Source organism: Poromitra crassiceps, assembly GCF_964638095.1.
Source record: "Poromitra crassiceps genome assembly, chromosome: 10".
In the NCBI taxonomy this organism is placed as follows: Eukaryota; Metazoa; Chordata; class Actinopteri; order Beryciformes; family Melamphaidae; genus Poromitra; species Poromitra crassiceps.
In genome coordinates this window covers 54,088,390-54,160,478 of record NC_139631.1, presented here as the reverse complement: position 1 = coordinate 54,160,478, position 72,089 = coordinate 54,088,390, and the positions used below count along the sequence as shown (strand labels likewise).

The 72,089-nt window shown below is 45.9% G+C and overlaps 4 protein-coding genes and 1 pseudogene across 5 annotated transcripts in view; all 5 read left to right on the top strand.

Moving 5' to 3' along the window:
• ppm1f (protein phosphatase, Mg2+/Mn2+ dependent, 1F) overlaps positions 1-2,608 on the top strand; it is a gene marked incomplete at its 5' end in the record, with an annotated part of 12,681 nt that extends 10,073 nt beyond the window's left edge. Inside the window, one exon of the mRNA XM_083645086.1 lies at positions 694-2,608. Within this exon, the coding sequence (XP_083501212.1) occupies positions 694-1,049 (356 nt within the window). The 3' untranslated portion in view covers positions 1,050-2,608. The remainder of the gene's footprint in view (positions 1-693) is intronic.
• A 6,950-nt stretch (positions 2,609-9,558) lies between these two features.
• On the top strand, positions 9,559-10,005 carry LOC310784110 (endothelial differentiation-related factor 1 homolog pseudogene; annotated as a pseudogene). The gene has a single exon. The product of its transcript is annotated as an endothelial differentiation-related factor 1 homolog pseudogene (transcript).
• Positions 10,006-20,391: 10,386 nt separating this feature from the next.
• Positions 20,392-53,437, top strand: apba1a (amyloid beta (A4) precursor protein-binding, family A, member 1a; the record flags this gene model as incomplete). The annotated part of the gene is made up of 12 exons (XM_083645085.1): positions 20,392-21,969; positions 29,936-30,039; positions 31,255-31,292; positions 33,695-33,840; positions 36,183-36,269; positions 37,100-37,285; positions 40,128-40,307; positions 41,961-42,079; positions 45,270-45,363; positions 48,649-48,768; positions 52,037-52,177; positions 53,366-53,437. The coding sequence occupies 12 exons, from the start codon at positions 20,392-20,394 to the stop codon at positions 53,435-53,437; spliced, it is 2,865 nt and encodes a 954-aa protein (XP_083501211.1).
• Positions 53,438-63,023: 9,586 nt separating this feature from the next.
• LOC310784522 (uncharacterized protein) lies at positions 63,024-66,623 on the top strand (the record flags this gene model as incomplete). The annotated part of the gene is made up of 2 exons (XM_083645504.1): positions 63,024-64,126; positions 64,208-66,623. 2 exons carry the CDS (start codon positions 63,024-63,026, stop codon positions 66,621-66,623), a joined length of 3,519 nt encoding a protein of 1,172 aa, XP_083501630.1.
• Positions 66,624-67,603: 980 nt separating this feature from the next.
• ptar1 (protein prenyltransferase alpha subunit repeat containing 1) overlaps positions 67,604-72,089 on the top strand; it is a 24,247-nt gene continuing 19,761 nt past the window's right edge. Inside the window, exons 1-2 of the mRNA XM_083644240.1 lie at positions 67,604-67,692; positions 71,262-71,431. Coding sequence (XP_083500366.1) covers positions 67,607-67,692; positions 71,262-71,431 — 256 coding nt within the window. The 5' untranslated portion in view covers positions 67,604-67,606. The remainder of the gene's footprint in view (positions 67,693-71,261; positions 71,432-72,089) is intronic.

The following is a 72,089-nucleotide window of genomic DNA, read 5'->3' as shown; positions in this document are numbered from 1 at the left end:
GCCCATCACGGGGGAAAAGCTCCGTTCATTTCCACACACCAGCATCATTTTCCTTGAATTAAACATAGCTAAAAGCTGTTGTGTGGTGGGCTGCGCAGACAACAAATATAAGAAATCGCCAATTAAAGTGTTTTTGTACTCCCGAGCAAAACAAGGAAGCCATTGAGAATTGGTGAGAAGAAAAATGTGGATCTTGCTGTCAAGGAAGTAAGTTCATCTTCCGTATATATGATCTTTGTGTGCAACACGCGACCATGCACGCGACATAGGAGAACGCCAGGATTGGGGGGAGTTTTTGTTTCCCCCCTTTTTCTGCGTTGTTTCTGAATGATGACGCGCTCCGCAGTGTCTCATAGGTGAGTCTGTTTGTGGTCGTCATTTGTGAAGATTATATTGCTGAACACAACACTTATTTCATGCAGAAAATGTGCATATCATAGCAGACTGGAGTATTGGCCTTGGCGGAGGACAACTGGGGACAACTAGGAAGTGAAGTTGTCTTGTTAAAATAAGGATTTGTCTCCGCGTTTCCCTAGCGCACTACTTCCACAGTAGCATAACGTCCCCTTCTGAGAGTGCTAACAGAAACACACGGTGTGGCTGAGCCTTTACGTTACAAAACTGTGACATTTTAAATCTTGGTTACTCGTGAAATCGGCTGATCGCTGCATCCCTACCCCCCGCTCCCTACAGGTGATTTTGACCAGAAGCCCTACGTCTCCGGAGACGCAGACTGCTCCACAACTCAGCTGGTCGGGGACGAGGACTACGTGCTGCTGGCCTGCGATGGCTTCTTCGACACGGTGAGACCCTCGGAGGTGCCGCACCTCGTCCTCCAGGCGCTCCGCACGCCCGGGGATGCTCCAGGGGAACTATCCCAGGACGCTGAGGGGCTGGGGGGCGTGGCTCAGTACCTGGTCGCCCACGCCAAGGCAGCCGGTTCTACTGATAACATCACCGTGATGCTCGTCTTCCTCCGCCCGCCTCAGCAGCTGCTGGCCGCAGACACAGAGACCACGCTGCACGTCCAAGACTCACCAGGCCAGTGAGGGAGGAGGTCTGCCACCCAGACTGCACTGTGCCACCCAGTCTGCACTGTGCCACCCAGTCTGCACTGTGCCACCCAGACTGCACTGTGCCACCCAGACTGCACTGTGCCACCCAGACTGCACTGTGCCACCCAGACTGCACTGTGCCACCCAGTCTGCACTGTGCCAAGCTACTGATTCAGCATTTCAATACCTTTGTTTGTTTTGTTTCCTGTGCTTATCCAGCTTAGGCCCATGCCACACCAATCACACATTAAAGCAGCTACGAGCAAGATTTTCGATTGTTATTAAACAGTCTAAATATAATATTGATGCATCACATCTTACCTATAATAGTAGCTGAGACCAAAGCCGTGTGAATCGGCGATTGCTCTCTTGATGATTATAGAGTCTGGGTCTGTCTTCCGGCGGGCGGATAGACCAGGAAGTGAAGTTATTTTGTTATTTTGTGGTTATGGCCGAAGTGGCTGCCGCAAACCGTTTCATTTCACTTCCTGATCTGCCCCGGCCGCAGACAGACTAATCATCAAGACAACACTCGCCGATTCACTCGCCGTTCAAGCGAGACTACTCAGCGTTGGTCTCGTCTACTATTAGAGGTAAGATGTGAGGCATCGATATTAAATTTAGACTGTTTAATAACAATCGAAAATCTTGCTCGTAGTTACTTTAAGTTAAGTTATTCTTTATTTATCCCCATGGGGAAATTCATCCTCTCCATCCTCTACTAGGAACCTTCCTAGAACTAGGAGCAGTGGGCAGCCACAGTGCAGTGCCCGGGAACCAACTCCAGTTCGATTGCAAGTGCCTTGGTCAGGAGCACTGACAGAAGTATTAACCCTAACATACATGTCTTTTGGTGGTGGGAGGAAGCCCACACAAACATGGGGACAACATGCAAACTCCACACAGAAAGGACCTGGGATGGACCGGTGTTTGAACGCGGGACCTTCTTGCTGTGAGGCAACAGTGCCAACCACTGAGCCACCGTGCCAGCTAATTAATGTTTGATTGTGGTGTGCCATGGGCTAAAGGATTGAACATGTGGAGCAGAGCAGCTACCAATTAGGGTGTTCATCATGGGGGTGTTCAAACTAGAGATGCTGCGATATGGTTGATGTCAAACAAAACAGAAATATTCAAATAATATTCGTACTATACCTCATTTTATGAGTTTTTAAGTAAAATTTGCGAGCCAGAGATGGCAGAAATCTTCCTTTGATCCATGATTCCAATGAAAGACTATAAACGATATTGCTCAGCCTTAGTGTGTTCATACTATTCCGCTCTTTTGGAGTTGTGTTTTAAGCCGAAGATTTCAAAAGCGGCTGACATGAAGCCCCGCCTCCTCTTCATTGATTGGGCGGCTCACATAAAGTTAACGTGATGAACTGTTATCAACTTACAACAGTGGTTCTCAACTGGTATAGCCTCACGACCCACGTTGTTCATTAAACATTAAGTCGTGAACCAACCATTAATTGTTGTAGCTCTAATGTCGACTGCAAACGCCGGTGTCCTCAAGGAGTAGAAACCTTTCTTTTTTTCCCTGCACACATCCCGCTCAAAACAGCCCGCGAGCCACTAGGTGAGAACCACTGCTTTCATTTAGAACCATCTGCTCTGGCCAAAAAGACAGCAGGTAGAGCTCTGTCCATTCACCTGCTCCCCATTGACTTGAATGTAGAAGATGCACTGGCACTTTCAAAATAGTGGAATAGTGTGAACCTGCCCCACCTTAGCCACCGAGATATTATGATGTACTGGCTGTTGAATATAGTCAATATGGACACTAGGGGGCTCTGCGTTCTATCACATTGAGCTCTATTGCTTTTGTAGTTCTTAATAACTGACTCATTTGACATTAACTTTTTTTTGGGTCCTACTTATCTTTCCAGGTAGAACATCATTTGAACTATTGCTGAGGTTGTCATATCTTTCATACAACATACCTTTGCTTCTGATATTAACTATATTAACAGGAGAGTTTGGATGCAGTGAAACCCTCGAGGAGTGATTCTTCAGTGCCATAAAAATAACGCTTCTCTCCTGTCTGTGTTACCTCAGAGTGTCTCTTCCTCTGTATCAGTGTGTCTGTGTTACCTCAGAGTGTCTCTTCCTCTGTATCAGTGTGTGTGTGTTACCTCAGAGTGTCTCTTCCTCTGTATCAGTGTGTGTGTGTGTTACCTCAGAGTGTCTCTTCCTCTGTATCAGTGTGTGTGTGTTACCTCAGAGTGTCTCTTCCTCTGTATCAGTGTGTCTGTGTTACCTCAGAGTGTCTCTTCCTCTGTATCAGTGTCTGTGTTACCTCAGAGTGTCTCTTCCTCTGTATCAGTGTGTGTGTGTTACCTCAGAGTGTCTCTTCCTCTGTATCAGTGTGTCTGTGTTACCTCAGAGTGTCTCTTCCTCTGTATCAGTGTGTGTGTGTTACCTCAGAGTGTCTCTTCCTCTGTATCAGTGTGTCTGTGTTACCTCAGAGTGTCTCTTCCTCTGTATCAGTGTGTGTGTGTTACCTCAGAGTGTCTCTTCCTCTGTATCAGTGTCTGTGTTACCTCAGAGTGTCTCTTCCTCTGTATCAGTGTGTCTGTGTTACCTCAGAGTGTCTCTTCCTCTGTATCAGTGTGTCTGTGTTACCTCAGAGTGTCTCTTCCTCTGTATCAGTGTGTGTGCGTTACCTCAGAGTGTCTCTTCCTCTGTATCAGTGTGTGTGTGTTACCTCAGAGTGTCTCTTCCTCTGTATCAGTGTGTCTGTGTTACCTCAGAGTGTCTCTTCCTCTGTATCAGTGTGTCTGTGTTACCTCAGAGTGTCTCTTCCTCTGTATCAGTGTGTCTGTGTTACCTCAGAGTGTCTCTTCCTCTGTATCAGTGTGTGTGTGTTACCTCAGAGTGTCTCTTCCTCTGTATCAGTGTGTCTGTGTTACCTCAGAGTGTCTCTTCCTCTGTATCAGTGTGTCTGTGTTACCTCAGAGTGTCTCTTCCTCTGTATCAGTGTGTCTGTGTTACCTCAGAGTGTCTCTTCCTCTGTATCAGTGTGTGTGCGTTACCTCAGAGTGTCTCTTCCTCTGTATCAGTGTGTGTGTGTTACCTCAGAGTGTCTCTTCCTCTGTATCAGTGTGTCTGTGTTACCTCAGAGTGTCTCTTCCTCTGTATCAGTGTGTCTGTGTTACCTCAGAGTGTCTCTTCCTCTGTATCAGTGTGTGTGTGTTACCTCAGAGTGTCTCTTCCTCTGTATCAGTGTGTCTGTGTTACCTCAGAGTGTCTCTTCCTCTGTATCAGTGTGTGTGTGTTACCTCAGTGTCTCTTCCTCTGTATCAGTGTGTGTGTGTTACCTCAGAGTGTCTCTGTCTGTGTTACCTCAGAGTGTCTCTTCCTCTGTATCAGTGTGTGTGTGTTACCTCAGAGTGTCTCTTCCTCTGTATCAGTGTGTGTGTGTTACCTCAGAGTGTCTCTTCCTCTGTATCAGTGTGTCTGTGTTACCTCAGAGTGTCTCTTCCTCTGTATCAGTGTGTGTGTGTTACCTCAGAGTGTCTCTTCCTCTGTATCAGTGTGTGTGTGTTACCTCAGAGTGTCTCTTCCTCTATCCGTGTGTCTGTGTTACCTCAGAGTGTCTCTTCCTCTGCATCAGTGTGTCTGTGTTACCTCAGAGTGTCTCTTCCTCTGTATCAGTGTGTCTGTGTTACCTCAGAGTGTCTCTTCCTCTGTATCAGTGTGTCTGTGTTACCTCAGAGTGTCTCTTCCTCTGTATCAGTGTGTGTGTGTTACCTCAGAGTGTCTCTGTCTGTGTTACCTCAGAGTGTCTCTTCCTCTGTATCAGTGTGTCTGTGTTACCTCAGAGTGTCTCTTCCTCTGTATCAGTGTGTCTGTGTTACCTCAGAGTGTCTCTGTCTGTGTTACCTCAGAGTGTCTCTTCCTCTGTATCAGTATTTGGGCTTCTTCTCTGCTCATCCCCAGTGTTACATTTGATCATGTGAGTGATGAAGGCACAGACCACACTGTGTTTTGTATTGGAACTCATGTGCCAAAAAAAAGTCTTACTAATTCCAATGCTATTTTTTGTGATCAAATATTCAATGCCTACATGAAAATGTTTTACTTACGAAATATGCATAGAGGATTTGTTTTTGTAAGATGCAGTCACAAAAGAAAAAAAATATGGCCTAATACCTGCTCTATTTGTAACGCATCTTGAGATACTCTTGTTATGATTTGGTGCTATATAAAGATAACATTGATTGATTGATTGATTGATTGATTGATTGCTTGTCATCCTTGTACTTGCTCTGCAAAGGTTACTGCACTGCCTGGCCAGCATTGTTGTTCACAGCCCTGTCTCCCCTGGAGAGGCAGCAGCGCCCAGACGGTTTTCACCAGCTGCAACCCCACAGCACTTCCTTTTTCTCAGCTTCTTCTTCTGTGTTTTATGGCGGTTGGCATCCTTAAATGTTGCATTACCACCACCTGAATTGTATCAGCTTCACAGTGCTAACTATTGACAGTGTCCACTTTCTCAGCTATTCAGGGAAAAACACTGACATAGCCTACTTCTATTTCTATTTTTTTATTTTTGCTATGTAAACGTTTAAATGTAAAGATAGGCCTATGCGTGCAATAACATACTGATAGTCAGCTTACTCTGTAACATGTAGCTTTTATTAGCCTCTCAGGCTAGCTCCGGGACGCAATCTTTTTTTTTCCATGATGGCGAAGGCATGACCCGCCCCTCTCTGCCTCTAATTGGCTGACTGCACTCAGCTGCTCTCGCCTGCTTCCCAGGTGAGCCTAGTCTGGGCACCTTTCATCCCGCTTTTTGTCATGGGGCGTAAACCACGGAACCAGAATGAACACCGGAAGGCAGTGCGCCAAAAAACGTCTTTGTTGCCGTTAGCTTGACGTATCTTGCCTCGATTAATTGTCTGATTCAAAGCTTCTGTATTGGCTTAAAAGATGTGAGATTGTGAATCCGCAATGTTTCTAAAAGAACTTCTTCAAAAACTTCGTTCGGTACGTCCATCTTTTGTTTTGTTGTTTGCCGTTCTGATACTTGGGTCAAATTGTCAAGTTAACGTGAAAGTTGACGAGCTAGAAACGCTGCCCATCCGGTCTAGGGCGGGCTCTAGGCCGGAACCAGGTAGGGTGACAAAATCAATTGTGGGCGGGAGCCAGGCTCTTTCTCGCCGAGAAGAGCCTGGTGACGCGAGGTTAAGGTGAGCCAGAAGTCATCTCAAACGAGCCTAATTATAGCCTATACTTTCATTCAATGTCACGATGCTGCGGGGGGAAGTAGGCTACTTCATAGCTTAACTATGAAAATAGTGTCCACTGTTTATCTCCCTTTCTGCTGCAGCATGTTGAAGAAATAAATGTTCCGTTTGAACAACACCCATTCTGGTCATTATAGAGCAAGATGATCGCTTCCACTACCAGGGCCGCCCAGAGAGATGGCAGTGCCAATGGAAGGGGCGGACCTGTCCACTACACAACACTGTATTTACGTAGGCTACGTTACATATTTGCGGGAATGAGAGGGATCTCACACTTGTACTGATGTCCAGCATGACTGGTGACGAGGGAAACATGAGTTTGTTTACTGCCATGCACCGGGTCCGCCTGGTGCTCGGGGTTCTGGAGGAGGGTCTCAGCCGGGGGTGTGGGACCCGGGCAGTGTGAGGGCCAGGGCGGGTGGTGGCAGCCTGGTGGTGGGAGTGGCTGCCCTGGGTGTCTGCCCAGCAGAGGAGCACTAGCCTGGGTGGTGGCAGCCTGGAGGTTGGGGTGGGTGGCCTGGGTGTCTGTGCCCAGCGGGGTGGTGCTGCTGGCGGCGCTCTCCTCTCCTCTCCCCTCCCCTGCCCCTCTCCTCTTCTCTGGTTCCCCCCACTCTCCCCTCTTCTCTGGTTCCCCCCACTCTCCTCTCCCCTCCTCTTCTCTCCCCCCTGCCCCTCTCTCCCCCTCTCCCCCTCCTCTCCTCCTCTCCCCTCTTCTCCTCTTGTCTGGTGGTCGCGGTCGCCTTTTATACACATCCCAAACGGCGCAGGACAACGTGATTGGCTGGCTCAGATTTGAACAGATCTGAGCCAGCCAATCGCGTTATCCTGTGATGACGTAATGTCCTGTGCGCCATGACCGGATGGACCATATATGGACTTCCTCCCCCCGACTGCTATCATAGCTGCCGACCGTTACTGCACTATCTGTCAGATCCCTTTGCAATAGCAACCCCGTGCAATCCATAAGGTACATGGACGTTTACTCTGCAGAAACTACAGTAACAAAATCACGAATTGCTCTGTTTTTGAAGCTCTGCATGTCTGTGTTTGTCTAGTTAACGCTAACGGCTAACATTCGCTAGTTAGCCAACCAACCAGCAGCTAACATTAGCTAGCTAGCTAGCTTACCGGAAGCGATATTTTTTTCGGATGATGGCGAAGGCATAACCCACCCCTGGCCCTCTCTGCCTCTGATTAGTGGCAGCGTTATAAACCATAGATATGACTATATTAAAAACATAAACACACTGGCGTCTTTTATGCAGGCTAGCAAGCGTAACTGCTGTATGTCTGTCTGACCCACAGAGTCTGACGGTCTGACCACAGACTGTAGAAAGAGATGTAATGCAGGATAGCCAAGCGAATGTGTTTGGATGGAAGTTTGACGCTAGGCCAATCAGAGGCAGAGAGGGGCGGGTTATGCCTTCGCATAGCCTTCGCCATCATCCGAAAAAAAATATCGCCTCCGGGACAACAACGCTTCCTACCCAGCGTGTGCACGTCTTTCCGACAGGGGTGGTTGTTATGGCAACTATCAACAACAACAACAACAACTACTACTAACTACTACAAGACATAAAGACCGAAATAGGCTACCTTGTTAATGTGTCTGTCGGAGACACGGCCTAACGTTAACATTTAATATGAGCCGAATATCAGCCTGCGCTCAGCGATGTATACAGGAAGTAAACCGGATATTCAGGTGGGTTGTGACAGTTGTTATTGTTGTCAAGTAAATTTTTTATTTTATTTAACCTTTATTTACCCAGGCAAGCAAGTAAGAACAATTTCTTATATACAAAAGCAGCCTGACAAAAAGCAAGGGCCTTTTGGGGGAAGGGGGTGGGAGGCTGAAATAAAAACAAGGTTATATAAATACAAGTAAAAACTTACAGTAGTAATAGGAGCATACTATATACAAACACAGGCTACAATAACAATATGAGAGAGAGAGAGAGAGAGAGAGAGAGAGAGAGAGAGAGAGAGAGGGAGGGGGAGGGAGAGAGAGAGGGAGGGGGAGAGGGAGAGAGAGGAAGAGAGAAAAAGAGGAGGGGGTGAAGGGGCAGGTAAGGGAGAAGGGGAGGGACTGTCTATTCCCATCAGGCAGTCTCCCATCCAAGTACTAACCAGGCCCGACCCTGTTTCCGAGATCGCTTTTTTTGTTGTCTTTTATTATCATAAATGGATGACAATTTCTCATATTTACAATATTCACACAAAATACAATAAAGGCACAAGGCTATAGCTTCTTTCTACAGCCTAAGTTAGAAAATTACATACAAAGGATCAAAATAACAAAACTACCTACCAGTTCCACACTATTTTTTTATTCTCATCCAGTGTGATTTGAGTGTTGTTTTTTAAGAAGACCATCAAAATTAAATGCATCATACAACAATCTATGGCTGGCATCTTTGCATACAATGTTCTTAAATACATGCCACACACTTTCTTCTCTGCTCACAATGAGCATCATGAACTTAACCCCAAACATAACTATCTGACCCCAAAGGTCATCTGGCCTGAACAGTCTTCAGTATCATTTTCCACAGACCTCCACTCCGATCCTCTGCCCGTCTCCCCCAAGCCCAGCATCAAAATGGCATGGTCTGACAAATCATGGAACCCACCAGAGATTTGGGCAGACCGCGCCCTGCACCCGCCTATGCAGCAGTCAAGTGCCGGGATTGGCTATAGGCACTCATGCTCACGTGAGCCAATGGGATGAGTATTTCTTTTGACATCCTTGACAAGGTCTCACTCAGCTTGGATGAAAAGCTCCGCTGCCAATATGAGATTGAAAAATTCTGAAATGAAAAAGAAAAATGGTAATTAACAATATTTTAACTACTTTTCGCCATATACAGTACTTTTTTAATTGAATTGTTTCAACTAATGACTTTTTACTACTGTATGGACTTGTGAGTCTGAAATAAAGTTTGGATTGTATATCCATGCAATGTGTAGGCACTGATGATGTCATAAAGCACTAATGATGTCATAGACCCTATGCTAATGAGGTCAGACATTGTGACATCATCAGTGATGTCATAGAGCACTGTTGTCATAGACATTGTGACATAATCAGTGATGTCATAAATCATTCCCAGCAGAGGCTATAGGTAGGCCAGGTTTTGCTAAAGTACCCAAGTTACCTTCTTTAAATTACGTCTTGTACCAACCACTCAGATCTTAAATTATTTTTGGTCTATACTAAATATTACATGTATTGATGAACCTTTGGAGAAATGTCAGAAAGTGACTGGGACACCGTCACCGTCTTGAGGAAGAAGGGGCCGACCGCTGCCCAGGCCAAATCCAAGCAGGCGATCAGCGCTGCTCAGAGACGTGGGGACGACATTGAGACAACCAAGAAATGGTCCGCAGGGCAGAACAAGCAGCATCTGGTGACCAAGAACACAGCCAAATTGGCGCAGGAGACAGAGGAGTTACACCACACCAGGGTTCCCCTGGAGGTGAGCAAGCTCATCCAGCAGGGCCGCCAGGAGAAGGGCCTGACACAGAAAGACCTGGCCACGAAAATCAACGAGAAGCCTCAGGTCATCGCCGACTATGAGTGTGGGAAAGCGATCCTCAACAACCAGCTCATGGGCAAGATGGAGAGAGCACTCGGGCTGAAACTGCGTGGCAAAGATATTGGCCAACTCCTGGAGGCAAAACCCAAGAAGAAATGAACAAGCTGTTCAAGAAGAAACAAATATACACTGGACAAAGGAAAGAAGAGGAATACACCTCAGGATCGCAGAAAGTAAGACTACATTGTTTTGAAATAGAAGATAATGACTTTAAAGAACAAAGAGAGGCCCAGTGTTTGCTATAGTTCAAGTACCCCTCAATCACAAGCTTCCAGATGGCGACTTCCTATCACAATGACATTAAGATATACAAACCGACAAATAAGAGGCTATAAACATGATATACTCAGAGAAAACCCAGATACCTTGACCATTGATTATGTTGATTATAAGCATATTGGTAGAACAATAAATAACTTACACATAATACACAGAACATGAAATGAATGGGACTCAGTGCAAAATGAACAATAAACTAGATGAAACAAAACACAAAATACAATCTTACTCCACCAATATTGTTGGGGTCCAGGGGCAAGAGGACAGGTTGAAGGAGTTCATATTAAAATTTGAATCTTACAAACGCCTTGTGTCAGAGGAGATAAAACGACAAAAAGAAGAAGAGTGGATTGACAAGTTCACACAGCTACGTGTGTCAGCTTCAGACTCCAGCCCAGACTCTCCAGACTCCAGCTCCAGCTCCAGACTACAGACTCCAGCTCCAGACTCCAGCCCAGACTCAGGATGCACATGTGTGCAGGATGCACATTGCACATGCAATATCTGATTAATATGACATATTTGGGTGATGTATCATATTGATGTACCCCATCAAATTGCTATAGCGGGCTGTTTTAAAGCTAGATCAAAGTTATGTTGTCATCTGAATGGAGGAATTTAAATTTGAATATAAAAAATATAAATGTTGGTATAATAAACTTCGATTCCAGTCCTTTTCATCAAATTAGCTATAATTGGGAGTGATGGTGTTACAGTAGGCTACTGGTGAACACTGGTCACAATCTGGCCCTCTGGTAGCGAGGACATTTTTTGTGTGGCCCTCTCATCAAAGTTGCCCGTGTGTGTGTCTGTCTGTGTGTGTGTGTGTGTGTGTGTGTGTGTGTGTGTGTGTGTGTGTGTGTGTGTGTGTGTGTGTGTGTGTGTGTGTGTGTGTGTGTGTGTGTGTGTGTGTGTGTGTGTGTGTGTGTGTGTCCTCTGATGTGACGGCGGAAGGCGGAGGAGGAGGAGGGGCGGGACTGGGTTGGGATGCCGCCAGCCGAGCCGAACGGAGCCGAGCCAAACCGAGCTGCGCACACTACACAGACGGAGGGACAGACAGACAGACAGACAGACAGACAGACAGACAGACAGACAGACAGGGAAGATGGAGGACGCAGTGTGGGAGCGGAGCGGATCTCCAGGCAGCTGAAAGCAGGTGAGCACCAGGCCGCAGCGTGCAGATCGGGCTGTAAACGCTGTGTTTCGCTGCCGCCTGCCAAACACTTCTTGCGGGCGTTTCTTGTCGCGCTGACCGGGCGGAGAACACTGATTTCTTCCCGTTGCTTCTGTGTGGGAGTGGCCAGCCAGGGGGCGCATACAGCCGCGTTTTAATGGATAAACGCGAAAACCCGCAACAGTGAGTCTTTGTGCTGGGCATCGCCACAGACACACCGCCCACTTTTTTTGTTGACATGAAGCGAGCGTCCCATAGAGGCCCTGTGTGTGTGTGTGTGTGTGTGTGTGTGTGTGTGTGTGTGTGTGTGTGTGTGTGTGTGTGTGTGTGTGTGTGTGTGTGTGTGTGTGTGTGTGTGTGTGTGTGTGTGTGTGTGTGTGTGTGTGCGCGTGTGTGTGCGTGTGTGTGTGTGTGTGTGTGTGTGTGAGGGCAGGTGCTCTCCCTTCAGCACCATGCTGAGTGTCTTCTTTTCTGTAACGTTGTTTTCGCTCTGTCGCGTCCCGGGAGCGGGAGCGGGAGTGGTACCCAAAGCTGTGCGCTGTTCTGTTCCTCCCATCCCATCCCGATGTGATGCTGCCTGCTGAGGCCAGTCAGAGCCTGTCGGCGTGGCCTGCGTGTTGTTGCTGCTGCTGCTGTTAGGCCTACTTGCTGTAAAACCCGTGGCACACCATGGCACACCGATCCAACAACGATGCTATCTGATATTGATGCAGATACAGTATGAAACTCAGGATGTGTCTTTCTATTGCGCATGTAGCTAATAGTTATACGGGTGTCTGGCAAGGTTGTGATTTGGGACGTTTTTTATTGAATTGGTTTTAGGTTGTGATTGGGCTGGAAAATTGATCTGGCAACCCTGACTGCAGGCTTTCATCCCTCAGGACTATTACCTGAAAACCACAAGCTCAGGGCAAGGGAGACATGCTACAGGACACGCCCCTCTTACTACTGTGCCCCTCCTACTAACGTCCTTATTTTTACAGCATTTTAGAAGCATGGCTGAGTTGAAATGAAGCACAATTTGTAGTAAACACCCGATCCCCTTCTGTGGATCCCTTCTGTGGATCCCTTCTGTGGATCCCTTCTCCTGCAGTAGTTCACAGTCATCTGGCATCCCGGCTGTAAATGATTAGCATGATAAGGGGGTGAACCAGCAGGGCTTTGGGGAGTTGTTTGAAACCCCTTTTATTGCATAATGTCACCGAATGAATGTTGAGTCCTGAGTGGCAGCGAGTAGGTTGGTTCAACTCTCTCCCCCAGTATGATGGCATGTTAATCAGCTCCGCCAAGGGAGCTAGCTCTCTTGGTGCAGTGGTTAGCGTGCCGAAGGTCGGCAGTTCGAATCCACCCTTGGGCAAGCCCTTAACATGGGTTGCTGCAAATAACATCAAACACAACGCTTTTAATACACATGATACAGTACATGTATAAAGGCAATTATAAGCTGTTTCTAAACATGCAGTGAACTCCTGACCGTGACCACACCTTAGTAACCACACCTTAGTAACCACACCTTAGTCACCACACCTTAGTCACCACACCTTAGTAACCACACCTTAGTAACCACACCTTAGTAACCACACCTTAGTAACCACACCTTAGTAACCACACCTTAGTCAAATGGCTGCAAATGAAGTTTGAACTGTGGCGGTAACGTTCAGGCAATGTTTCTCATTATTCTTTCACTCGTTCAAAGATGTCAGCCTCCTACGTTAAGTGTGTGTGTCTGTGTGCGTGCGTGCATGCGTGCATATACTGTACAGTCAATGTACAGAGATAATATTTTTGGTCCATATCTTGGCCCAGATTTCTCGTTGTCATATCGTTATTGGCCGCTGGTACATATGTGTTCCATAACGCACAGAATACTGTCTTATTGCCCAATGTATTCTGTCACACTGTTAACGAGGGTTGCATCAATATACAAGTTAATAGTGTGCGATTTGGCTGCGTATTTGGTGTAGTCTGAAGTATTATGTCCAACAGCAATATCAGGCTGGCTTGGCACAATTGTTGAGTGTCAAATAAGATAATCATGATGATCCCATAGGCATCCAGGAGTTGAGCGAGGGGGGCACCTTTTTCCCAGCTTTGTCTGGGGGGGGGGAGGCCCACACAGTGTCAGACTCAAGCAGACAGCTCCACTCCAACCTGCTGGCTTTGGTTTCAGCCCGGGTGTCTCTGGTTGGTTCTGTCTTTGTCAGTGTGTAGTGTGGATAGTGTAGTGTGTAGTGTGGCAGTGTGTAGTGTGGCAGTGTGTATCAGTGTGTACTCATTTGGCCGCTCATGGAGAAGGAAGCCGTTCCCCATTGGCAAATTGTATCTCCATTTGTGTGTGAAAGTCACTGCTGGAGGGCAGAACTGGCCTCTATAGCAGACGAGACTGTGAGCAGAAACTCAATTTCCCCTGAGAGGCCAGCCAAACCCTGACCTCCTTAGTGGGGGCTGTTAATCTGCGCATGCTGGTGGGTGGCATGGTGTTTCACTGTGTCCTCACAACCAGAAGGTTGCCGGTTTGATTCCCGGCCCTTTCTGTGTTCTCCTGGGATTCCGCCCACAGTCAGGTGGATTGCAGACTAGAGGTGGATTGCAGACTAGGGCTGGAGCAATATTTTTTTTATTATAATTTTTTTTCTCCAGATTTTCTCCCCAATTGTACTTGGTCAATTTCCCCCTGCTGCCCCTGTCGCTGCTCCACCCTCTGCCGATCTGTGGAGAGCCGTAGACTAACACCATGCTTCCTCTGAGACATGAGCTCTGTAGCCAGCCGCTTATTTTCACCTGACAGCGGGAGCTTCACAGGTAGGACGTAGCACATGGGAGGATCACGCTATTCCCACCAGTTCCCTTCCCTCCGAACATGTGCCCTGACCGACCAGAGGAGGCGCTAGTGCAGAGACCAAGACAAATACCCTCAATCCAGCTTCCCTCCTGCAGACACCAGCCAGTCGTGCCTGTATGGACGCCGCCCAAGCCGGAGGTAACACGGGGGGCGCGAACCTGCAGCCCTCGCGTTGGTAGGCAGGGAATCTACCGCTACACTACCCGGATGCCCCGATATAGCAATATTATATGGAGAGCGTGATATGAGACTAGATTATCATTTTAGATTAGATTGTGATATGAGACTAGAGATCAGCTTAGATTAGATTGTGATATGAGACTCGAGATCAGCTTAGATTAGATTGTGATATGAGACTAGATTATCATCTTAGATTAGATTGTGATATGAGACTAGATATCGTCTTAGATTAGATTGTGATATGAGACTAGATTATCATCTTAGATTAGATTGTGATATGAGACTCGAGATCAGCTTAGATTAGATTGTGATATGAGACTAGATTATCATTTTAGATTAGATTGTGATATGAGACTAGATTATCATCTTAGATTAGATTGTGAGATAAAACTAGATTATCATCTTAGATTAGATTGTGATATGAGACTAGATTATCATCTTAGATTAGATTGTGATATGAGACTAGATTATCATCTTAGATTAGATTGTGATATGAGACTAGATTATCATCTTAGATTAGATTGTGATATGAGACTAGATTATCATCTTAGATTAGATTGTGATATGAGACTAGATTATCATCTTAGATTAGATTGTGATATGAGACTAGATTATCATCTTAGATTAGATTGTGATATGAGACTCGAGATCAGCTTAGATTAGATTGTGATATGAGACTAGATTATCATCTTAGATTAGATTGTGATATGAGACTAGATTATCATCTTAGATTAGATTGTGATATGAGACTAGATTATCATCTTAGATTAGATTGTGATATGAGACTCGAGATCAGCTTAGATTAGATTGTGATATGAGACTAGATTATCATCTTAGATTAGATTGTGATATGAGACTAGATTATCATCTTAGATTAGATTGTGATATGAGACTCGAGATCAGCTTAGATTAGATTGTGATATGAGACTAGATTATCATCTTAGATTAGATTGTGATATGAGACTAGATATCGTCTTAGATTAGATTGTGATATGAGACTAGATATCGTCTTAGATTAGATTGTGAGATAAGACTAGATATCGTCTTAGATTAGACCTGATTAGACCTAAGCCTGGAATGTCAACCCTCTCTTGACATGTTTAAACATATTTTAAAATCATTTGAAAAAAAGTCCAAGGCAACTCTTCTTATGATTAAAAAGCCTTTATTCTATCATGGCTAGTTCAAATTCGAACACTCCAACATGTTTAGGCCTTTCTTTACTTTATTGTTTAGTTAGACAGGACAGTGCACATTAATAAAACAGTTTACACATATAGAATCATCCATACATGTCAACAGTAAAAGTGCCGGGATTAGCCGAAGCTAGTTTTCACCCGCAGTCCTCAGGACATAAAGAACTAAAAACTACAAGGTAACTACAGGAATAAAAACAATACGGGAATAAAAAGCAATATGAAGGCCTTCATCAGGGACAATCTGAATGAGCCTTCATCACATTGTCCCTGATGAAGGCTTAAGGTCCTTACACATCGGGAGCGTTTTTTTCGTGCGATTAATTTGCACGTCAATAATATTTTCCGAACCTATATCAGTCAATGCAACCGGTGTTTCAGTCAATGGTGTGTTTATTTTTTCGAACCACGGTCGATTTTTCAGAAATTCGCTTCCGACGTGTACACACATCTGTGGCTGTGATTGACAGGTGGGTCAAAACTCACATCGCAATTTCGTGCCGTATATTCGCATCGCTCTTGATGTGTAAGGACCTTAAAGGTCCTTACACATAATAGGCCGAAACATGTTGGAGTCAGTGTTCGAATTTGAACTAGCCATGATAGAATAAAGGCTTTTTAATCATAAGAAGAGTTGCCTTGGACTTTTTTTCAAATTTGATATGGACTTTCCCCTTTTGAGTTCCAAAGCACCTTCTTTTTTAAGTTTTTAACTTTGATCCAGAGCGTCGTAGCCCTCTCCTATATTATCTTCTTTCAATATTTTAAAATCAGTTTTTACAGAACAATGTAATTGCGGGTGACATGTGCCATTGTGTTCCATGTTTCTTTTTAGCATCTAATCCTTGTATGTTTTGTGCTTCTTGTGTTTTGGTGTTTTGGTGCATTTTGTGCTGTTATTTGTCCCTGTTTGTATTTTTAGATGAAACCTTTTTATTTTTTCTGTCCATCTTGACCAGGACTCCCTGGCAGGAGAGATATTGTATCTCAATGGGACCTTCGTGGTTAAAGCAGGACTAAACCCCAAAACACTTTTTTTTCAGCTTTTAACCAATATATATGACTTTGGGGGTGGTGTGTGAAGAATTCTGGTCAAAATTTCCACATTTGAGACCAAACTGTTGCCATTGTACCATTTGTATCATTTTCAGCAGCATAAGTTCCCTCTATGGGTTGAACACTGCTTTTTTTTGTGCCCTCAAATGAATGGGATATTTGGTACATCGTGACATCACGGTGGCTTTAGCACGCGCCCCACTCATGTGAATTTTTTTTTTTTCCCCCCATTGATTATTACTGTAGTTCAGGCGGCGCGAGCCCTTTAAGAGCGATGCATCCATGGGTAATGCCCACTGTGGCTAATATTAGCCGCTAGTTAGTTATGTTATATGGCAGTAAAATGCCACTGAATGACCAAATTGATATAACTTTTAACTATTTCGAGTACTGTTTCCATACGGATCACCAGCGTTAGTTTGTTGTTTATAACGTGGCTATATTCATAACGTTTTCTATCTCGGATGCGTTATTTCGAATCCCACATAGGTTACGCCAAAACCACCCCCAAATTGTGCTCTGGCGCAAAGCGAGTGGGTTTCAGGACGAAACAGTCTCGAGCCACTAACGTTATCTTGAGAGTACAATATTCCTGGAATGCAAGTTTAACTAAACAGTTACATGTCCTCTGCATTCTACATCAAATGAAGATATTACGGGTTGTTTTATTTTGTATGTTACATACTTATTGGCCAAGATATGTTACTTTATGGGGGAGGAATTCTGCCAGGGTACAAGGGACTATAGGCGGCCATCTTGCCTGCAGAGTTTTCAAATCAAGTAGAATACAGTTTTGCAAGAAATCTGGGGGGTTTAGTCCTGCTTTAAATACAAAATCAGTCAATAAATAAAATAGAATAAGTAATGGAACATTGTGTCCTCTCCCCTCTGTTGCAGGATGGACTTGTAGGGATCCTAACCACGTGTCTTTGTTGCAGGATGGACTTGTAGGGATCCTAACCACGTGTCTTTGTTGCAGGATGGACTTGTAGGGATCCTAACCCTAACCCTAACCCTGTAGGGATCCTAACCACGTGTCTTTGCCAACCTAAAACTATTATTGGAACTGGCCAAGATAAGTGGACAGTGCCAACTCACAGCGTTACCAGAAGGTGAGTACCTGACTGATGCACTTAATAATACAGTCATGATCTGTGACACACACACCAAATGTTTGGTCGATGGGAGAAAAAAAATCTAAATGTACACGTTCTCTCTAGATTAACTAAATCGACCACAGTGCACACTGAGTGCACTCTACCTGCAGAGCACAGTGCACACTGAGTGCACTCTACCTGCAGACTACAGTGCACACTGAGTGCACTCTACCTGCAGAGCACAGTGCACACTGAGTGCACTCTACCTGCAGAGCACAGTGCACACTGAGTGCACTCTACCTGCAGAGCACAGTGCACACTGAGTGCACTCTACCTGCAGACTACAGTGCACACTGAGTGCACTCTACCTGCAGAGCACAGTGCACACTGAGTGCACTCTACCTGCAGAGCACAGTGCACACTGAGTGCACTCTACCTGCAGAGCACAGTGCACACTGAGTGCACTCTACCTGCAGAGCACAGTGCACACTGAGTGCACTCTACCTGCAGAGCACAGTGCACACTGAGTGCACTCTACCTGCAGACTACAGTGCACACTGAGTGCACTCTACCTGCAGACTACAGTGCACACTGAGTGCACTCTACCTGCAGAGCACAGTGCACACTGAGTGCACTCTACCTGCAGAGCACAGTGCACACTGAGTGCACTCTACCTGCAGACTACAGTGCACACTGAGTGCACTCTACCTGCAGAGCACAGTGCACACTGAGTGCACTCTACCTGCAGACTACAGTGCACACTGAGTGCACTCTACCTGCAGAGCACAGTGCACACTGAGTGCACTCTACCTGCAGACTACAGTGCACACTGATTGCACTCTACCTGCAGAGCACAGTGCACACTGAGTGCACTCTACCTGCAGAGCACAGTGCACACTGAGTGCACTCTACCTGCAGAGCACAGTGCACACTGAGTGCACTCTACCTGCAGAGCACAGTGCACACTGAGTGCACTCTACCTGCAGAGCACAGTGCACACTGAGTGCACTCTACCTGCAGACTACAGTGCACACTGAGTGCACTCTACCTGCAGAGCACAGTGCACACTGAGTGCACTCTACCTGCAGAGCACAGTGCACACTGAGTGCACTCTACCTGCAGACTACAGCACTCTACCTGCAGAGCACAGTGCACACTGAGTGCACTCTACCTGCAGACTACAGTGCACACTGAGTGCACTCTACCTGCAGAGCACAGTGCACACTGAGTGCACTCTACCTGCAGAGCACAGTGCACACTGAGTGCACTCTACCTGCAGACTACAGTGCACACTGAGTGCACTCTACCTGCAGAGCACAGTGCACACTGAGTGCACTCTACCTGCAGACTACAGTGCACACTGAGTGCACTCTACCTGCAGAGCACAGTGCACACTGAGTGCACTCTACCTGCAGACTACAGTGCACACTGAGTGCACTCTACCTGCAGACTACAGTGCACACTGAGTGCACTCTACCTGCAGAGCACAGTGCACACTGAGTGCACTCTACCTGCAGAGCACAGTGCACACTGAGTGCACTCTACCTGCAGACTACAGTGCACACACTGAGTGCACTCTACCTGCAGACTACAGTGCACACACTGAGTGCACTCTACCTGCAGAGCTCAGTGCACACTGAGTGCACTCTACCTGCAGAGCACAGTGCACACTGAGTGCACTCTACCTGCAGAGCACAGTGCACACTGAGTGCACTCTACCTGCAGACTACAGTGCACACTGAGTGCACTCTACCTGCAGAGCACAGTGCACACTGAGTGCACTCTACCTGCAGACTACAGTGCACACACTGAGTGCACTCTACCTGCAGACTACAGTGCACACACTGAGTGCACTCTACCTGCAGACTACAGTGCACACTGAGTGCACTCTACCTGCAGAGCACAGTGCACACTGAGTGCACTCTACCTGCAGACTACAGTGCACACACTGAGTGCACTCTACCTGCAGAGCACAGTGCACACTGAGTGCACTCTACCTGCAGAGCACAGTGCACACTGAGTGCACTCTACCTGCAGACTACAGTGCACACTGAGTGCACTCTACCTGCAGACTACAGTGCACACTGAGTGCACTCTACCTGCAGAGCACAGTGCACACTGAGTGCACTCTACCTGCAGACTACAGTGCACACTGAGTGCACTCTACCTGCAGACTACAGTGCACACAGTGCACAAAAGGCTCCTCATCTGCTCTGAGTCCGACATGCGGGTATTATTATTTGCCACGAAATGTTGTGAATTGAATGTTATACTAACAAACACGTTCCACGTGTTGATACTCCTAATATGGCGTGCTGTATGTACATCCATGTGATAGATGGAGCCAACTGTATGTGTGATTATAAAGAATCTTCTCGGATACGTATATTTTCCAACTTGCTCTCTCTCTTTTTGCTCCTCCCCTCCTATTCCTTCCATTTCTTATTCTGTCTATCATTCAGTCCCAGCTGTGTGTGTCTGAGGCTGTGTGTGTGTGTGTGTGTGTGTGTGTGTGTGTGTGTGTGTGTGTGTGTGTGTCTGAGCTGTGTGTGTCTGAGGCTGTGTGTGTCTGAGGCTTGTGTGTCTGAGCTGTGTGTGTCTGAGGCTTGTGCTGACAATGGACTCCTAGACACCTTTTGGACCAACTGATCGCAGACAGCCATGAACCCCCAGGAGGCGGAGCTTGGCCAGGAGATGATGGAAGAGGCCGACGCCCCACCCCGCCATCCCCACAACCACCACAACGGGCGGTCTCGTAACCACGGCAACCAGGAGAAACGCTACAGGCGCTGCGAGGCCCCCGGTGGAGGCAGAGCCAGGGGGCCACCGCAGCGCAGGCCGCAAGAGGAGCCGGACACGGAGCTGCATCAGGGGGCCCAGTCGCCTCAGGAGGGCCCAGACGCGGAGCTGCATCAGGGGGCCCGGTCGCCTCCACAGCCCGAGCAGCCCCGGCCCATCCCCCGGCCCGCCGTGACGCGCTACCGCAGACAGGGGGACAGCGAGGCCCGGATCAGAGCCCAGCAGCAGAGGCACCGACAGAAGCAGCAGAGAGAGGCGGAGAGAGCACAGCAGCTAGCACAGCAACAGGAGAAGCATGCAGACATGAACCAGGAGGACAAGAGAGAAAGGGACGACTCGGTGCTGGCCCGCTCGGCCAGCACCGAGAGTGGCTTCCACACCCACACGGACCGGGCCGAGGGCGACGACGGGCTGGTGGTGATGTCGCTGGAGCCCGAGGACCAACCGGAGGTGGAGGACGAGGCGGGGAGCTACGGAGTGCAGCTACGCCCCGAGGCGGAGGGATACGCCGAGAGCGCCGAGGCCGAACAGCAACACCTCCACCCCGACTACCCTCCACAGCCCCCGCACCTCCCGCCTGAACCCCTGCCTGACATCCAGCCCCCCCAGAGACGGGACGAAGCAGAGGAGGCTCTGAACCCTGGCTACTCCAACTATGTCTACACCCAGCCCCTCAGCCACTGCGGGGAACGGGAACACATCTCGGCCGTGCGGAGTACGGAGAGTTTGGAGGCCGGAGCGGAGGACGAGGCCTACTCCGAACCATATGACATTTATTCGCTGTCCGAACACGTGTATGAGGAAATTGGCGATGCCCCCTCATCAGTTTCGCCGCCCGCCGAACGGGCGGAGTCTCTCCGGCAGAGGAGGGCGGGCTTTCGGCTGCTGGAGGGCGGGGCGGGAGGCGGAGACTATCAGCAGCAGGAGGCGGTGGGCTCCAGGCTGAAGCATTATGACGAGCGGTCGGACGGCGAGTCGGACAGTCCCGAGAAGGAGGCGGAGTTTGCCCCGTACCCGCGCGCCGACAGCTACGACCAGCAGGAGGAGACAGAGGACATCGACAGCATTGTGGCCGAGGTCAGAGAGAGTCTGAGCTCACAGAGCCTCCACCGGGCCACCGGAGGCACTATCGATGAGGAAAGCGAGGAATTGCTGGGAGAAGAAAAAGCCCAGCCCAACTCCCAGGGGGAAAACTATAAAGCCGAGATGAGCCAGGCGCTCAGTCCGCTGGAGGAAGTGGTGGTGATGAGGAACAGTCAGGAGAAACGCGATGCCATATCTCTGGCCATCAAGGACATTAAGGAGGCCATCGAGGAGGTGAAGACCCGCACTGTCAGATCTCCTTATACACCCGACGAGCCCAAGGAGCCTATTTGGGTGATGAGACAGGACCTGAGCCCCACTGCTGAGTGTGACCTACAGCCATCACTAGGGGGCGACGTAAGTGCAGGGATCTGGGATTTGTATTGCTGAATTGTGATACCAAGTGATATGTACTTGTTCTATCAGACACCTGTTCATCATTGGGTCAGAGAGCATTATGATGCCCCCTTTAGAGACTGAGCCCTCTCCTCTCTCCCTCTTCCCCCTGGTCTCTCTCTCACTCTCACACACACACACACACACACACACACACACACTCATACACACACACACACACACACACACACACACACACACACACACACACACACACACACACACACACACACACACACACACAAAGTAGTAAATTAAGTAAAGTAATTAAATTAATGAAATAGAGCTCACAGACTATGAACAGAGCAAGACTAATAATAATAATAATAGCATCAGTATCAGCATCAGTGGTCTCATTTAGCACCTTAACCAGCATGAAACCATCTCTTCCCATCAAACACCAGCTCAGATCATCTACCACTTTTAGATGGTCTAATTTTCCAAGAACTGAAATATAGATGTAAGTTAACTTAAGTTACAACTTAAAATGACACCGACTGGCCGGGCGTAAAGTCTTCTACTTGCTGTACAGAAATAGCGACCACTAGGGCCCTCCATTGCGCCACCGTATTTTTGTCTTCCTCGCTTGTTAACCAAGCCTCCTTGTGTGTTGTTCAAAAACACATACATTATGAGCACATAATGGTGATAAATACAATGCATTTATTATAATGCTGTAGATAGATCAAAAAGCAGCTATTCTTTTGAGAGCCCTTTGCCTTACAAGCAAACTCATTTCAAAATCATCATCAGATTCTCACATATTGACGTACTGCATTATTGATGGTCTAAAGCAGGGGTGTCAGACTCATATTAGGTAGAGGGCCGGATTTGTTCAACTGAGACCTCATGGGGGCCGGATTTTTTTTTTTACTAAAATCAATTCGACTCATTTACCCATTTACTTCACAAAAGAAATACTGCTCTTTCCATTTCTCTTGAAACTGCCTGCATTCCGTGTCAACCTTTCTCTTTTTCGACAGCATCTTGTTGATTCCTTTGTTTTTTGGTAGGTAGCCGAATGCGCGATTCAATTCCAGCGTGGCATCATGGTGGCTTTGTTTACACCTGATGACCTACTGACATACTTCCTTGTAGTGCAGGTTAATTAACTTATGAATGAACTCAGCTTGCTTATTAGCCACACGTAGTTCATGATAATGGGGTGCGAATTTAATAATAATAATAATATTTTATTTTATTTTTTATTTTATTTTAATATTCCAAAACATCTCGCGGGCCGGATGAAACCTGCCCGCGGGCGCGGGCCGTATCTCTGACATCCCTGGTCTAAAGTCTGCTTTGGACTGGTTGGTTTGGAAAATAGATGCTGGTGCCTCTTTGTAAAGTGACCCATTTGTAAAATTCCCTGACTGGAATACCTCTCAAAATTCCATGGTATTCCAGAAATTCAATGGCCAGTGGGAATTCTAGCCACTAGCTACATAACATCTAATGTTAGCATGCAACTAGCCACTAGCTACATAACACCTAATGTTAGCATGCAACTAGCCACTAGCTACATAACATCTAATGTTAGCATGCAACTAGCCACTAGCTACATAACATCTAATGTTAGCATGCAACTAGCCACTAGCTACATAACATCTAATGTTAACATGCAACTAGCCACTAGCTACATAACATCTAATGTTAACATGCAACTAGCCACTAGCTACATAACATCTAATGTTAGCATGCAACTAGCCACTAGCTACATAACATCTAATGTTAGCATGCAACTAGTCACTAGCTACATAACATCTAATGTTAGCATGCAACTAGCCACTAGCTACATAACATCTAATGTTAACATGCAACTAGCCACTAGCTACATAACATCTAATGTTAGCATGCAACTAGCCACTAGCTACATAACATCTAATGTTAGCATGCAACTAGCCACTAGCTACATAACATCTAATGTTAGTATTATGGCTGTCAGCGTTAACGCGTTAATCGCGATGCGATTAAGGGCCGGCCATAACGCGTTATTTTTTTAATCGCATCCCGCTATTTTGTGCCTTCGTCGCACCCGTACTTGTAGTCAAGCCATTCGGTTTCCTGTCTCCTGCTTGTGCAGGCATGGAAGAGAACGACAGCAATACGCTTCTAAATGGCTCGTTTTACTTTAAAAAACTCCCCAAATGGCACAGTGGACAAGTCGAGAGCCGTAGTTTGCACCTTGTGTAAAACGGAATTAAAATATCACCGAAGTACATCGAGTTTGAGGTGAGCGATCACCTAAAAGTAGCTAGCGGCCAGCTAGCAGCCAGCTAGCTAGCGCGAGACTCATCACTCATTCTTCCTTCAGAGTCTCGGATGCGCGGGTCCTCTAACCACTGGGAGGTCGGCTCCAATGGCTTCACGCGATATACACGTTATCAATACACAGTTTCCAATACCGAGCCATTATTCACATGGAAGTGCCAAAGTTTTTAGCTCAGACACAGCCTTCTTCGGCTGTATCATTTTGGGTTTCGACTGCTCCACAGCACCGCCGCCGGAAGTATCGGTTCTAGATATATTTTGTAGACATTGTTACCTCCTGTCTACATTCCACTTCTATTGAATTGAAAATAAATCTAAAATTCAAGATCACAAAGTACATTTATTTGCATTAATTTGATTCCCAATCACGACACACTGGTAAGAATGATTAATATCGAATTAAAAATGCTTTGAAATGCAAAATAATGGCATTTTAAACATGCGATACAAAAATGCAAACAAAATCGCGATTAACTATAGTTAATAGCAAGATTAATCGCAATTAATAAAATTAATAATTTGACAGCCCTAGTTAGTATGCAGCTAGCCACTAGCTACATAACATCTAATGTTAGCATGCAACTAGCCACTACTAGCTACGTAACATTAGCTAGTAGAAACACAGTCAGCTGTTCTCAGCCATGTTGCAACAGTGCAGCTCTTCTCCACCTCCAGTCTAGTGTATTCTTTCCCTCTCACCTTCTCCACCTCCTCCAGTCTAGTGTATTCTTTCCCTCTCACCTTCTCCACCTCCTCTAGTCAAGTGTATTCTATAGTTTATTCCCTCTCTCACCCTCTCCACCTCCTCTAATGTAGTGTATTCTATAGTTTCTTTCCCTCTCTCACCTTCTCCACCTCCTCTAGCCTAGTGTATTCTTTCCTTATCCACCTCCTCTAGTCCAGTGTATTCTTTCCCTCTCTCACCCTCTCCACCTCCTCTAGTCTAGTGTATTCTTTCCTTCTCCACCTCCTCTAGTCTTTATAGTAAGCGCTTCTAGTAAGCGTCTTTGAGTCCTTGAAAAGCGCTATATAAATCCCATATTTATTATTATTATTATTAGTCCAGTGTATTCTTTCCCTTTGTCACCTTCTCCACCTCCTCTAGTCGAGTGTGTTCTTGTCACATGTTATTATAATGATTTATTCAGGATGGGTGAGAGAGACAAAGAGGGTGAGAGAAGTTCAATAATTCAGTGAGGATCCAATACCTCAGGAGGAGACGGCCTGTTTTCCGCTGCTTGTCACGACTCGCACGCGCGCGCGCGCGCACACACACACACACACACACACACACACACACACACACACACACACACACACACACACACACACACACACACACACACAATCACCATGGCCAGAACATACCTGTATCCAGGTTTGCACTGGATGACATTTCCACATAAATATGTTTTTTTTTATAGAACCTGAGGAATATTTAGCAGATGATTTGGCATGAATGCTTTTAGCATCATATTTAGCAAAATCCATACCAACAGAAAGACAGACAGAGTCAGACGCACCTGGCTGATTCCATGGTGAATCCTGATTGGCTGATTCTATGGTGAATCCTGATACCTGAGTGTCACCTGAGTAGCTGCCTGCCCTCCCTGTAGCCGGCTCTTGCAGACGATGTTAACTATTCAGCACCACTGTCAACAGTAGCTGCTGTTCATCTTGGAGGCGTCCTAGACGTTCCTAACTGCTCTAACAGGTTCAGATAGAAGTGTCTGTTGGTTGAGAGCGATGGAGAACTTTTGGATTTACCAAGTAGAGAAGCACGAGGAGAAACAAGCCAAGCAGCAGCAGCCTGACCAGCATCGTGATGATGGAGACCAGGTTTGGACATTTTGAGGTGTTTGTTATGGACGGTTTTAACTCGACAACATAAACATTCTAAAATTGACCCTAGCTCACTTCCTGTTGCAGTGTTTGCTAATACAATCGCTGACAGGAAATAAGCGAGGTTTCAAAGAGGTGTCCACGGCACGCCAACAGCTCTTAGCCGTTGTCAAATCACTCTAAACCATCAATAATGTATCCCTGTGTTCAACTGATGATTATACAGGTATAAAAGTCAAAGTTGTCTATCAGTGCTTTGAAGAGTCGTATGACATGTGGGAAGTTATGAATTGAAGTTGTGGATTTTTGTAAGCATAAAACTTTCAATTTGAAGCCAAATATGGCATCATATTTGTTACGTTATCAACTTTAATGTGTTAATTGACATGGTCAATATCTTAAGGCAGGATATCCATGGACTTAAAAAGCCTGAAGGGTTCATAAAATAAACTAGAGACCATCTTGCGATGGGGGGCCAGGGGCGTAAACTGTGGGGGGACCCGCCCCCTTGCTCAGATCACACACATTTTCAAACCCGGCCTTCATTTTGATATCAATGACACACCTGTACAGTTTCATTTTGATATCAATGACACACCTGTACAGTTTCATTTTGATATCAATGACACACCTGTACAGTTTCATTTTGATATCAATGACACACCTGTACAGTTTCATTTTGATATCAATGACACACCTGTACAGTTTCCTGACTGCATCTTGCATGTAGTGACGCTATTGTATTCACAAAATCTGTCCAGAGACAGACAGACAGACAGACAGGCAGGCAGGCAGACAGACAGACAGACAGACAGACAAAAACCTGTCAGTTTTGCCCTGCATGATGCAGACAGCATCCAGTGAAAATCACCAGTCTAGTAACATTAGATACTGGGTGTTGAATATGCAGCTAATGTTAGCTGCTGTGCTATTACCGTAGTTTGATCAAAGAAGCAAGGACTATTGAATGAAAACCATAGCTGTGTGATGTTATCAGATAGCTGATATAGATGGTCTATCTAACAGAGACAGCATGACGTTAGCCAGATTGTCAACAGGTCTTTTTGAAGATAACGTTAGCGAGTGGCATGCTAACGCTTGTGTTGCTAACGCGAACATTAGCTGCTACCTATCTAGCGACGTCATTCATCCAAGCCAGCTAAAACACTAGGCGCTAGCCATAACTATCGTCAGCTGCAGCGGTAGCTTTGTCTCCCGTCTACAAATCCATCGTCTGACACTTTTTAATTCCATCTGTTTATGTGACTCTTGTCTTGCCAGCCAGTAACTGGCTAGTGGCTAACGTGTAACGTGTATCATTACAGAGTTTCTTCGGACACCGTGTTGGTTCAGCTCAGTGCTGCGTTCATGTGCAGTCGGCCACAGCCTTTAAATGTCCACAGCATTCAAACAACAACATTATAAAAAATAATTGAACGGTTGAATTCTGTACTCGCACACGTGCTCCAAATTGCATTTTACAATTCTCACTGTTCTATTTTTAGTAGCACATGCGATTAAAATGCTCACACTGTCAAGCCCTCATAGTTCTTTAATAACTGGGTCTAGGTTGAATAGCTCTAACAACTTGCTCTTAACAGTCTTCTTGAGCATTGACCCATCTATGTTGTAGAGTCACCAGGGCCGCCAGCCCCGATCGCTTGATCTGGGCCACCTTCATATGTGCACCAGATGGTGCACAGATCTTCTTGCTAAGAGAATTCCGTTTCTTGTTCCTGTGGATCTTTTCAGTGAGAGGCTTGAGCTTGGTGAACACTCGCTCTTGCAGGAGGGTTTCAATCTGATTTTGGCCATGTGGAAGGGCGGTCTGGAGGTCATGCACTAACTCCGGTGAGGCAACCAGGCCAGACTCAGTTTAGGTGAGGAGATGTCAAAGGGCTCAGCGTCAAAATCCTTCATGCATGCCTGCAGGCCCTGAACTGCCTGCTCATCCTTCTTCATCCTCGCTGGCTGGCATTCAACATGCTTCCTATGGTGATGCTGGCACTTGAGGTTCCACTTCAAAGTAGACTTCATCCACGTTGTTTGCATTTCTTGTTGTTGAGAACATTCTGTCGGAGCTGAAGCATCCTTGCTTTAGCTTTGAGTTCAGATTCACAATTGTTTTTATCCAAAGGTCCAGTGGCTGGCGGGAGGAGGGTAGCGCTGTCAGTTACTGGATGAAGTGGTCATTGAAGAAGGCCTGTTGCTCATCTGACAGCTCAGAGTCTATCATCAACATACAACATGTTGCCTGGACAGATGGCACACGCCATACGACGACCATGACTAGGGAGGTGGTTGACAGATTATTGAGCAACACTCCTTCGTCACTATTTCCTGCATTATATGCATCAAGAGTTTGTACAAGAGGGTCGGACATCTCCATGAACCAGAGCCAGAAGTCCCCCGTGTCTGTGTCAGGGTGGAACATGACTTCATGTCTGTGTCAGGGTGGAACATGACTTCATGTCTGTGTCAGGGTGGAACATGACTTCATGTCTGTGTCAGGGTGGAACATGACTGCATGTCTGTGTCAGGGTGGAACATGACTTCATGTCTGTGTCAGGGTGGAACATGACTTCATGTCTGTGTCAGGGTGGAACATGACTTCATGTCTGTGTCAGGGTGGAACATGACTTCATGTCTGTGTCAGGGTGGAACATGACTGCAGGGCCACAGTAAAATGATGAAAATGGTGCTATTTTAAATGTTGGGGGGCATTTTGCCTTTATTAGACAGGACAGTAGGCAGACAGGAAAGGTGGGGAGAGAGAGAGGGGATGATATGTGGCAAAAGACCTCGGTTCAGATTAGAACCCGCATCGGCCGCGCGAAGGACCACGCCTCCGTGGTACACCTGGCTGCTACCAGGTGAGCCACCAGGATGCACGGGAATGTGATCGATCTTAATCTATAGCTTAAGCGATTTGTAAAAAAAAAAAAATTACATTTGAAAGAAAATACCTGGTTCTCCTTCTTCTTTCAAGTTTACAGTGTTTCTCACACCTCCTCAATCTTGGCTGTTGCGCCTCGTCTCATGTTCCTCCGTTCCTCATCCCTCCTGAGCAACGCGCCTTCACTTCCTGAAGAGGTCCTCCGTTCATAGAGATTTCAGCCCAGGAGCGGCTGCGGAAGCCATCATCTGGTTCCTCACGCCGACCTCGGCCTTGGTTTCCATTCTTCTTCTGTGGTGTTTTATGGAAGTTGGCATCCTTTATGTTGCATTACCGCCTCCTTCTGGATTGATCTTGTTTGCTTGAGTTTGCTTGTGTTGTAATTAGTGAGACGTTGAACCCTATTTTTACTGGACTATTAATCAAACCGCAATAAATCGCAATATGGCTAAGTGCAATATCCAAATGGCAAGGGCCTGCAAGTATTTGATAAAGGAAAAATGTGTCATTAAATGAAGCATTGTGGTGCTACAGAGATGTCCCGGCCTACAAATTATATTCTCCAGATGTAAGGGAACAGGCCCCAGTAAAAATCACATCATATTTTTATTTTATTTCTGGGTGAAAAATAAATGGAAAAATTGCCATTCCCACTAAAATTGGATCGCATATCGCAATATTTTGTTGGGACAGGATCACAATATACATTTTTGCATATCGCCCAAGCCTAGATGCTTATACCAACAGGAACGAAAGAGGCAAATGATCTAACATTTTCCTCAAAAAGTGGTCTTCCTTTGACATAACCTCATATATCCATCATAATTTTAATACTTATTTTAAAGATGGCGGTAAATGTGCAGGGTGAATCTCTCAGTCAGTTGGACTCTCTCTCTCTCTGTCTCTCTCTCTCTCCAGTCTCCTGGTTCAGGCTCGTCCTCTCCTCCTCCAGGGGCGGAGTCATCCAGCCGACATCTGTTACAGGATGACAGCTTTGAATCCCCTCCCTCCAATAAAGAGGTGTGTTCAATACTGCAGCACACTTAGATGTTCACTAGAGTCACAATAAAGAGGTGTGTTCAATACTGCAGCACACTTAGATGTTCACTAGAGTCACTCATTATATTGACAACAGAAACATTCTAAATGGCCCTAACTTACATCCTGTTGCAGTGTTTGCTAATACAACAGCTGACAGGAAATTAGCTAGATTTCAAATTAAGCAATAAGCCCAAAGAGGCCGCGTGGACCCCTCACTGTAAACCACAGCCTCACACAATTCTGTGAAAAGTGTCTATACAGTCACTCATTATAGATTGAAAAGTGTCTATACAGTCACTCATTATAGATTGAAAAGTGTCTATACAGTCACTCATTATAGATTGAAAAGCGTCTATACAGTCACTCATTATAGATTGAAAAGCATCTATACAGTCACTCATTATAGATTGAAAAGTGTCTATACAGTCACTCATTATAGATTGAAAAGTGTCTATACAGTCACTCATTATAGATTGAAAAGTGTCTATACTCATTATTAGGGATGGGCATCGAATTTCGAATTTTCGAATAATCGTTGTTATTATCAAGGTCGACTTTTATTATTGAAATTCGAAATTCGAAAAAAAAAAAATTGAGTGAAATGTTGCATTGTCTCCCCTGATTCTAAGTATAGTCAAATCGCTTGGTTTGAGCAAGTAAAACAATTTTTATAAGCATTTTAAGCAAGGTTTATGGAAAAATGAATGGCGGATGAAATCCCATGAAGAGGGAGAGGGGGTGACTTTGGCACCCCTTTGGCACTCAGACCTGAGCCTACTAAATATTTAATGAACCACTCATGATTGTCAAAACTGTTTTTTATTTTCGAAAATGTCAATGTCATGTAACATGTTCTTTACTTCAGTGGTGCGATGCTTGTTTGAGCTAAAAATCCACAGCAGAAGCTTTTTATATTAATTAATAAAGCCATAGACTTAGAATCAGGGGAGACAATGCAACATTTCACTCACAAAAAAAAAAAAAAAATTTTTTTTACATTTTTATTTTATTTTCGAATTTCGAATTAAATTCGAATTTGGCCAGCGAATTTCGAATAGTGTTTTTGCTAGAAATGCCCATCCCTACTCATTATAGATTGCAGATTGCATCTGAATTTCACTTTTGCCTGTCGAGTTGAAAGCATGTTGAAAGTTTGAATAAATAATAACACTTTGTCCTGTCTATTCATAGTCTAGGAGAAGAAGCCTTGCATCCTTCCCCACATACGTAGAAGGTGAGTGTCTCATTAAAGTGTAACTTACCCCCAAAACACTTTTTTTCAGCTTTTAACCAATATATATGACTATGGGGGTGGTGTGTGAAGAATTCTGGTCAACATTTCCACATTTGAGACCAAACTGTTACCATTGTACCATTTGTATCATTTTCAGCAGCATAAGTTCCCTCTATGGGTGGAACACTGCTTTTTTTGTGCCCTCAAATGAATGGGATATTTGGTACATCGTGACATCACGGTGGGGTTAGCACGCGCCCCACTCATGTGAAAAATTGTTTTTTTTCCCCATTGATTATTACTGTAGTTCACGCGGCGCGAGCCCTTTAAGAGCAATGCATCCATGGGTAATGCCCACTGTGGCTAATGTTAGCCGCTAGTTAGTTATGTTACATGGCAGTAAAACGCCACTAAATGACCAAATTGATAGAACTTTTAACCATTTCGAGTAACACTGTTTCCATACGGATCACCAGCGTTAGTTTGTTGTTTATAACGTGGCTATATTCATAACATTTTATATCTCGGATGCGTTATTTAGAATCCCACATAGGTTACGCCAAACCCCACATAGGTTACGCCTCGAATCCCACATAGGTTACGCTAAAACCCACATAGGTTACGCATCGAATCCCACATAGGTTACGCTAAAACCAGTTTTTTTTCAGGACGAAACAGTCTCGAGCCACTAGCGTCATCTTTAGAGCACAATATTCCTGGAATGCAAGTTTAACTAAACAGTTACATGTCCTCTGCATTCTACATAAAATTAACACATTGAGTGCCAGCGACGCCATATGGCGTCATTAGAAATTTACTGTAGAGTGCCAGCGACGCCAAATGGCGTCAGTAACTCCAAATTGTTTTTTTGAAGGGGGGGTGTCGATCTAAGCTTCTTACGTCGCCTCTAACAATATTGTAGCTATTGGAGGTCGATAACCTATTTTACAAACCCATTAGGTGGCGACAGCACTCTCCTGATCAGAGAAAAAGGAGCCAAACACACAGAAGAAGTCGCTGGGGAAAAGGAGGAAATCGCATCGCATCCGTCCGTATGCATCGATGTGCATGAAGCACAACGAGCACAACGCCAGCTGTGCCTGTGCCCGCAGCAGCAGCATCCGCTGTCACAACTGAGCACCTCCGTGTACGCTGCCACAGCACATCCGCATAATCTGTCTTATTATTCTCAACTGGAAGCATAGGAGCCCGTGACAAACACGCGGAACGCTGTAAAAATGCTGGATGTCGCGGACCCTTCACTGTGCAGAGCAAACTCAGTAGAGAGCCAACAGACACACCCAGGAGGAGGCGTGTGCAGTTGGGGGGGGGGGGGGGGCACGCAGAGCACCATACAACACTTCACCCAGACAGACCCAGACAGCAGGACAGGATTACAGGAGGAAGGGTCGGTTACATGGCATTTGACACAGGAGGAAGCTGTAACCAGCAGCGCACGCAGGGGCCAGTGCTGCTGGTTACAGCTCAAAAATATTATTCTGCCAAACAAAATTCCCTGGCCTTCACTGTTTTATTGAAGGAAATTATTTTTGAGGTGTGACTACATCAGAAAATTAGCTTCAGAGTCAGTGATGTGCTTGAAATGTTTAATTTCACAAAAGGCTCATTATCTCAGCTCGTAGAAAAAAAGGTCTGTTTTTCGTTCAATCAAGCTATCTTCTCCGGCTCATAACTAAAGAACGGAAAATGGGATCAATAAACTTTTTTTTGCAGGTGATAGAAGAGAGTCTCATCGTTATTTGTGCGTGTTCAGTGTTTACATAGTAATTATTAAAGAAATGATATGACTGTTTTAAAATGCATTGCGGCCTATGTGGCACAGCAAGCAACCTTTTGCCCAAGGGCCGTGGCACTCAAAGTGTTAAGATATTACGGGTTGTTTTATTTTGTATGTTACATACTTATTGGCCAATATATGTTAGTTTATGGGGGAGGAATTCTGCCAGCTAAGGAGGGGAGTGTGGGCGGCCATCTTGCCTGCGGGGTTTTCAGATCGAGTGGAGAGCCGTTTTGCAGGAAATCTGGGGGGGTAAGTCCTGCTTTAAGTTTGTTCCAGACCTGTCTCTGTCTCAGCAACACATTCTCGCAAGATCTGGCAACATATCTCCTGTCGGATCTTGTACTGGGTTTGAAATCAGATGGTGGGAATCGACATTTTTTATTTCCCCCCCGATGTTATTTTTTTAAATTTTTGCTTCAACTGAAATGTTTTATGGTCGCTCACGATTCAGTAGGTCACAGGTTGGCTTGGTTCCAGCCTTAAAACTCGTTATATAAGGATTCCTCGAAAATGTCTATGAAGAAAATGAATGGGAAACTCACTTCCGGGGCAAAAGATGTCACGTGACTGTTCAGCTCTATTGGTCTCTGTCTTCCTGCAGTCCCAGGCCCATGTGACCCTGAGGACCTGATCGATGGGATCATCTTCGCCGCAAACTACCTGGGCTCCACCCAGCTGCTGTCTGACAAGACGCCCTCCAAGAACGTACGCATGATGCAGGCCCAGGAGGCTGTCAGCCGTATCAAGGTGACACACACACACACACACACACACACCTGATACATGCATACATACATACATATACATACATGGTGTGCCCTGGGCTTCATATGAACGATCTGTGGTCAAACTGCTTTGTGCGCTTGTGAAACTTCTGCTCTTGGATTTCTTGTCTGCGCTCAGACTTTTTGCAAGCACAGCGTTTGAGCACAAGCAGAGCAAATCTAAGCTCCTATGCCTTCCTGCCCTGGTGTCTGTCCTGCCCTGGTGTCTGTCCTGCCCTGGTGTCTGTCCTGCCCTGGTGTCTGTCCTGCCCTGGTGTCTGTCGTGGTGTCTGTCCTGCCCTGGTGTCTGCCCTGGTGTCTGTCCTGCCCTGGTGTCTGTCGTGGTGTCTGCCCTGGTGTCTGTCCTGCCCTGGTGTCTGTTCTGTCCTGTGCTCTGCTCTAACCACAACTTTCCTGTCTGCTTTCTTCCATGCCTGGCAGACGGCCCAGAAATTAGCCCAGAACAAGAAGAAGGTGCAGTACGTCGATACGTCTCCTCCTCCACCCCTCAGTTCAGCCCCCCCACCACCCCTCGCTCTGCTTTCTGTCTATTCATCCCTCCGTCTAGACGTCACTCGCCTGTCCATCTTCTCTATTGTCTCTTTCATTACATCTGTGATTGGCACCATTTCTCTTTGTATTGCTGGAGTCATCATATTCATTGTTTCAGTCTGTCTTTCGGTTTGAGTTCCCCTTCACCATTTTTTCATTCCATATCCAACATTTTTCTACCTTTGGATTGTATTACTACTGTAAAACTTAAATTAAAAGCAGCGTCCCAATTAAACACGAAGTCCTTTTTACTGGCCAGGTGTTACTGGCCGGGTGTTACTGGCCGTGTGTGGCTACTGGCCGGGTGTTACTGGCCGCCGTGGCCAGGTGTGGCTACACGTTTTGACAAATAAAAGCCGATTAGAAGCTGGTGGCCAATTTCAGCTTCCATCCTTTCTAAGATGGCTTCCGGTATTACTGGTCTCCTCCTGTCCTCTGACGCCTGCTGGTGTAATCTGATCAGATTTCTGTCACTCACATGTCTCTGTAATCTGCAGATGCTGATTGTTAATTCCTTGTGTGTGAATTCTTTTTTTTATCACCAGTCAAACAAAGGCTACCATTTGAAATCTGCAATTACAAAGCCTGTTGCTATGGCGATTAATTGGCTCGTTGGGGTGTACTGCCAGAGCCTCTCTCACTTTCTCCCTCTCTCTCTGTCTTTCTCTCTCTCTTTTGTGTGAAAGTAATTAAAGGCCTGTACCATATACATGCCTGTCTCAAATATACGGTAGGGCCGGTTGACTTCAGTGAGTGAAGCAAAAATAAAAGCCCAGGCTATTAATTGAAGTTTTACGGTATATTTTTTTTAAATTGAATCATGTTGATTTAAGATCACAAGCTTTCAGCTTGCTGGATGCAGGAAATGGCTGCACAAGAGCTCTTTAATACCTTCTTTTTTGAAACACTGAAGATATTCTGCACTGTGTTTGTGTTTGGATTCAAAGTTATTTTTGTGCTCTTGCATTGCTTATGTATTTGCCGTAGTATTGTACATGAAGTGTTACAAGTAACATGATTCTTTACAACTGATGAGGAAAACACATCAGGTTGACATATTCTAGATATTTGTGAATATTTCTAAGTGAAGCTGCACCACTGCTCCAGCATGTGAGCACGTCTCCAAACGGCTTTAAGACTTCTGAGCATGATCATATGGTTCATTAACTCCCTGCACTTTCAGCCCACGCTTGTCTCCTGCTCAAATACAGTAGCTGCTGGCCCTTATATTAGATAAGGACATTTCAATCAAAAACTTAAAGGAACACGATTTACAACCAACTTTGTATCATTACAAAATCAGCAGTATATCAGGAAACAGTTTTGCCGACATCATTTAATTTGACAGTTATTGAGAGTTTATTTGAGTTAAGTTGTGGACCAGTGATGTCATTCATGCACAAATGACATCACTGGTCCACAACTTAACTCAAACGGTTTACAGTTTTCTGATACACTACTGATTTTGTAACAATAAAAAGCTGGTTGAAAATGGGCGGAGTGTTCCTTTAAGCAGCTGGTTTATCACTGTGCAGTCTGCTCGTAATGAGCCTGCTGTGTATTTATACAGCCACATTTACTCACGTGCCTTCTTTTTTTTTTTTTACTTCTGTATGTTTTATGAGTGTGTATGTGTGTTTGTACATATATTTTTGTGGCATTTGGTTGTGTGTGTGTGTGTGTGTGTGTGTGTGTGTGTGTGTGTGTGTGTGTGTGTGTGTGTGTGTGTGTGTGTGTGTGTGTGTGTGTGTGTGTGTGTGTGTGTGTGTGTAGGCCCCCGAGGATGAGGCTCAGCCCATGACAGAGGTGGATCTCTTCATCTCCACCCAGAGGATTAAAGTGCTGAACGCTGACTCCCAGGTAGGCTACTGCACGTCCTGGTAGGCTACTGCACGTCCTGCACGTCCTGGTAGACTACTGCACGTACTGGTAGGCTACTGCACGTCCTGGTAGACTACTGCACGTCCTGCACGTCCTGGTAGACTACTTCACGTACTGGTAGGCTACTGCACGTCCTGCACGTCCTGGTAGACTACTGCACGTACTGGTAGGCTACTGCACGTCCTGGTAGGCTACTGCACGTCCTGCACGTCCTGGTAGACTACTGCACGTACTGGTAGGCTACTGCACGTCCTGGTAGACTACTGCACGTACTGGTAGGCTACTGCACGTCCTGGTAGACTACTGCACGTACTGGTAGGCTACTGCACATCCTGGTAGACTACTGCACGTCCTGGTAGGCTACTGCACGTCCTGGTAGACTACTGCACGTCCTGCACGTCCTGGTAGACTACTGCACGTACTGGTAGGCTACTACACGTACTGGTAGGCTACTGCACGTCCTACTGCAAGATAAATATAGAAATCATAACTGTGCTCACTGGAAGTGCTGTTAATGGCCATAATTGGTCATATTTTATACTTTATTTAAATGTTGGTTGCATATGGCTTTTGTTTGGGTCAGGTTACATTTGACAAGCGTCTATGTTAATTAAGTGTTAAGCGTCTGTTAATTAAGTGTTAAGCATATATGTTAATTAAGTGTTAAGCATATATGTTAATTAAGTGTTAAGCATGTGTTAACACTTAACACATGCTATTAACATGCTATGTTAATAGATTAATGTGATTTCTAACCTTATTGTAGATGCTAAAAAGGCATATGTTGTGGTCCTCTGTGTTCCCATCAGGAGACCATGATGGACCACCCTCTGCGGACCATCTCCTACATTGCTGACATCGGCAACATTGTGGTTCTGATGGCGCGGCGCCGGATGCCTCGGCCCGACTCGGAGGAGAGCGTGGAGGCCTCGGAGCCCGTCCAAGACAACAAGCGCCAATACAAGATGATCTGCCACGTCTTTGAGTCTGACGACGTGAGTCCAACAACAGCACACGCATCTGTTGGTTCTGCTTGAGTCCAACAACAGCACACGCATCTGTTGGTTCTGCTTGAGTCCAACAACAGCACACGCATCTGTTGGTTCTGCTTGAGTCCAACAACAGCACACGCATCTGTTGGTTCTGCTTGAGTCCAACAACAGCACACGCATCTGTTGGTTCTGCTGAGACAACAGCACACGCATCTGTTGGTTCTGCTGAGACAACAGCACACACATCTGTTGGTTCTGCTGAGACAACAGCACACGCATCTGTTGGTTCTGCTGTGACAACAGCACACACATCTGTTGGTTATGCTGAGACAACAGCACACACATCTGTTGGTTCTGCTGTGACAACAGCACACTCATCTGTTGGTTATGCTGAGACAACAGCACACGCATCTGTTGGTTATGCTGAGACAACAGCACACGCATCTGTTGGTTATGCTGAGACAACAGCACACGCATCTGTTGGTTCTGCTGAGACAACAGCACACACATCTGTTGGTTCTGCTGAGGCAACAGCACACACATCTGTTGGTTCTGCTGAGGCAACAGCACACGCATCTGTTGGTTCTGCTGAGGCAACAGCACACACATCTGTTGGTTCTGCTGAGGCAACAGCACACACATCTGTTGGTTCTGCTGTGACAACAGCACACACATCTGTTGGTTCTGCTGTGACAACAGCACACACATCTGTTGGTTCTGCTGTGACAACAGCACACACATCTGTTGGTTCTGCTGAGGCAACAGCACACACATCTGTTGGTTCTGCTGAGGCAACAGCACACACATCTGTTGGTTCTGCTGAGGCAACAGCACACACATCTGTTGGTTCTGCTGAGGCAACAGCACACACATCTGTTGGTTCTGCTGTGACAACAGCACACACATCTGTTGGTTCTGCTGTGACAACAGCACACACATCTGTTGGTTCTGCTGTGACAACAGCACACACATCTGTTGGTTCTGCTGAGGCAACAGCACACACATCTGTTGGTTCTGCTGTGACAACAGCACACACATCTGTTGGTTCTGCTGAGGCAACAGCACACACATCTGTTGGTTCTGCTGTGACAACAGCACACACATCTGTTGGTTCTGCTGTGACAACAGCACACACATCTGTTGGTTCTGCTGTGACAACAGCACACACATCTGTTGGTTCTGCTGAGACAACAGCACACACATCTGTTGGTTCTGCTGAGGCAACAGCACACACATCTGTTGGTTCTGCTGTGACAACAGCACACACATCTGTTGGTTCTGCTGTGACAACAGCACACACATCTGTTGGTTCTGCTGTGACAACAGCACACACATCTGTTGGTTCTGCTGAGGCAACAGCACACACATCTGTTGGTTCTGCTGTGACAACAGCACACACATCTATTGGTTCTGCTGTGACAACAGCACACACATCTGTTGGTTCTGCTGAGGCAACAGCACACACATCTGTTGGTTCTGCTGTGACAACAGCACACACATCTGTTGGTTCTGCTGAGGCAACAGCACACACATCTGTTGGTTCTGCTGTGACAACAGCACACACATCTGTTGGTTCTGCTGTGACAACAGCACACACATCTGTTGGTTCTGCTGAGGCAACAGCACACACATCTGTTGGTTCTGCTGAGGCAACAGCACACACATCTGTTGGTTCTGCTGTGACAACAGCACACACATCTGTTGGTTCTGCTGTGACAACAGCACACGCATCTGTTGGTTCTGCTGTGACAACAGCACACACATCTGTTGGTTCTGCTGTGACAACAGCACACACATCTGTTGGTTCTGCTGTGACAACAGCACACACATCTGTTGGTTCTGCTGAGGCAACAGCACACACATCTGTTGGTTCTGCTGTGACAACAGCACACACATCTGTTGGTTCTGCTGAGGCAACAGCACACACATCTGTTGGTTCTGCTGTGACAACAGCACACACATCTGTTGGTTCTGCTGTGACAAGAACAAAAATAAAAGGAAAGCGGAAGTGACGGAAAAGCCACCGTCACTTCCTTTTCCGCGTCCATTTCGGCTATTCACTAATAACGTTAAAACTGTATAGAAGACGTCAACTCGTCTTACAACAACAGTGGAAAGTTACTGTAAAGTCTCAGTGCAAGTTGCTATTTAGACTGTAAACAGTGGAGCACGGACGCGGAAAAGGAAGTGACGGTGGCAGGAGAGGCGCACTGTACAGGAAGCTGGGAAAAAAGGTATGGCTGTCCCAGAGTCTGTTTTTCAAATAAAAATAGACTCAGAGTTCCCAGATTGTGATCGGAGAAATTAACATCAAAGAGGGACGTTGTTGCCACAGCTTGACCAACCTGTCAGGGACATCTATGGTCAGATGTAGTGAGTGACATGTCAGAAATGCAGTGAGTCGGTCCTGCCTCCCTCTGTACACACACACACACACACACACACACACACACACACACACACACACACACACCTCTGTACACGCCACGACAAACCAGGCTTTTGTGCAGTGTATGCTTTGCATAAGAGGGCTGATTGATTCAAATTGCTTGTGGGAGGAGCTTCCTAACCTGCTTGTGGGAGGAGCTTCCTAACCTAACATTCATTTCAAGTTCCTTGCTTTCCTGATCAGTTACATTTTGTTTGCCTGGTGTCCAGACTCCAGACTTTTCCATAGCACTCCATTCATAGGGGTGTGGACGCACAACAATCCACCGGCTGTTCATTCAGACAGATACTATCCAATATACATGATTGGATGGTCAATGTAGTGTTACAAACTGAATAATACTGATTCAATGGTAACTCTCCCACCTCCCCCCCTACCCAACACGACTCCCAATAGGCCCAGTTGATTGCTCAGTCCATTGGCCAGGCCTTCAGTGTGGCTTACCAGGAGTTCTTGAGGGCCAACGGCATCAACCCAGAGGACCTGAGCCAGAAGGAGTTCAGTGACCTGCTCAACACACAGGACATGTACAACGATGACCTCATCCACTTCTCCAAGTCTGAGAACTGCAAAGATGTAAGTGTCAACTTAACACTGGTCTGAGAACTGCAAAGATGTGTCAGCTTAACACTGGTCTGAGAACTGCAAAGATGTAAGTGTCAGCTTAACACTGGTCTGAGAACTGCAAAGATGTGTCAACTTAACACTGGTCTGAGAACTGCAAAGATGAAAGTGTCAGCTTAACACTGGTCTGAGAACTGCAAAGATGTAAGTGTCAGCTTAACACTGGTCTGAGAACTGCAAAGATGTAAGTGTCAGCTTAACACTGGTCTGAGAACTGCAAAGATGTGTCAGCTTAACACTGGTCTGAGAACTGCAAAGATGTAAGTGTCAGCTTAACACTGGTCTGAGAACTGCAAAGATGTGTCAGCTTAACACTGGTCTGAGAACTGCAAAGATGAAAGTGTCAGCTTAACACTGGTCTGAGAACTGCAAAGATGTAAGTGTCAACTTAACACTGGTCTGAGAACTGCAAAGATGTAAGTGTCAACTTAACACTGGTCTGAGAACTGCAAAGATGTGTCAGCTTAACACTGGTCTGAGAACTGCAAAGATGTGTCAGCTTAACACTGGTCTGAGAACTGCAAAGATGTAAGTGTCAACTTAACACTGGTCTGAGAACTGCAAAGATGTAAGTGTCAACTTAACACTGGTCTGAGAACTGCAAAGATGTGTCAGCTTAACACTGGTCTGAGAACTGCAAAGATGAAAGTGTCAGCTTAACACTGGTCTGAGAACTGCAAAGATGTAAGTGTCAACTTAACACTGGTCTGAGAACTGCAAAGATGTAAGTGTCAACTTAACACTGGTCTGAGAACTGCAAAGATGTAAGTGTCAACTTAACACTGGTCTGAGAACTGCAAAGATGTGTCAGCTTAACACTGGTCTGAGAACTGCAAAGATGTAAGTGTCAACTTAACACTGGTCTGAGAACTGCAAAGATGTGTCAGCTTAACACTGGTCTGAGAACTGCAAAGATGTAAGTGTCAGCTTAACACTGGTCTGAGAACTGCAAAGATGTGTCAGCTTAACACTGGTCTGAGAACTGCAAAGATGTAAGTGTCAACTTAACACTGGTCTGAGAACTGCAAAGATGTAAGTGTCAGCTTAACACTGGTCTGAGAACTGCAAAGATGTAAGTGTCAGCTTAACACTGGTCTGAGAACTGCAAAGATGTGTCAGCTTAACACTGGTCTGAGAACTGCAAAGATGTAAGTGTCAGCTTAACACTGGTCTGAGAACTGCAAAGATGTGTCAGCTTAACACTGGTCTGAGAACTGCAAAGATGTAAGTGTCAACTTAACACTGGTCTGAGAACTGCAAAGATGTAAGTGTCAACTTAACACTGGTCTGAGAACTGCAAAGATGTGTCAGCTTAACACTGGTCTGAGAACTGCAAAGATGTAAGTGTCAGCTTAACACTGGTCTGAGAACTGCAAAGATGTGTCAGCTTAACACTGGTCTGAGAACTGCAAAGATGTAAGTGTCAGCTTAACACTGGTCTGAGAACTGCAAAGATGTGTCAACTTAACACTGGTCTGAGAACTGCAAAGATGTGTCAGCTTAACACTGGTCTTGAATATTTTCATGTCATTATTCTTGAAATGTATTAATGTAAATGTTTCTCTTTGTGCATGTCTGCTTGTTCTTGCATGCTGTCACCTCTAGGTGCTCATAGAGAAGGCTAAGGGGGAGATTCTGGGCGTGGTCATAGTGGAGAGTGGATGGGGCTCTATCCTGCCCACAGTCATCATTGCCAACATGATGCATGCTGGGCCGGCTGAGAGGTCTGATTTCATTTGATTTAATTTGATAGTTTTTATTTTGAATATGTAAAGATAAAAAAAAAACACACAGATAAAACAAGAATGACAATCATAGATATAACAAAAAACAATAAGCCTTTATAGCAAGTGCAATGAACAAATGATCATGCTCAACACAAATTAAACATTACATGTTCAAAAAGGAGTAGGAAGAAGTATACACTTAATTAATCCTCCTACCCCTTTTCAACTATCCTGTTTATCCATAAACTTTTTACAATTAAAGAAACTTAAAGTCCCTGGAAACCAGAAATATTTTATTATTATTTAGCATTTTGAGTTCATCACATCACAGGAACCTATGTTAATAAGCCACCAGCCAAATTTGAACGATGATGAACGTCGCAAAGCATATAAATTTAGGTTTGACAGTCATGACAAAAGTCATGAGAATCAATTAGATTTTAGAGTGTATTTTCTCCCGCGGACTGTGTGGGCGTGTCCCGTCTGCAGCAGGTCTCTCTCTCTCTCTCTCTCTGAGCAGACCGAGGAGCCCTCTCTCTCCGTTAACGGAGAGAGAGAGAGAGAGAGAAGGAGAGAGAGAGAGAGAAGGAAAGAGAGATGGAGTGTGTGTGTGTGTGTGTGTGTGTGTGTGTGTGTGTGTGTGTGTGTGTGTGTGTGTGTGTGTGTTCGCGCGTTGCTCGACGCATAGCACAGACAGAGAGGGTTTACAGAGAGGAAGAGATCTCTGCGCTGCGAGTGCACAGCGCTACTGTGTGTGTCAGTGTGTGTGTGCGCGTGCGTGCATGCGTGTGTGATTCGATTAAATCTTATGACGTGATAAGATCATGCATTTTAGCACCGCGCGCACCGCTCTCTTCAATGAGGAAATGGAAATTCAGACCTTGTAGAAAAGTGTCGATTTTTGGGGTTAGGGTTGAAAGTAATGTTAACTTACTTTCTGAGGCACACAATTACTCACATAAGACCCTAAATTTAATAGTTAGAAGGTTTTTGTGGATTTTGGTTTCCAGGGATTAATATGTATTTAATTGTAGATCACTACTAATATATATATATATATATATAGATTCAGATTCAGATTCATTTATTAAGGACTGCACAACAAAGTCGGCAGAATTTGCTTTCGGTACAGCATATTATAGCACAATAGCTACTGTGTCAGCAGAAAAATACATGGACAGTACAGATATGAAAACAATACACAGACAGTACAGGTAGCATATAAAGACAAATACAGGACATTCAACATGAACAGAAATTGCGGATGGGGTATTGCTTCAGGAGTGGGTGGAGTTCAGTGACCTGATGGCAGTGGGGAAAAAGCTGTTTTTGAACCGGGTTGTTTTGGTGGAAATGGATCTATAGCGCCGGCCAGAGGGCAACAGTTGGAACAGCTGGGTGAGATGAGTCAGAAATGATCTTTTCTGCTCTTGTGATTGTGCGTTTATGGTAGAGTGACTCTAGTGATGGGAGTGGGGTGCCTATGATTTTTGAAGCTTTTTTGATTATGCGTTGTAGTTTGTTTGGTGAATGACTGTCCAGACTGCTGTACCAGACTGTTATGGATGAGGTGAGGATGCTTTTGAGGATGGCTGTGTAGAACTGGAGGAGCAGATTGCGTTTGACTTTGAATTTTTTGAGCTGCCGGAGGTGGAATAGTCTTTGATTGGCCTTTTTGATTATGTGATCGGTGTTATTGTCCCATTTGAGTGTGTTGCTGATGTGGTGCCCAGGAATGTGTCTGTGTCTGTGGTAGATATGGGTTCTCCAGAGATGTAGAAGGGTGTCTTGGGGGGTGGGTTCCGTCAGAAGTCTGTGATGAGTTCTTTGGTTTTGGATGTCAAGTCAAGTCAAGTCAAATTTTATTTATATAGCACCTTTCATACACAAAGGCAATTCAAGGTGCTTTACAAAAAAATAATCGAAAAAACAAGCAGCAAAGCAATGCACATATAAAAAACACATAAAAAACACAGCCGACAGTTTTAGTTAAAATATATACTCAAATTAACAAACATGAAACATTATTTCTGTTTTAAATAAGTTACAAGGCACTCTTCAGTATTATTATTACATGTACAGTCCATTTGTTGGAAATGTACAGGAATTTTTTTTTAAAAATTACAGGCCGAGAGAGGCAGTAGTTTAGTAGCAGTTAAAAGCAAGAGTAAACATAAAGGTCTTTAGCTTGGATTTAAAAATAGGCAGAGTAGGGGCAGATCTAATGTGTTCAGGGAGTTTGTTCCAGTTATGAGAGGCATAGTGGGAGAACGCGGCTTCACCATGTTTTGATTTGGTCCTTGGGACAATTAGTAGACCAGTGCCTGAAGATCTCAGGGATCTGGATGGTTCATAGTGTAGAAGCATTTCAGAGATGTAGTGTGGGCCTGACCCGTTGAGAGATTTGTAAACTATTAGCAGAATTTTAAAGTCTATTCTAAGATTTACTGGCAGCCAATGCAGGGATTTGAGAACTGGTGTAATGTGTTCAGCTTTCTTGGTTCTTGTTAGAACTCTAGCAGCCGCATTCTGAATGAGCTGAAGTTGTTTAACAGCTTTTTTGTGTTGAGATGTAGTTTATTGTCCTGGCACCAAGTGACAGCTTGGGCCCTTGATTACGGTAATGATCCTGGTTATTGTTGGTGATGAGTTATGTTATGTTATGGTGGTGTCGTCTGCATATTTGAAAAAGGAAACTGAACTGTGGTGGGATGTTAGGAGGTTGGTGTAGTAGATGGAGAAGAGCCTGGGGGAGAAGATGCAACCCTAGGGGGCACCAGTACTGAGGGTCAGGGGGCTGGACAGGAGGCTGCCTATCCTGACCACCTGACGCCTCCGCCACAGAACGCTTCTGATCAGATGACAGAGAGAGAGAGGAATGTTCATGTCCGTCATTTTATGGAAGAGTTTGACCGGGTCTATTGTGTTAAAGGCAGAGCTGAAATCTATGAAAAGGGTGTGGATGTATGTGTTGGGTGAGTCCAGGTGTTGTAGTGAACTGTGGATGTATGTGTTGGGTGAGTCCATGTGTTGTAGTGAACTATGCAGGGCCAGGTTGACAGCATCTTCAACTGATCTATATATATATGTATATATATATAAAATAATAAATACATAAATAAATATTACTATTTATACCTTATATATACTATACATTTCTTTGTACTGTATATTACCATCTATACAGGTCTGGGCGAGTTAACATTGGAGACCAAATCATGTCCATCAATGGGACCAGCCTAGTGGGACTGCCACTGTCCACCTGCCAGAGCATCATCAAGGTGTAGTATGCACGAATATTCATTCATTTAATCACCAGTTGTGTTAGATGCTAACAGTTTATGAGAGTAGTTTAATAGAACACATTCAATCAAGCAGTACATATGAAAGAAATGGTGGTAAACACTGAATAACCTACTAGGTTTTGACCTATTCTTGTTTCAATCAATATTTGCTGGCCCGGAGTTTTGAGAAAAACACTGGCGGTGAAATGTCACTGTGATTGATACTAAAAGATAAAAGATACTACCCGAGCATAGCAAGACTGGACTAGATCTATTATTTTTGACAAGAATGATGTTTTCCTGATTATAGTAACTTCAATACAGCAACAGTTGATGCTGCACCTACAGTAGCTCAGAGATTAAGATTGAGCTTTTAGGGAAGCGGTGCAATATATAATAATCTTTCATTTCAACATTTTGCTCTTTCTTTGCGGAGGGCTGGTGCAATATTTTACCACTGGGTACGCTTGATGTATATGTACACTGTAGGAATTTAATGTTAATTGTCGTCTGATTGCACTGTCTATATGTCAATATGTATATGTCTAACGCTGTGTCTCTTGATGCCCAAAAAGAATTTCTCCCAAGGGAGACAATAAAGGCTTATTCAATTCAATTCAATTAAACCGGACGGACAAACCCCGTCTTTATTTGTCACAAACACCATCGTCACGCACGTGCATGACAGCCAGTACACACACACACATGCTTTGGAGGCGCCGTGAAATTTGTCCTCCACGTTTGACCCATCCTGGCTCGTCCTCCTCCATGGTTCTGGCCAGGAGCGGTTGGCAGCTGCAGTGAAGCGCCCGGGGACCAACTTCTTCCAACCGCTGCTGGTCAGACGACGATCTTCTGCGTGTTTTTAGTGGGGGGGTTATATACGGAGGAACCCCAGGGAGCACGGGGAGAACATGCAAACTCCACACAGAAAAGCCTTTTCGACTTTTCGTGGGCACTGAAGACATGGGAGGAGCACACCCTCAGCGCCCACAGTCTGCGCCAGAACCCTCACCACACATCAACTATCACAGAACCCTCACCACACATCAGCTATCACAGAACCCTCACCACACATCAACTATCACAGAACCCTCACCACACATCAACTATCACAGAACCCTCACCACACATCAACTATCACAGAACCCTCACCACACATCAACTATCACAGAACCCTCACCACACATCAACTATCACAGAACCCTCACCACACATCAACTATCACAGAACGCTCACTCACCACACATCAACTATCACAGAACCCTCACCACACATCAACTATCACAGAACCCTCACCACACATCAACTATCACAGAACCCTCACCACACATCAACTATCACAGAACCCTCACCACACATCAGCTATCACAGAACCCTCACCACACATCAACTATCACAGAACCCTCACCACACATCAACTATCACAGAACCCTCACCACACATCAACTATCACAGAACCCTCACCACACATCAACTATCACAGAACCCTCACCACACATCAACTATCACAGAACCCTCACCACACATCAGCTATCACAGAACCCTCACCACACATCAACTATCACAGAACCCTCACCACACATCAACTATCACAGAACGCTCACCACACATCAACTATCACAGAACCCTCACCACACATCAGCTATCACAGAACCCTCACCAGACATCAACTATCACAGAACCCTCACCACACATCAACTATCACAGAACCCTCACCACACATCAACTATCACAGAACCCTCACCACACATCAACTATCACAGAACGCTCACTCACCACACATCAACTATCACAGAACGCTCACCACACATCAGCATCACGGGGGAGAGTTGAGGACTGAATGTGCCAATTAAGTAATGAGGAATGATTAGGTGGCCATGATTGAAGGAAGGCCTGTGTGGGAATTTAGCCAGGGCACCGGGGTTACACCCCTCAGGGCACCGGGGTTACACCCCTCAGGGCACCGGGGTTATACCCCTCAGGGCACCGGGGTTATACCCCTCAGGGCACCGGGGTTACACCCCTCAGGGCACTGGGGTTACACCCCTACTCTTGTGAAGAGTGCCGATGGGATCTTTAATGACCACAGAGAGTCAGGATCTCGGTCTAACGTCTCATCTGAAGGACGGTGCTCACTCACAGGACAGAGTCCCTGTCTCTGCCCTGGGGCATTGGGGAGATTATTCATCAGACTAGATTATTCACCAAACCAGAGGGGGAGAGCACCTCCTACTGGTCCTCCAACACCACTTCCAGCACCAGTCTCCCATCCAAGGAGTATCCTAGACCAGATGTTATTTGAAAAGTTTGTCCTACCCTGCTACATACACACACTTTCTACATCTCTCTATCTGTATCTTGAATGTGTGCTCACACAGTTTCTACATCTCTCTATCTGTATCTTGAATGTGTGCTCACTGCTCATTTAGTTGTATGAACATGTCAAACATTTTGTGGCCCCACTGGAATTGTTAAATCGGAATCACCACTGGTATCATGTGTCTTTAGTATGGCAATGTACAAACAGCAACTGACGCTGTACATGTATTGTTTGTGTTCAGGGTCTGAAGAACATGTATTGTTTGTGTGCAGGGTCTGAAGAACATGTATTGTTTGTGTTCAGGGTCTGAAGAACCAGTCTATACATGTATTGTTTGTGTTCAGGGTCTGAAGAACCAGTCTGTACATGTATTGTTTGTGTTCAGGGTCTGAAGAACCAGTCTATACATGTATTGTTTGTGTTCAGGGTCTGAAGAACCAGTCTGTACATGTATTGTTTGTGTTCAGGGTCTGAAGAACCAGTCTATACATGTATTGTTTGTGTTCAGGGTCTGAAGAACCAGTCTGTACATGTATTGTTTGTGTTCAGGGTCTGAAGAACCAGTCTATACATGTATTGTTTGTGTTCAGGGTCTGAAGAACCAGTCTATACATGTATTGTTTGTGTTCAGGGTCTGAAGAACCAGTCTATACATGTATTGTTTGTGTTCAGGGTCTGAAGAACCAGTCTGTACATGTATTGTTTGTGTTCAGGGTCTGAAGAACCAGTCTATACATGTATTGTTTGTGTTCAGGGTCTGAAGAACCAGTCTGTACATGTATTGTTTGTGTTCAGGGTCTGAAGAACCAGTCTATACATGTATTGTTTGTGTGCAGGGTCTGAAGAACCAGTCTGTACATGTATTGTTTGTGTGCAGGGTCTGAAGAACCAGTCTATACATGTATTGTTTGTGTTCAGGGTCTGAAGAACCAGTCTATACATGTATTGTTTGTGTTCAGGGTCTGAAGAACCAGTCGCGTATCAAGCTGAACATCGTCAGATGCCCTCCAGTGACCACCGTACTCATCAGACGGCCCGACCTCCGCTACCAGCTGGGCTTTAGCGTCCAGAACGGCATTGTGGGTAGCACTGATCAATCACTTTGCAATTTGTTAAACGTTGGTAAAATGTTGAACAAGGTTCATGCTTTTAGACCAAGGTTGTTATTATAGTTTACATTTTTCATTTGTTTTTATTTTTATTTCGTTTTGACTTGTGTAAAAAAAAAAAGTGCTTAGTTTTAGTTTAGCTTGTATTAGTTTCAGTGTTAGTTTTAGTCTTGTAATATGGGGTAGCCATGTCAGGGTGAGATTCAAAAAGGTCAGAAAAAGTATTTATTATTACCGTAATTTCCGCACTATAAGGCGCACCTGAGTATAAGCCGCAGCAGCAAAATTGCCTGTTTGTTACATATATAAGCCGCACCGGACTATAAGCCGCGGGTGTTTTGATGTTTAATTACCATATGTAAGGGTTCGTGCACAGAGGGGATTGTCGGGAAAGAGATGGCTGTTTGGGGAAGCTCCCATTTATTAACATTTCAACAAAACAAGCATATCCCGCTGGGGATCTTTTCTTTTGGCATTGTGAGACGCTTAAAAATCACCATCGGCGGGAGCTTTACTCCAGATACTGTGCAGCCAAGAACACAAGTGAAATTTGTTCTCTCGTGACCTGTGGTTCTCAACGTGATGGACGATTCACCTTTCTTGTTAACAGTCCTAGTGAGAGGCAGGTCGAACGTCAAAGGCACTTCATCCATATTTATGATCTGCTCCGGTCCGATGGATTATTCCTTGATCTTTCTTTGTGTGAATTCGCCGAAGTTTGTAATTTTCTCCTGGTAGTCGGGAGGGAGTTGCTGACACACAGTCGTCCGCGCCCTGACGGACAGTCCCTTTCGTCTCATAAATCTGAAACACCAGGATGGTCCACCTCTAAAATGTTCAATTTTCATTTCGGTGGCGACTGTTTTGGCCTTCAGTCGGATCTGAACGGTGGACACACCTCGGCCGTCTGCTCTCTGTGTCAACACCCTGATGCCAAGGTTACGTGCTGCTGCTTGATTTCCTTCTTTCCTTCTTCTTCTCGCCGCCATCGTCGTAACACAGCCAGTTCTCCATCTTTTGAAGCATGATGTTAGATTACAACGAGCTAGTTGTGTGGCTTAGCCTTCCAAAATGTTGCCGTTAGTTTTTATGCCTCCGCCGGCGATAGCCAGGCCGGAGGCATTATGGATCCGGGTTGTCCGTCCGTACGTACGGCTGTCCGTCCGTCCGTCCGTCCGTACGATGTTTGTTAACGCGATATCTGAGGAACGCCTGGACGGAATTTCATCAGATTCGCCTTAAACATTCACTTAGGCTCAAGGATGATCTGATTAGATTTTGGTGGTCAAAGGTCAAAGGTCAAGGTCACTGTGACCTCTCGAACGCCATTTTCAAGCTTGTTAACGCGATATCTGAGGAACGCTTGTACGGAATTTCATCAGATTCGCCTTAAACATTCACTTAGGCTCAAGGATGATCTGATTAGATTTTGGTGGTCAAAGGTCAAAGGTCAAGGTCACTGACCTCTCGAACGCCATTTTCAAGCTTGTTAACGCGATATCTGAGGAACGCTTGTACGGAATTTCATCAGATTCGCCTTAAACATTCACTTAGGCTCAAGGATGATCTGATTAGATTTTGGTGGTCAAAGGTCAAAGGTCAAGGTCACTGTGACCTCTCGAACGCCATTTTCACGCTTGTTAACGCGATATCTCAGGAATGCCTTGACGGAATTTAATCAAACTTGTCTCAAACATCGACTTGGACTCAAGGATGAACTGATTAGATTTTGGTGGTCAAAGGTCAAGGTCACTGTGACCTCTCGAACGCCATTTTCAAGCTTGTTAACGCGATATCTCAGGAATGCCTTGACGGAATTTAATCAAACTTGTCTCAAACATCGACTTGGACTCAAGGATGAACTGATTACATTTTGGTGGTCAAAGGTCAAGGTCACTGTGACCTCTCAAACGCCATTTTCCAGCTTGTTAACGCGATATCTCATGAATACCTTGACGGAATTTCATCAAATTTGCCTCAAACATCTACTTAGACTCAAGGATGAACTGATTCGATTTTGGTGGTCAAAAGTCAAAGGTCAAGGTCACTGTGACCTCTCAAACGCTATTTTCAAGCTTGTTAACGTGATATCTCAGGAATGCCTTGACGGAATTTAATCAAACTTGTCTCAAACATCGACTTGGACTCAAGGATGATCTGATTAGATTTTGGTGGTCAAAGGTCAAAGGTCAAGGTGAGCTCTCGAACGCCATTTTCAAGCTTGTTAACGCGATATCTCAGGAATGCCTTGACGGAATTTAATCAAACTTTTCTCAAATATCGACTTGGACTCAAGGATGAACTGATTACATTTTGGTGGTCAAAGTTCAAGGTCACTGTGACCTCTCACACACCCAATTTCCAAGCTCTGTAACGCAACATCACAGGAGCGCCTTGACGGAATCTCTTCCAATTTGCCTCAAATGGCGATTTGGACTCCAGAATCAACTAATGGCGGAGGCATAAGTCCGCGTTGCGGTCGTTCTAGTTTAGAATGTAATACATAGAATTGGGAATGTTACATTCAATTTCATTCAGACTGTCTTTCAGGCTCAATCGCTGCCATTTTCCCCCCGGAGCGAGGGAGGAGGGAGGGTGTTTTACTGTAGTGGCTGAGAGAGCGTAGTGGCACAGTGCTTCAATCAGGTCGCGAGGCACATTTTTTGCAACATCATCCAATCAGGGTCTCGCTCTCGTAATGTCTGTCTTGCTCTCGTTCTGCCTCATACCAACATCCATAGATTTTGGAGGTCCCCGAGCGGCCGTTAGCTGATAAAATCCATAGATAAGCCGCACCGTTATATAAGCCGCAGGGCCAAAAAACGGGGAAAAAGCCGCGGCTTATAGTCCGAAATTTACGGTAATATAATGAAAACTCAACAAAACATACAGTACCATTAAAAAAAATACTCTATTGACTCAGGACAGATGAACCACCATCCACAAAAGACAACTCTAAAAGATGAGTGTCTGTCAGTGTGTTTGTGTCATTAACCAGAATCCATGCAATATTCTAGTCTTACAGTATGTATGAAATAAATTGACTTTAGATGAAAACAAAAGCCATTTTCTCTATAATTTAGTTTATTTTAATTTCAGTTATTTATTGTTTGTAGCCCAGTTTTAATTTTATTTCAGTTAAAGAAAATAGTTTTTGTTATTCCATTCGTTTTCAAGGTTAACAATAATACGCTTTTTTCCAACTGGAGCGGTGTTCTCTCTCTCCCCCTTCGGCCAGATCTGCAGCCTTATGCGTGGGGGCATCGCTGAACGGGGCGGGGTCAGGGTGGGGCACCGCATCATCGAGATCAACAGCCAGAGTGTGGTGGCCACGCCCCACGAAAAGATTGTCCAGATCCTCTCCAGTGCTGTGGGAGAGGTGAGACACAGACTCAGGGCTCCTCAGGTCATGACGTCATTAGGTCATCAGGTCAGGAGGTCATGAGGTCAGGGCTCATCAGGTCATGGCAGAATCTCTTTACTCTCCAAATGCATTAAATGTATTGCATTTAATGCATACAAACACAACAAGGGCAAATTCAGCCAAGGGACCATGTGCGTCGTGTAGCAACCGCGGGGGGCGGCTTACCTGTGTGTGTGTGTGTGTGTGTGTGTGTGTGTGTGTGTGTGTGTGTGTGTGTCACATTTCGGATCAGCAAAAAAAATCAAATGCAAAATCATATTTTTCCAAACTTAGTAGTAGTATAACCAGCAGGAGGCCGATGTGTGACGCGAGTTTGGTGACACTACATTGTATGAGAGTGAAGTTATTGATTCATTTCCCCAAGAAAACTTCACAAAAATTATGTAAAATCATATTTTTCCAAACTTAGTGCTGTAGTATAACCAGCAGGAGAGGTCTTTGATGTGTGACGTGATTTTGGTGAAGCTACACTGTACGACAGTGAAGTTATTGAATATTTTTTTGTAGTCCGTGTTGCACTTTGTAGACGGTCTCTAAGCACTCGCCTCAGCTGGCTGCACGATAAGACGAATGTTATTTGTCCATCTCGGAGGATTGCTCGTTTAGGTGACAATGAGGTTGTAGAGGCGTTGTTTGTGCGTTACAAATGCTTCGCATAAGAGCTATTGATCCAGGAAGTGCGAATCTGTCAATATATTTCCAACTTGGCCAAAGGCGAGCGGAGCCGTGTGTTTTTCAAAGGGAAGGCTGACGTGACTGTAAGCTGACTGAAAATGCCACTGACACAGTCGCTCGCTCTTCTTTCCTGCCCTTCTAAAGTAACGCACTTCTTCACTGCAGCTCTGCAGGGATCTCTGCTCCCCTGCATCCATGTAGGTAACGTTAATCGTTACTGTCAAAAGGGACAGCGGCAGTTAAACTGTATCACTGATGGTTAAACGTGCAATTCATCTGCCGTTCTTTTTTTGAAAGTGCCTGCCATTTCTGAGCGACTTGTTCCCAGACTGACTGAGTGACCCTCCAAAGACCTATTCTGTGAATCTGTGATAGGCAAAACCAGTAATTAAACAATCTATTCATTTTTCTCTACTTTCTTTGTATCACTCTTCTCTTTCTTTCTTTCTTTCTTTCTTTCTCTCTCAGATCCACATGAAGACGATGCCTGCAGCCATGTACCGCCTGCTGACTGCCCAGGAGCAACCTGTTTACATCTAACGATAACCCCTGACCTCACACACCCTTTAAACTGTCAATATTCAACTTTGACCCCTCTCCTCAACCCAATATACATTCTACTACATCAACTACCCATCTGTCCACACTTAATGGAATACTGTACAGTGAGTTTTCGGTCGACAATCGTCTCATTGGTCAACTTACCCATTAAGTGACGTGAACATAGACACCAAAATCATCATTTTGTGTCCCTGGTCGATTGTCCATTATGTTGAGTGATAGATAGTATAGGTTCCATGCTAACACTTTAGCATACACTATTGATAGAGAATCAAAAACACTAGCATTCATTTCAAAGTGAGAAAATGAGAACTTGTTAGCAGCTAAATGGTAAGTATCATCTTAAAAATGATATGCCATTAAGTCTGGCAGTTTTGTGTAGGAGATATACTGTACATGAAATATCCTTATGTAAAAGGGAGTAAGTGGGTTCTGCAATTTTGGTCACATTTGGGTGGTCACGTTTTTGGTCCCATTTTTGGTTACCTATGACATCATCAGTGATGTCACTCAAGCAATTGTGGCATCACTGATGATGTCACAATAGCCACTTCTTAACATGCAGTGGAATCTGTATTATAACCTGCTCCTAGCCGGTTGGCCTGCATGTTAAACAACAATTAGCCGGCCTACGCGCACTCCCGCGAGTCCGTATCTTATTCACCTCGACCGCCAGTATAAGATCCGCTTCCACGCAATCGCAGCTGCTGTTAGACAGTGGCAGGTCATTATCCGCAGATCCGTCTGAGTGGGCGGGTGTGGCTCTTCGTGACTCACTTCACTTCACTTCATGTTCACTAGTTTATTAATTAATGAATCGTTCGGGCAATCGCTTATATCAACGAGCAAACTCACGGTTTCCTCAAGTGCTGCAAAAACGGCTTGAATTGTTTGGCAGTGTGATCCCAACGCGCTTCAGCTGCAGGCAGCCAGGTCCAGTGCATCAGGAGGGATGCTTACTGCTGCGCTGCTTGCTTGCTCCCATGTCAGAAAAAGCCAAACTTTTGTGGGGAGAAATACATTGAAAACTAGTCAGATATGACTTGAATGCCACTTGTAAAATAAATCACCCACAGTGATTGACGACAGTCCGACCACTATTTTGACTGGGCGGCTTTATGTAGCCTAACAAAGGCGGAAGCGCTCATTTTTGGCACATTGCCACCCCTCGTTGTCGAATGGACTCTGTTAAAACGGCATGTTTTTTGAAGTCTCCAGATTTGTCGCTAACGTGATGCAGCCAATTCTATTGTGTGAGGCAGCCATTTGAGGCAGGCAGTGTTGTGTGACTGTGCGTCCACACTGCGGAGAGGATAGGAGCTGACTGACTGATAGGCTATCAACCTTTTGTGGGGAGAAATAAATTTAAAACTAGTCAGATATGACTTGAATGCCACTTGTAAAATAAATCACCCACAGTGATTGACGACGGTGCGACCACTATTTTGACTGCCTCATTTTTGGCACAATGCCACCCCTCGTTGTCGGAATGGACTCTGTTAAAACGGCATGTTTTTGAATGGAGTTTGGTTACAAATTCGCTAAAGCTGTTTCCTATCACATTTCTTGTTTTCGATACATGCTACCGCGCCGCCCCCCCCCCCCCCCCCCCCCTTATTCTAGTAGTGAGATATACAGGCCATGAAAAGCACTAACAGCTTTCTGATTATTAAATGTCCGTCTTCTAACTTTTGATGCTAGTGGCCAAACGTTCATATAACTCAACATAGTGTAAGCTAAAGTGTTAGCATGGAGCTTACAATCACTCAACATTAGCATGGGAGCCAATAAGGCCCAGCCCAAGGCCCAGCCTACATAAGGCCCCCGCCTACATAAGGCCCAGCCTACATAAGGCCCCGCCTACCCAAGGCCCAGCCTACATAAGGCCCAGCCTACATAAGGCCCAGCCTATGGGACCTGACTATAGACCCAATATAGTGTTGGAAGTGGAGAAGCACATGCTGCTGTTGACTCGCCCACACTGCCATGTCTCCCTCGTCTAGTTTTTCACTCTTTTGTCTCTTCCCTCAACACCATCTCACAAACTGTTGTGAAATGAGCGAGAACTTTGAGACGCAGATTCACATGTTGTGGACGACATGACACATGTTCACATGTTGTGGACGACATGTGACAGTAGCAGAAAATTGGCCACGCCATTTTCACCTGTCCATCACGTGAAAAGCTTAGCTAACGATTAGGTTTAGCCAAGTCAATCACCTTCACACCTCCACAACCTCCACACTGTTACTTCACCTTCACACCTCCCCAACCTCCACACTGTTACTTTCCATGTCAAGCACACTTCTCTCACTTTTCACATTATTTGCATTTTGAAGCGCGTGCACATTTCATGAATTTCATGTGACCAAGCTTGCCTCCCCCGATCCCTCTCCCTCCTACTAGCCTACGGTAAACCACTCATGATAATAGCCTATGCCTCTCTCCCTCCTACTAGCCTACTGTAAACCACTCATGATAATAGCCTATGCCTCTCTCCCTCCTATTAGCCTACTGTGATCCACTCATGATAATAGCCTATGCCTCTCCCTCCTACTAGCCTACTGTAAACCACTTATGATAATAGCCTATGCCTCTCTCCCTCCTATTAGCCTACTGTGATCCACTCATGATAATAGCCTATGCCTCTCTCCCTCCTATTAGCCTACTGTGATCCACTCATGATAATAGCCTATGCCTCTCTCCCTCCTATTAGCCTACTGTGATCCACTCATGATAATAGCCTATGCCTCTCTCCCTCCTATTAGCCTACTGTGATCCACTCATGATAATAGCCTATGTCTCTCCCTCCTACTAGCCTACTGTAAACCACTCATGATAATAGCCTATGCCTCTCTCCCTCCTACTAGCCTACTGTAAACCACTCATGATAATAGCCTATCCCTCTCTCCCTCCTACTAGCCTACTGTAAACCACTCATGATAATAGCCTATCCCTCTCTCCCTCCTACTAGCCTACTGTGATCCACTCATGATAATAGCCTATCCCTCCCTCCCTCCCTCCTACTAGCCTACTGTAAACCACTCATGATAATAGCCTATGTCTCTCCCTCCTACTAGCCTACTGTAAACCACTCATGATAATAGCCTATGTCTCTCCCTCCTACTAGCCTACTGTGATCCACTCATGATAATAGCCTATCCCTCTCACCCTCCTACTAGCCTACTGTGATCCACTCATGATAATAGCCTATCCCTCTCACCCTCCTACTAGCCTACCGTAAACCACTCATGCATTCAAGTGCTCCTCGGATATATCGTGTTTACCGTATTTACGAGTTGCAAGCACATGAACGGCCTCCAATGTCGTATTTACAATTGGGAAATTTCGATGATACTCGAGTTTCCGAGTTGTGACGTTGTGTGAGGTTTCAACAATGTCGGAAAGTATGGAGTCCGTGTCACCAATTCACTGTAAAAAGTAATATATTTCCTTATTCTGTTCATAGTATTTATTTTTAGTAGTTGCACATTATGGCCTGTGTAGCTACCATAATGACCCACTACATGCTTTTGGTAAGAAAACAGCAGCCACGATAAACAACCTTACTTCTGGCGTCCATGTTTGTTGCTCTTTCCGACTAAGAGCACTTGAATGGTGTCATGTCGTAATTAGGACTTCACAACTGGTACTTAGGAGCTTCCAAGGAGCACGTGAATGCAGCACAATTCCACACATTAGGTGAAGAGTCAAGGCAGGGAGACGCGACATTACGACTTTCCTCCTTTTGTTGGTTTGCTTTGCTGCTCATGTTTTCATAGTGTTTGTATTTCCACAACATTCTTTCTTGGAAGCGCCTGACCTGGAAAGGCAGCTCCAGGCAGCATGTTACACCTGTAGACATTATAACCTCCTAAACGTAACAAGTATGCTGGTACTAACTGCAGTACAGTAGGTGCTTGGGTGGTGGGGTTGTGCATGATTGGAGTGAAACTATGCTCATTTGAAAAGGATGGTGTTTTATCATGCTTTTCTTCAACAAATCCTATGAACAAAATGAATGAAAGGCCAAATGGCTCAGGACATGACGTGTGAAAGCAGACATGACACACTGAGGCACATTTAGTCACAAAGTGTAGAGGCTCATCTGCAAATGTTCACAACAAAACTTGATGTCCACCAAAGCTACAGGTTAATTAGTTTTCCATTAAGGCTCAATTATGCTCAGATGTTAAATAAGGATACGCATTATGGACGAAGCCTTCTGTCCATACTCTGCATCATTTTGTGCATAATTGTGCACGTTTTGAAAGCTTACAGATAAGACAAAACTGAGCATTACCACACACACACTCACACATTTCACTCTCTACTGCCCACTAGTGGATGTATTGCTTAACATGATGCCAACGTGAAAGACACGGTTACATCATTTGAAACGGATGTATTTATTTCCGTACGAGAATGGAGCATAAATGAGCCTTTACAGGGGAAGCAGCTCAAATCAAATGCATGCACACAGAAATACAGAGCTGCAGTCAGTTTTCAGTTCTTGCAACGGGGAAATTGTGAGTAGTAAACAATTGTGTACGAGTTCAACTGTTAACCTACAGTAAGTGCAATGGTCTTTGTTTGATATTTTATTTAAATGGAAATGTGACACCTTTTTTTTACCACGTGCGATAGATAGCACGCTGGTCAACACGCGAGTAATTCAATGGCATGAGTCAGTCATTGGAACGGAAAGGAGGCTTTTCACTCTCGGGGAACCTCGATGAGTTCTTCTTTTTACACTTGAAGGGTGCTTATCTCAAGGCTGGGTATAATTATATGGGCTGCATCCTAAAAGATGTACTTTCTTTAGATTTTCCATAGGTTTCTCATAATATGTGATGAATTTAAGGTACTTTGAATAGACATATCAAGTCTTGAGACTTCATATACAGTGTGTTAACTGTAATAAACGGGTGGGCACAGGACTGAAACTAACATGAACTGTGATAACAGAAGAATACAGCAGAATATGGGCTTGTCTGTTGGAGCATTCTCTCTGCCTTCTTGTGGGAGGGGGCACTGGGAGAAAAAAACGACTTGGAGGTTTGCTGGAGTGACAAAATGAGACACATTTCCACCCTCAAAACCCTCCCTTCAAAACCCATCGCTAGACCCATCATCTCATCTCCATCGACGAAGCTCATTTTGGCCTTACTGTTACTGTACGTTTTATTATGTCCAAACGATACTGGAGAGGAAGAGACTTGAACATGGGCTTTCCCGGAGCCGCGTAATTATGCTGTACCATCCCTGCTTCTAGTGTGTGTGGTGTGATTACGACCAGTGTACTCCACGTTCAAACAAAAACCAGCTGGATACATCAAATATACATATAGATGAAATATATAGGAAAATGTGTAAAGGCATAAATATACTTTTAACAATTCTTTTGTGTGTTTGGATTGAGCATATAGACAAGCTTCAGTGAATCAAAAGCTATGTGAACGGTTGGTTAAGGCGAGTGAAATGTAGGAAACGTTGATTGTGTAAAATGGCATTAATGTAAGGTAGAGCACAAGATCATGTGACATATATCATGTGACATATATCGCCTTTCCTGACGCGTCGGGGATAGTATAGTGCGACACAACTAAGCCCACCTTTGTCAACGAATTCAAGGGAGCGAACACTTGAAAATGGTGGCTGCACGGTTGGTTAACAAGTATTTATAAGTGCACTCTTGAATGTAATTGAAACTTAAACTCTCTCAATGTGTCTAAAGATGAAAACGCATACAAGAAAAATAGAATTTCTGTAAAGCAGCAGCAATGTTTATTTAAATTATTTTGCTCGCTTTTTCTGTGACGTTCCAGCTATTGAAGCTGCATTCCTGTACCAGAGCCACAATGTTTGTAACAGTATTTACAACAACAATAAATGACTTGCAGAAGGACTGAAGCCTCCTTGTGGTTTCTGAGCGGGTAAATAGTTATTCACTATGTAGAGTCAAAACTCATTCAAGATTTGGGTTCCATTGATTATTTGACTATACGTGGGATGGAAAACACACACAACAACCGTGTGTGTGTGTGTGTGTGTTGTTCCCAAAGGCCTGATATATTTGAGTTCAGGACAGGGGCGGACTAACTGCGTATGCAAGCTGCAGGGCCAGCTCGGCGAGCTACAGGGCAGGCAAGCCCGTGCAGCGGGTGCCGTGCGCCTAGGAAACGATGCCTAGTAAGGCTAAAGCCTCTTTGTGGGGCATGAAAAACTCTTGTTGTCTGTAATTGGCAGCAGGCCAAATATGTAGCCTGCAGTACTTAATTTTTGTTGAGTTTTAGATATTATTCAGTTTGTTTGTTTGTTTAGGCTAAAGATGATTAACTACACTTTAGAAGAAGTACAAATGTGTACAGACAGTGCCTGATGTCTGTCATTATTGTTTATAGACCAGTAACCCTGGAGAGTAAAAGTGATTTTGAAGGTTAAAGTACTCATATTGGCAAAGGCATTATCTGACTTATTTCCTGTGTGGAAATAGATTATATATATATATATATATATATATATATAAATAGATTATACAGCCTGGTCAAAGAGACATTCATGGTGAAACACTGACTGCCTGAAGCCTCTGTCTGCCCTGGTGAGAGAGAAAAGAGGAAAACAGCTTTGTACCAAACCATACTCCAAACAATGTGCACACTTCACTTTATCACTATACCACCTGACGTGGAAGAAAGCACCCCTCCACCAGCAGCTACAACGAAGGTGGAGGTGGACACCCAACACCCCACCCAGAGTCAAGACAGGCTGGCCCCAGCCGAGCTGCGAGTTGGTAGCCGACTAAAGAGAAAAACATACTGACAAAATGTTAGTATACAATAACAGCACTGACACTGTAGGATAATGGTCTAGTAGTATGTCACAGTGTTACAGCACTGACACTGTAGGATAATGGTCTAGTATGTCACAGTGTTACAGCACTGACACTGTAGGATAATGGTCTAGTAGTATGTCACAGTGTTACAGCACTGACACTGTAGGATAATGGTCTAGTAGTATGTCACAGTGTTACAGCACTGACACTGTAGGATAATGGTCTAGTATGTCACAGTGTTACAGCACTGACACTGTAGGATAATGGTCTAGTAGTATGTCACAGTGTTACAGCACTGACACTGTAGGATAATGGTCTAGTAGTATGTCACAGTGTTACAGCACTGACACTGTAGGATAATGGTCTAGTAGTATGTCACAGTGTTACAGCACTGACACTGTAGGATAATGGTCTAGTATGTCACAGTGTTACAGCACTGACACTGTAGGATAATGGTCTAGTATGTCACAGTGTTACAGCACTGACACTGTAGGATAATGGTCTAGTATGTCACAGTGTTCTATACTGGCCACATTACTCACAGCCAACAGGATCAAACACAGCCATACACAACAACACTATCAATATATAGAACTATTGAGGTACAGTATATAGCTACAGTACCAGTTAGACAGGTGAGCTTGAAGAGCTTCTCCTTCTTTCTGTGGTAACATTGCTAATCAGTCCTCCTTTATTTCTACCTCCACACCTGTCCTGGAGTGGTGGAGTGGCGCAACCTTGTGAGAATGTCAGGAATGTGCAGTGACTGACTGATTGAGACAATTGTGCCTCTACCGATTACCCCAGGACACCACATTCATCCCCCACCCCAAGTTGAATCATCACCCCAATGATGGAGTCAACAGCAGGGCCTCTAAAGGGGCAGGACGTACATCTGAGCTTTATACAACACAAGCAATGATCTAGTCACAAGACAACAACATGAGTAAGTGCCATGAGGCCAAGCTTGAGTCCGAATGGACCTAGGTGCCACCAGGCAGCACAGAGTGCATGGGATGTTTTACTCACCAGGGCTGACTTCAACTGAGTGAACCTCTCCTCACACTCTGTGGTCCAGCTCTCATGGGTGATGGTAGTGAACCTCTCCTCACACTCTGTGGTCCAGCTCTCATGGGTGATGGTAGGGGTCCGGCGGCTTGAGGAAGCTTTGGCCAGAGTTGCAGGCAGCTCTGGCGTTGCCAACTTTGCAAACCTGAACAAATCTGCAGTGATAACTGGTGAAACCCAAAAATTAATTCACGTAATTCAGTGAGATTACGAAGTTGCTGCCAGCTGGCAATGGCAGATACCTTTTCCAGATCCGTTGACACTCCCTCCTTTGACACCAGGTGACTGAGGTATTTTACTTCTTCTTGGAAGAAGTGACACTTGCTAAGTTTAGCCTTCAGCCCTGTTTGCTCCAACCACCGCAGGACCATCTCCAACCGCTGTAGATGTTGTGGGACAGAGTTGGAGAACACAATAACATCATCAAGGTACAATAGCAGAGAGGTAAGGCTTTGAGGTACCACTCTACTGATAGCTTAGTTGTTGTTGGAAAAATGTCTGGCTACAACTAAATAGCGTCTTTGTTGCTTTAGTTCCAAAGCCCCATCATCTGTCCAAAAATAATCTACATGTCATTAGGCTGACATGGTGTGAATTAGTCTCAAGTACATTACCGTCTTTCAGCAGAGACCCATTTTATCACAATTAAATCCGATAGATTCAAGGTGTTAGGCAATTGGACTGGATACCTCCAAGCAATAATGATGCGTTATGACGCATGCGGGAGATGCGGTGCGAGGAGCAGCCATCCTGCTCTTTACTGCCGTCACACATTGTCTGATCCCCAAAAGCCATGTCTACGTGTCTTTTATTCATATCAAATGAAATGTTGAGTGATTCATTCACTCTTTCCAAAAACAAAGGCACATTTACCTGGGTCAGGTAAGACGCACCTCTCATCTTGCTCTGGGGCACACTGTTTTTCTGGCACAGTGCCACTGAATACGGTTTACCTTGTTATTAAGGTGTAACGTTTGTCAAGAGGCAAATAATAATAAACTTTGTATATTTCCACATAGAATAGCCTTGTTATTATATTCATTCTGTTCTCATAATTTTCTTGTGGAGGTGCTTAGGGGAGCGTTGCCAAATTCCAGGGGTAGCTCAAGCACCCCCTTGCCCTTCTTCTTCTTCTAATGGCTTTCCGCCAGACTGGATGGCTTGCAGCACTTTGCTGCCTCTCACACAATATTACACAAATTCCAGACTGGTGGGTCCGCCCCCTCCTGAATGCTCCTCCCCTTCCTGAATGCTCCTCCCTCCGGCCACCTCGCTCTCCTCTGACCGCGGTGTTACCGGACCTCTCGGCCCTCGTGGCAGCGCGCTGACCTCCCTTGCTGCTCGACGGCACCCGCTTTGAATCCTGCTCCCCCTTGCCACCGCGCCTGGATGTCACAGATGTAGTCACAATGTTAACAGTGACATCATCAGTGACATCATCGGTAACATCATCAGTGACATCACTGATGTCAAATGACTGAGATCATAAATCACCGATGATGTAACGTCAAGGGCGAAGCGTCCTTGTAGATGTGCTGTTGATATTTTTGCTCATCTTTCTTCCTTCTGTGTACAAAATGTCCATGTTTACCAAGTGAAACCTGATCGACATTGCCCCTGAGGCTAGTTAGAAAACGATTAATAACTTGCAAGCTAGTTAGCATGACTGCAGCTGCTCTGAATGGAGACCAGCTGATCCTTGAGGAGGACTACGATGAGAACTATATCCCCTCTGAACAAGCAATCTATGAGTATGCCAGAGAGATTGGCATTGATCCCGATAGTGAGCCGGAGCTCCTATGGCTGGCCAGGGAGGGCATGGTTGCCCGTCTGCCTCATGAGTGGAAGCCTTGCCAGGATGTTACAGGGGACGTCTACTACTTCAACTTCTCCTCGGGCCAGTCCACCTGGTATCACCCCTGCGATGAAGACTACCGGTGCCTGGTGGCCCAGGAGCGCGGGCGTGCCCAGCTGCCTTCCCCATTGTGTGGTCTGGCTCCTCTGAGAGGTCTGGATGCCCCCGGGCCTGGGACCCTCCATGATTCACTCCAGGGGTCCCTCAGCAGCTCTGGGGGTCTGGAGCCCCTGAAGACACCCCTGGGGGGTCCTCAGAGCAGCGGAGGTTCTAGTGTTTTACGCAGCAGGCAGGAGGAGAGGGTGTCTTTCTCTCTGCCTGGCTGCGACGATGACAACAACAATGATGAAGACATAATCTCTTATGTTCCAGCCAGGCTCAGAGGAGGCCTGCAGTACGAGACCAGTGAGGCCAGTGGTGCAGCCCCACCAGAGGAGAGGACCGAGTCAGAGTTGCAGGACTTGGCCGTGTCTGAAGACCACAGCCCTGAAGCCCTACCCCAACAGGAGTCTGAGCCAAGCGAACACATTGAGGAGGCATCATCCCCCATAGACAATTTCGAGCTGTCGGAGAAGGTCCTGGACCTGTCTGCTGCTCTCGGTCCGCTGGAGGAAGCCGGCAAAGAAATGAAAGATGAAGATGGGAATGAGGTCAGGGAAAGGGTGAAGAGGGCTGAGGCTGCTGAGAGTGGTTTTCAGACTGCAGGCAGGTTCGACCCTCCAGCTCTCAAAGTGGATCGGCTCATCCTCCACCAGTCCAGCCCGTCTCCCTCCCTCTCCAGCCCTTCCCACTCAGAGCGAAGTGTCTGCCTCTGTCTGAAAGCCGAGGGCCTCAGTGCCTCCCTGGAGCTCCAGAGGCCCGAAACCTCCAACAATAGCCAGCTCCAAGAGCCCGAGTCCCCCATACAAAAGCAAGAGAGCCCCTCAGGAGATGACCTCAGCTGGAGGACTCGGGAGCAGGAGAAAGAGAGGGAGGAGGAGAGAGTGAGAACAGAGGAGAGGAGGCTGAGGGAGAGGGAAGAGACGGAGAGGAAGAAGGCCGACAGAGAGGTGGAGGAGAAGGAGCGCATGATGAGGGAGCGGGACAAGACAATGCACCTCATCAGGGAGGAGCTGAGGAGAGGAGAGGAGGAGAGGAAGCTGAAGGAGGAGAGTGAGGAAAGAGTCAGGGCTGTGCGTGAGCGTCTCCAGTCTGAGAGGAGAGAGGAGGAGGCCAGACTAACTGAAGAGTCTGAGAGGATGCTGGAAGAGCTCAGGGAGTCTGTGCAGAGGGAGAGGGACAGCCAGAAGCACAAGCTCAGGGAGGAGGGCGAAGCCTTGCTGAGGGAGTTGTGTGTCACTCTAGAGGAAGAACTATCCGCAAAGCGTGAAAGGCTGGAGGCCCAGAAGAGGTGGGATGTGGGGCGGCTGAAGGCAGAGTCAGAAGAGGAGCTCCAAGCGGAGAGGAGAAGACTCCTGGGAGAGAGGGAGGAGAAACTGAACTATCTTAAACAGGAGGTCAAAAGCACAGAGAGGAGGGAGCTGATGAGTCCACAGCCTGAAAAGCAACTGGTAGAGTATAAGCGAGAGTTGGCCAACGTGCTCCAGGAAGTGCAGCGTGACCACGACAGGAAGCTGGAGCAGCTGAGGGACGAGCACAGGAGAGAGCTGAACAGCATCAGGGAGAAGCACCTCAATGAGGAGGCTCGACAGAGGGAGCGCTTGCTGTGTGGGCTGCAGGAGGAAAGAGCGTGCCTCCAGGCTTCACACATTGTCCAACTGGAGAAACTTCGCCTGCAGCTCAATGCACAGATCCAGCAGACACGGCTGACACACTCACGCAAGGAGTCAGAGCTGCAGGATCAAGCTGACCAGTTGGAACTGAAAGCCCAAGACCTGAAGAGCCAGGAGGCCATGCTACAGACCAAGGCAGCAGATCTGAGCAGCAAGAGGAAGGAGCTTGGTGAGGAAGAAGCAGAGGTGGACAGAGTGATAGAGACCTTGCCTAGGCTGCTCCAGGAGATGGGCCAGCTGAAGGAAGAGCTGCAGAGGGTGAAGGAGAATAGAGATTGTGCCTGGGAGCTGGTGCACCGAGCAACCGAGGAGAGGTGCGAGGCCAACCAGGTGGAGGAGAGGATGAGGGCAGAGCGAGACCGAGCCAGGGAGGAGAGTGGGAGGGCGGAGGACAAGAAGCTGCTGCAGAGCAGAGCAGTGGCCCTGCTGCAGGAGAGATGTGACTGCCTCGGCCACAGAGTCAGTGAGCCTGAACAAGACGAGAGTGCGAGTACCTGCCCCAGACCGGAGCCCAAACATAAGAAAAACAAGGAGGTAGACATAGCAGAGGTCACGGTGCCCTCTAGTGCCAGGAGAGACTCATCACTACATGTAGACGACCTGGACGACCCTCAGCTCTCCCTGATTCCTGACAGCCACAGCAGCCTGGATGATATGCGGTGGTACGTCTCCACGCAGGCTGCGAGCATCCAGAAGACCAGGCTTTTCCTGGAGAGGGAGAGCAGCCAGCTGGATAGACAGGCAGCCTCCTCTCAGGACCCCAGCCAGGAAGCAGGCCTGAGCCAGGACATGATGAGGAGCCTCCAGCAGGTAGGAGAGGAACATGCCAGGAACATGGCAGAGCTGCAGCTGACAGTTCAGAGAGGGAGCCCTGTGCTGCGGAGGAAACAGGGGCACTTCCAGCAGCTTGAGAGCTCTATAGTCAAGTGGCCACTGTGTGAGGATGTGTCTCAGCTGACAGCAGACAGGAAGGTGACCTTTGACCTGACCGAGTCGGACCTCAGCAGCACTGTGGACCCACAGGACGGGACAGGAGGTCATCCTACCGTCCCGGAGTCCCTGCAGCAGATCTCAGGTCAGCTCAGCACCGTCCTGAGTGCGCTGTGTTCTCTGTCCCAGAGGCAGGGAGCCTTCCCTCTGCCTCTGCCTCTGCCTCACTCCATCCCCCCAGTCACCCCCATCCCCCAGACCTTGGGGCCCGCCCCCTCGGCTGCACCTCTTTCCGGGCATTCTTGGGTGTGGGGCCCCCACAGAGGCTCGGCAGCGCCCCCTATCTTCACCACCTACATCTCCAGTGCGGCGAGGGCCTCTGAGGACCTCGCCAACAGCCGCTGGGCACAGCTCTTCCCCAGGGCCGCGATGGACGTAGTCGCCTCCAGCACCATGAGAGCCAGCTCAGCTTACTCAGCAAACACTCGTGTTTGTGAAGATACACGGAGCCTGCATTCTGTGCAGAATTTGGTGGAGGTGGATGACAAGAGTCTACAGGGGCTGATCGACGGAAACAAGAGATGGCTGGAGATGCGTAGGAAAGATACCAGCATACCTCTGTTCACACGCTATCAGGCTCCAGCCATGAACGGACTGGTCCAGCTGTGCCTGGATGACAAACAGATCAAAGTCTATAATTACTGAAGACATGACGGCTGCACTGCACCGTCAATGTATAAGAGCTTGTGCCCTCTTTGATTGGTTCCTTCCAGCGTTATGGTTTTCGGGGAAAGTCTGGCCATGCACATAACAGACATCATGTATGCGTAATGTCATAAGTCGCCTCGGGAGCAAAACCTCTCCCGTAGGCACAGAGGCATGGTTATTGCCCACATTATCATATGTTTACGCAAGGATCCATACGCATAAACTCCACGGGCGATGAACTGTTGGAGCTCCATTACTGTCTCACGTGACACAAAGCCTACAATTGTTTAATAAACAAACAATCCAATATATTTTGGCACTGCCACTTCAGTTCGCTTCACGGTCTGACCCAAAAATCTAAAATCCGATTCCCCCCTCCCCCGCTTTTGTTTTTGCTCCAAATGAAATGTTTTATGGTCACTCACGATTCAGTAGGTCACTGGTTGGCTTGGTTTCAGCCTTAAAACTCGTTATATAAGGATTTTTCGAAATGGCTATGGGGAAAACAAATGGGAAACTCACTTCCGGGGCAAGAGATATCACGTGACTGTTCGGCTCTATTCACATGTGCGCACCAGAACCGTATAATAGAAGAGTTCCGACATCTCCATTCACTCCAATGGACCAGTTTTTTTCCAGGAAGTAAGGTGCTGGAACTCTTGAGTAAAAAAAAGCAGCACTGTCGAGTTGCAGCAAAATAGACCGTTTGTGTTGTTCTCTGAAAGGGGTTTTCATCCTTTGAATCAAATTGTACATTATCAGCTTTATTTTAGCATGCAAAAGTAGCGCGAGACCCATTCCTGGCTGTTCATTGGCTAATGAGTCTCGCATTTTGGTCCTCCGCTGACGCCACTCTCTCTCTAGAGGACACTACTAGTGCGCACCACTGTTCTCATCACGTGACGTGTGCACTGGCAGCGCTGTCATTTGTTACCCGGATGAAGTTCATGGAATGGGTGACGTCATCAGGTGCTCCAAAAATGGCGGAGTCGGAGGAGGAGGTGGACGTCTTGGTCCAGAGAGTTGTGAAAGATATCACGAACGCCTTCAAGAGAAACCCAAACATGTGAGTATGGTGGAAAGTGTGCAGATAACCGATAACACGACGTCGCTTCTGTAACGTCCAGGCGTTCCCACACCGGGAGGCACCACAAGCAGCCATCATGTGTGGGCTGAGGCTATTACCTGGAAGGAAAACGGTACACGGAAAGTTGAGTGTGTAGCTTGGCTAGTTTTCCTCCTGCTTTCATATGAGACAGGTGTAGGACAGGCAGGTAGGAACACTACTGTTAGTTAGAGTGGAAGGAATGGCCCAGAAATGCCGACAGGGACAAACAATACTCCCTTTAGACAGCAGATTGTATGTGTACTGTATGTCAACATAGCGTGCGTCGTCCAAGTCAATAAAGACGCCAGAGCGGCTGTCAAAACAAGTCCAGATCCTCTAACGTTACAGTCCCATACTATATATATCATTAATGGTCAAGTTGATTTGAAATGTATCATATTCCCCAACGTGTTTTCATCTCTTCTACAGAGAGTACGTTAGGCTACTTTCAAAGATAGCCATGATGATGTGCTAGTTACTGGTTGGCTTCTCATTTATTATGCTGTCAATATTTGATCAACGTGTTTTTAACTTGTTACCTACTGTAGTAGATGTGTTCAGTAGGGATCATGTCTATGTTCCCCGGGTTCTATGTTCCCCGCGTTCTATATTCCCTGTTTTTCACTAACCCTAAACCTAACCTCCCCCAGACCCTAACCCAAAACCTAACCTCTCCCACCCCCCACGCCTAAACCTAACCTCCCCCAGACCCTAACCCAAAACCTAACCTCTCCCACCCCCCACGCCTAAACCTAACCTCCCCCAGACCCTAACCCAAAACCTAACCTCTCCCAGGGAACATAGCGGGGAACATAGGGCCCTATTTGGGAAAAGCGGGGAACATAGGACCCGGGGAACATAGGACCCGGGGAACATAGGGATGACCCCGTTCAGTAACGTGTTTTTAACTTGTTACCTACTGTAGTAGATGCGTTCAGTAACGTGTTATTAACCCGTTACCTACTGTAGTAGATGCGTTCAGTAGCCATATCAAGAAATGTGCACAGTTACACTGAAAGTGCAGTGAAGTGTAACATTTAGGCTAGTCTTTATGTGTTGTTGTGGTTTCTTGTGCGTCTGATATTTACTGTCAATGGTCTGATGTAAATAAATACTGTAGTAGCTGATTCCAAAACTAAAGAAAGGTAACTTTAACTTAAGGACTGACTGAGGATGGAGAAAGATCCGAAGTTGTTTCATGTGTTGAGCACATGATGCCTGTGTGTAAACACACAGGCATCATGTGTTGAGCAGTGTAAACACACAGGCATCAGAGCAGTGTAAACACACAGGCATCATGTGTTGAGCAGTGTAAACACACAGGCATCAGAGCAGTGTAAACACACAGGCATCATGTGTTGAGCAGTGTAAACACACAGGCATCAGAGCAGTGTAAACACACAGGCATCATGTGTTGAGCAGTGTAAACACACAGGCATCATGTGTTGAGCAGTGTAAACACACAGGCATCATGTGTTGAGCAGTGTAAACACACAGGCATCATGTGTTGAGCAGTGTAAACACACAGGCATCAGAGCAGTGTAAACACACAGGCATCATGTGTTGAGCAGTGTAAACACACAGGCATCATGTGTTGAGCAGTGTAAACACACAGGCATCATGTGTTGAGCAGTGTAAACACACAGGCATCAGAGCAGTGTAAACACACAGGCATCATGTGTTGAGCAGTGTAAACACACAGGCATCATGTGTTGAGCAGTGTAAACACACAGGCATCAGAGCAGTGTAAACACACAGGCATCATGTGTTGAGCAGTGTAAACACACAGGCGTCATGTGTTGAGCAGTGTAAACACACAGGCATCAGAGCAGTGTAAACACACAGGCGTCATGTGTTGAGCAGTGTAAACACACAGGCGTCATGTGTTGAGCAGTGTAAACACACAGGCATCAGAGCAGTGTAAACACACAGGCATCATGTGTTGAGCAGTGTAAAAACACAGGCATCAGATATGGGTCACTTTTCAAAGTAGATGTAAGCAGAGGGTAAAAAAGTATCAGATATAGGCACAAAGTGAGCTCTGGGCATCAAGCCCTGCACTCTAAATGTCCTTAGTGTCACTATGGTGCTTGGAGAAAGCTGTAACACCAGCTCTAAGTTCTGACTTGGACATCAATATTATTTTCAGCTGGCAAGCATCAGATGAAGCCATATTTCATCATGGTTTTTGGTGCATGGGGGCATTTCAGGAGGCCGACGAAGCTTTTCTGCTAGTGACAAAGTGAGAAAAGGGGAAGAGAGTGCCGGAAATGAGTCCTGAATCCCGCAAATGTGTTAGCATTCGTTAGCTTTTTGAACGGGCTTCTGGTTAAATGCCTGAAATATATGGTCTGAAATCCAAATGCCTGAAATAAAAACCCATTAACTTCGAACCCAAGGTGATGCTAACTTCTGTGTTGACCTACAAAATGACATCATCCCTGCAGCACCCAAAAGTCTTAGGAGGGCGGGGTAGGGCTTGTTATATGATTGGAGTGAATACAACTATGTTGATGTGTTTACCACTACAGTTAGAAAAGTGTCACTGTCTCCCCCCTCAGCGATGAGATTGGTTTGATCCCTTGTTGTCACTGTCTCCCCCCTCAGCGATGAGATTGGTTTGATCCCTTGTTGTCACTGTCTCCCCCCTCAGCGATGAGATTGGTTTGATCCCTTGTTGTCACTGTCTCCCCCCTCAGCGATGAGATTGCTTTGATCCCTTGTTGTCACTGTCTCCCCCCTCAGCGATGAGATTGCTTTGATCCCTTGTTGTCACTGTCTCCCCCCTCAGCGATGAGATTGCTTTGATCCCTTGTTGTCACTGTCTCCCCCCTCAGCGATGAGATTGCTTTGATCCCTTGTTGTCACTGTCTCCCCCCTCAGCGATGAGATTGGTTTGATCCCTTGTTGTCACTGTCTCCCCCCTCAGCGATGAGATTGCTTTGATCCCTTGTTGTCACTGTCTCCCCCCTCAGCGATGAGATTGCTTTGATCCCTTGTTGTCACTGTCTCCCCCCTCAGCGATGAGATTGCTTTGATCCCTTGTTGTCACTGTCTCCCCCCTCAGCGATGAGATTGCTTTGATCCCTTGTTGTCACTGTCTCCCCCCTCAGCGATGAGATTGCTTTGATCCCTTGTTGTCACTGTCTCCCCCCTCAGCGATGAGATTGCTTTGATCCCTTGTTGTCACTGTCTCCCCCCTCAGCGATGAGATTGGTTTGATCCCTTGCTGTCACTGTCTCCCCCCTCAGCGATGAGATTGGTTTGATCCCTTGCTGTCACTGTCTCCCCCCTCAGCGATGAGATTGCTTTGATCCCTTGTTGTCACTGTCTCCCCCCTCAGCGATGAGATTGGTTTGATCCCTTGCTGTCACTGTCTCCCCCCTCAGCGATGAGATTGGTTTGATCCCTTGCTGTCACTGTCTCCCCCCTCAGCGATGAGATTGGTTTGATCCCTTGTTGTCACTGTCTCCCCCCTCAGCGATGAGATTGGTTTGATCCCTTGTTGTCACTGTCTCCCCCCTCAGCGATGAGATTGGTTTGATCCCGTGTCCAGAGGCCCGATACAACCGCAGCCCCATCGTGTTGGTGGAGAACAAGCTGGGCGTAGAGAGCTGGTGTGTGAAGTTCCTGCTGCCCTACGTCCACAACAAGCTGCTGGCCTACCGCCAGCGCAAGCACCTGCTGGACAGAGAAGGTAACCGCACACTCACTCCTCTGCTCGCACAATATCACTGGCTTCAGGTTATAGGAGGTGGAGCCTACATGTTGTTATTGAATATCACTGGCCTCAGGTTATAGGAGGCTGAGCCTACATGTTGTTATTGAATATCACTGGCTTCAGGTTATAGGAGGCTGAGCCTACATGTTATTATTGAATATCACTGGCTTCAGGTTATAGGAGGTGGAGCCTACATGTTGTTATTGAATATCACTGGCTTCAGGTTATAGGAGGTGGAGCCTACATGTTGTTATTGAATATCACTGGCTTCAGGTTATAGGAGGCTGAGCCTACATGTTGTTATTGAATATCACTGGCTTCAGGTTATAGGAGGTGGAGCCTACATGTTGTTATTGAATATCACTAGCTTCAGGTTATAGGAGGTGGAGCCTACATGTTATTGAATATCACTGGCTTCAGGTTATAGGAGGCTGAGCCTACATGTTGTTATTGAATATCACTGGCTTCAGGTTATAGGAGGCTGAGCCTACATGTTGTTATTGAATATCACTGGCTTCAGGTTATAGGAGGTGGAGCCTACATGTTGTTATTGAATATCACTGGCTTCAGGTTATAGGAGGTGGAGCCTACATGTTATTATTGAATATCACTGGCTTCAGGTTATAGGAGGTGG